Raw genomic sequence first — 58,825 nt, 5'->3', positions numbered from 1 at the left:
ACTGCAGAGTAAACGCCATATGCATACATACTCAGCTGTGGGGCTTACAATACCCGAATTTCATATCATTTTTAAGGCATCAAAGTAGGAATAGAACAAATATCGGAATATAGCTTTAAATAAAATCAACGTAGGCCACAGCAGAACACAAATATGAGAATATATAGGCCTCCTGCCTATGTGATAATATGAATCACATTTTCAGATTACAAACTTTTTCTGCTCTTAGATTTAACTTCATTCAACTTTGTAGAGTTTTCCCTCTTAGTTAACACTGTCAACGTTTCCCTTTACTGTGGAAATTGTGACAGAAGCAACGCAATATTAGCCACATTCAATGAAACATACTGAAACAAAACGTACTATGCAAGAGATTTTGTTGTAGGCCTATATGCACATAGACTATTGCCATATATGGATCGGTGCCATTTACTTGGAACTGGACTGTGTTTACAGCTGTGGTCGAGTAGATGCGCCTGTTGTGAGGTCAAATCAAGAGCTGCAATGTAGCCATCAATCAATCAATGTTTTTTTTATTTATAAAGCCATTTTTACATCACCTAATGTCACAATTTGCTGCACAGAAACAGAGCCTAAAACCCCAAACAGCAAGCAATGCAGGTGTAGAAGCACAGTGGCTAGGAAAAGCTCCATAGAAAGGCCGGATCCTAGGAAGAAACCTAGAGAGGAACCAGGCTATGAGGGGTGGCCAGTCCTCTTCTGTCTGTGCCGGGTGGAGATTATAACAGAACATGGCCTTGATGTTATATGTTCATAGATGACCAGCAGGGTCAAATAATAAGTGGTTGTAGAGGGTGCAACAAGTCAGCACCTCAGGAGTAAATGTCAGTCTACTCCTGATGTCTCTAGAGAGTTGAAAGTAGCAGGTCTGGGACAAGGTATCACGTGAACAGGTCAGGGTTCCATAGCCGCAGGCAGAACAGTTGAAACTGGAGCAGCAGCTCGACCAGGTGGACTGTTGGCAGCATGGAGGCATCAGGTCAGGTAGTCCTGAGGCATAGTCCTAGGGCTCAGGTCCTCCGAGAGAAAGAGAGTGAGAGTGAGAGATAGATAGAAAGAAAAAGAGAGAGAATTAGAGCAGGCATACTTAAATTCACACAGGACACTGGATTTGGTGTTGGAGGGCCAGTAGCAGGCACTCTTTCCTCTGGTCTAAAATAAAATTCCAATGCCCCATGGCAGTGATTGGGGACACTGCCCTGTGTAGGGTGCCGTCTTTCGGAAGGGACGTTAAACGGGTGTCCTGACTCTCTGAGGTCATTAAAGATCCCATGCCACTTATCGTAAGAGTAGGGGTGTTAACCCCGGTGTCCTGGCTAAATTCCCAATCTGGCCCTCAAAACATCATGGTCACCTAATAATCACCAGGGTGAGGCGTAAAGCTAACAGACTGACCCTAGCCCCCCGACACATAAACTATTGCAGCATAAATACTGAAGGCTGAGACAGGAGGGGTTGGGAGACACTGTGGCCCCATCCAACGATACCCCCGGACAGGGCCAAACTGGCAGGGTATAACTCCACCCACTTTGCCAAAGCACAGCCCCTACACCACTAGAGGGATATCTTCAACCACCAACTTACTATCCTGAGACAAGGCCGAGTATAGCCCACAAAGATCTCCCCCATGGCACGAACCCAGGAGGGGCACCAACCCAGACAGGAAAATCACATCAGTGACTCAACCCACTCAAGTGATGTACCCCACCTAGGGACGATATGGAAGAGCACCAGTGACTCAGCCTCTGTAATAGGTTTTGAGGCAGAGAATCCCAGTGGAGAGAGGAGAATTGTCAACTTCACATGTGTGTATATATTTGTGTTGAATAATTATTTGTATAGATTAAGAAAATACATTTATATGAATTTCATGATTTATTTCAATTATGTTTCTTTCAATTATGTAGTGATGTGCTCTTGTGTTCTGATTATAACATGGAATGGGACCAAATGGAATACACCATTGGTGTGTTTTGATTCTTCCACTAGATGGCATTAGCATGTTGGGGAGCAACTTGGTCCACTGCATTTATTCAAGGAAAGGGGCTTATAAAGTACAGTATGCCGGGTGATCAATCAGTATGACACATTATTCTTGGATTTTCAGCAAGGAAGATTTTTTGTTATTTTTTATATATATATATATTTTAAATTCACAATTTTAATGCAGAATAGAGAGAGAACACAATCTCAACTGGTGGAAAGGAACTCTGGGCTGCCCGGAGTAACAAGGTGGGTTATTAACCCTAGACAAATTGTATGGACAAATTATAGGCACCCTGGAGCTATTATAGTGCATTCATAAAGTATTCAGATCCCTTGACTTTTTCCACATTTTGTTACGTTACAGCTTTATTCTAAAATGGATTCAATTGTTTTTCCCCCTCAACAATCTACACACCACATAATGAAGAGCAAAACACGTTTTTATAGAAATGTTTGGTAATTTATTTAAAAAAATAGTTTTAAATGAAATATAATTTATAATGAAATAACATATACATAAGTATTCAGACCCTTTACTCAGTACTTTGTTGAAGAACCTTTGGCAGCAATTACAGCCTCAAGTCTTTTTTGGTATGACGCTACAAACCTAGCACACCTGTATTTGGGGAGTTTTCAGGTTTCAAGACTAGTCATTCAACTGAGACTGCTCTCCTCTGTATCACGGAGGCGCTCCACACTGCTAAAGCTAACTCTCTCTCCTCTGCTCTCATCCTTCTAGATCTATCGGCTGCCTTCGATACTGTGAACCATCAGATCCTCCTCTCCACCCTCTCCGAGTTGGGCATCTCCGGCGCGGCCCACGCTTGGATTGCGTCCTACCTGACAGGTCGCTCCTACCAGGTGGCGTGGCGAGAATCTGTCTCCTCACCACGCGCTCTCACCACTGGTGTCCCCCAGGGCTCTGTTCTAGGCCCTCTCCTATTCTCGCTATACACCAAGTCACTTGGCTCTGCCAAAACCTCACATGGTCTCTCCTATCATTGCTATGCAGACGACACACAATTAATCTTCTCCTTTCCCCCTTCTGATGACCAGGTGGCGAATCGCATCTCTGCATGTCTGGCAGACATATCAGTGTGGATGACGGATCACCACCTCAAGCTGAACCTCGGCAAGACGGAGCTGGTCTTCCTCCCGGGGAAGGACTGCCCGTTCCATGATCTCGCCATCACGGTTGACAACTCCATTGTGTCCTCCTCCCAGAGCGCTAAGAACCTTGGCGTGATCCTGGACAACACCCTGTCGTTCTCAACTAACATCAAGGCGGTGGCCCGTTCCTGTAGGTTCATGCTCTACAACATCCGCAGAGTACGACCCTGCCTCACACAGGAAGCGGCGCAGGTCCTAATCCAGGCACTTGTCATCTCCCGTCTGGATTACTGCAACTCGCTGTTGGCTGGGCTCCCTGCCTGTGCCATTAAACCCCTACAACTCATCCAGAACGCCGCAGCCCGTCTGGTGTTCAACCTTCCCAAGTTCTCTCACGTCACCCCGCTCCTCCGCTCTCTCCACTGGCTTCCAGTTGAAGCTCGCATCCGCTACAAGACCATGGTGCTTGCCTACGGAGCTGTGAGGGGAACGGCACCTCAGTACCTCCAGGCTCTGATCAGGCCCTACACCCAAACAAGGGCACTGCGTTCATCCACCTCTGGCCTGCTCGCCTCCCTACCACTGAGGAAGTACAGCTCCCACTCAGCCCAGTCAAAACTGTTCGCTGCTCTGGCCCCCCAATGGTGGAACAAACTCCCTCACGACGCCAGGACAGCGGAGTCAATCACCACCTTCCGGAGACACCTGAAACCCCACCTCTTTAAGGAATACCTAGGATAGGATAAGTAATCCCTCTCACCCCCCCCCTTTAAGATTTAGATGCACTATTGTAAAGTGACTGTTCCACTGGATGTCTTAAGGTGAATGCACCAATTTGTAAGTCGCTCTGGATAAGAGCGTCTGCTAAATGACTTAAATGTAAATGCAAATGAGTTTCTCCCTTCCTTTCTCCATTCTTCTCTGCAGATCCTCCCAAGCTCTATCAGATTGAATGGGGAGCGTCACTGCACAGCTATTTTCAGGTCTCTCCAGAGATGTATGATCACGTTGAAGTCCGGGCTCTGGCTGGGCCGCTCCGGCTTTGTCTTGGCTGTGTGCTTAGGGTCGTTGTCCTGTTGGAAGGTGAACCTTCACCCTGGTCAGAGGTCCTGAGCGCTCTGGAGGAGATTTCATCAAGGATCTCTCTATACTTTGCTCCGTTCATCTTTCCCTCTATCCTGACTAGTCTCCCAGTCCCTGCCGCTGAAAAACATCCCCACTGATGATGCTGCCACCACCATGCTTCACCGTCGTGATGGTGCCAGAAATCCTTCAGATGTGACGCTTAGCATTCAGGCCAAAAAGTTCAATCTTGGTTTCATCAGAACAGAGAATCTTGTTTCTCATTGCAAGATAGTCTTTAGGTGCCTCTTGGCAAACTCCAAGCGGGCTGTCATGTGCCTTTTACAGAGGAGTGGCATTAGTCTGGAGTGCTGCAGGGATGGTTGTCCTTCTGGAAGTTTCTCCGATCTCCACAGAGGAACTCTGGAGCTCTGTCAGAGTGACAATCCGGTTCTTGGTCACCTCCCTGACCAAGGCCATCCTCCCCCGATTGCACAGGTTTGCCGGGCAGCCAGCTCTAGGAAGAGCCTTGGTGGACCTTCAATGCTGTAGACATTTTTTGGTACCCTTCCCCAGATCTGTGCCTCGACACAATCCTGTCTCGGAGCTCTACAGACAATTTCTTTGACCTTATGGCTTGGTTTTTGCTGACATGCACCGTCAACTGTGGGACCTTATATAGGCAGGTGTGTGTGCCTTTCCAAATCATGTCCATTCAATTGAATTTACCACAGGTGGACTCCAATCAAGTTGTAGAAACATCTCAAGGGTGATTAACAGAAACAGGATGCACCTGAAATCAATTTAGAGTCTCATACAAAAGGGTCTGAATACTTATGTAAATAAGGTATTTATGTTTTTTTAATTGTAATACATTTGCAAAAAAAATTGCTTTGTCTTTATGGGGTATTGTGTGTTCAGTGATGAGGACCTTTTTTTATTTAATCAATTTTAGAAGAAGGCTGTAACAAAACAAAATGTGGAAAAAGGGAAGGGGTCTGAACTTTCAGAATGTACTGTACATATCCCAACCAGAAGCCATGGATTATTGGCAACATCTGCACTGAGTAAAATGTTAGAAAAAGAAAACCCAATTAGCAATGGCAAAATGTATAGAATTGCAGGAAATTAGCTTTAAAACTGCAATATTTCCCCGCAACTCCATGGACACATTTGCATATTGCAGGAAATTGGCTTATAATGTATCTACACTGCCAAGATGGGGGTCTCTAAAATGTTCTCTAAAATTCAGCTGCTGGTCGACCACGCCCACCGCTTAAACCAGTTTTTAATCCAGAAAAACCCCCTGATGACCGACAGGGTTCAAATTACTGTCTTCTGCACATAAGAAGAGCACATTAGCCTGCTAAACCAAAGCCTATAGACAATGCAACTCTTCAGGTATCAGGCAAGGTTACTCATCATGCAAACAATTAACCAGGGAGAATTGGTTCGGTGACCATGCACATGTGATGAGTAACTTTGCCTTGTGTTGACTAACTTTGCCTGAGACCAGAAAAATTGCTTTTGCTTACCAGGCTAATATGTTCTTCCATTTTAGATTTTCATTTTAACATTGCAATATCATTGTGCCAGGAATCGTGCGCCCTGATATGAAAATATACAGTACCAGTAAAAAGTTGACACACCTGCTCATGGTTTTTCTTTATTTTTACTATTTTCTACATTGTAGAATAATAGTGAAGACATCAACACTATGAAATAACACATGGAATCATGTAGTAACCAAAAGTGTTAAATAAATCAAAATATATTTTATATTTGAGATTCTTCAAAGTATCTAACATCTGGGATAGAAAAAGGAGGGAAACACTTTTTAAATAAGTTTTATTTTGACAAACAAAGACAGACTACAATGCTTCTATCTACAATAGAGAGAGGGGTAGTTTTCACATTAAATATGCTTGGTTTGTAACAGAAAAATAACAGTTGTTACATAAAATAAGAGCTCTTAAACCAGACAGCAAAATGGTTACTAATATATAGAATAATTCCACACATTGGATGTGTCCATAATGGTACCATATTCCCTACATAGTGCACTACTTTTGACCAAGGCACAAAGGGGGAATAGGGTGCCATTTGGGGGACACCCCATAATCATCAGTAGTTATACAGTATACATGCAGGGTGTAATGATAATTTAACGCAATACCCCCTTTAAAATGATACCATCAAGGCCAAAGACTGAAAACGTCTAATCTTGGGAGGTGAGACAACTGTAAGCCACTTTCATATTTATGCTTAGAAGGCAGGTTAGATTCATACATATTTCTATTATTAATTGTATTTATACTGTACATCCGACAGCCACCACGTGCAGCATTATAACAGCATGTTGTATTTTTCAGTATAACCATTTATCTACTGGTTAATAACTGACAGAGGTAAGCTAGGTATAAAAAGGACATTACGTTTCTGTACAATATTACATTTAGTAATAAACAAAAAAAAATCATAACTCATAATTCTACGAATTTGAACTATGGATTTTTATCTCCATCTTATGTCAGAGAAAAACAAGTAGATTAAATCGGAGACATCTTAATGTTATCAAACAACTAAATGCCTCTGTGTGTAAGGTGCACTGCAAACACAGGAATGCGACCTACTGTATGGACCCTAACTACGGAGGTATCCTGGTTAACTAGGCTACGGATCTGTGTGCTGAAAACTCCAAGTGTGTCTGAGTGACAACAGAGCTGCACTGCTTTTATATTGATTGTTTCTCACTTGGGCGAACTAGAAAACAGGCACCGCCCTTTTTAAAAAGGTGCAATATACAGTGGGGCAAAAAAAGTATTTAGTCAGCCACCAATTGTGCAAGTTCTCCCACTTAAAAAGAGTAGAGTGGCCTGTAATTTTCATCATAGGTACACTTCAACTATGACAGACAAAATGAAAAAAAATCCAGAAAATCACATTGTAGGATTTTTAATGAATTTATTTGCAAATTATGGTGGAAAATAAGTATTTGGTCACCTACAAACAAGCAAGATTTCTGGTTCTCACAGACCTGTAACTTCTTCTTTAAGAGGCTCCTCTGTCATCCACTCGTTACCTGTATTAATGGCACCTGTTTGAACTTGTTATCAGTATAAAAGACACCTGTCCACAACCTCAAACAGTCACACTCCAAACTCCACTATGGCCAAGACCAAAGAGCTGTCAAAGGACACCAGAAACAAAATTGTAGACCTGCACCAGGCTGGGAAGACTGAATATGCAATAGGTAAGCAGCTTGGTTTGAAGAAATCAACTGTGGGAGCAATTATTAGGAAATGGAAGACATACAAGACCACTGATAATCTCCCTCGATCTGGGGCTCCACGCAAGATCTCACCCCGTGGGGTCAAAATGATCACAAGAACATTGAGCAAAAATCCCAGAACCACACGAGGGGACCTAGTGAATGACCTGCAGAGAGCTGGGACCAAAGTAACAAAGCCTACCATCAGTAACACACTACGCCGCCAGGGACTCAAATCCTGCAGTGCCAGACGTGTCCCCCTGCTTAAGACAGTACATGTCCAGGCCCGTCTGAAGTTTGCTAGAGAGCATTTGGATGATCCAGAAGAAGATTGGGAGAATGTCATATGGTCAGATGAAACCAAAATATAACTTTTTGTTAAAAACTCAACTCGTCGTGTTTGGAGGACAAAGAATTCTGAGTTGCATCCAAAGAACACCATACCTACTGTGAAGCATGGGGGTGGAAACATCATGCTTGGGGCTGTTTTTCTGCAAAGGGGCCAGGATGACTGGTCCGTATAAAGGAAAGAATGAATGGGGCCATGTATCATGAGATTTTGAGTGAAAACCTCCTTCCATCAATAAGGGCATTGAAGATGAAACGTGACTGGGTCTTTCAGCATGAAAATGATCCCAAATACACCGCCCGGGCAACGAAGGCGTGGCTTCGTAAGAAGAATTTCAAGGTCCTGGAGTGGCCTAGCCAGTCTCCAGATCTCAACCCCATAGAAATTCTTTGGAGGGAGTTGAAAGTCCGTGTTGCCCAGCAACAGCCCCCAAACATCACTGCTCTAGAGGAGATCTGCATGGAGGAATGGGTCAAAATACCAGCAACAGTGTGTGAAAACCTTGTGAAGACTTACAGAAAACATTTGACCTCTGTCATTGCCAACAAAGGGTATATAACAAAGTATTGAGATAAACTTTTGTTATTGACCAAATACTTATTTTCCACCATAATTTGCAAATAAATTCATTAAAAATCCTACAATGTGAATTTTCTGGAGAAAGAATATCTAATATTGTCTGTCATAGTTGAAGTGTACCTATGATGAAAATTACAATTAATTCTCTCATCTTTTTAAGTGGGAGAACTTGCAAAATTGGTGGCTGACTAAATACGTTTTTGCCCCACTGTACATGTATTGGCCAAATTCCCAATTCTAGATACAGCTGGAGAAAAGTTGAGAGAGACAATAAATCGCACATAAAAAAAGTCTCAAATACAGTTATGCCTCAAGCAAGGAAGTAATGGTCGAACTGGGAATGTTCCTGCAAATGGAGTGCTTTTTTACCATGGGGTTTATCTAGTGTATATCAGGCACCAAACCACAATGAACCAACACATATCAGCATCAACGCTAGGAGGTGGCTATATACAGTGCATTCGGAAAGTATTCAGATCCCGTAGCTTTTTCCACATTGCTACGTTACAGCCTTACTCTCACATTGATTAAATACATTTTTCCCTTCATCAATCAACACACAATACCCCATAATGACAAAGCGAAAACAGCTTTTTTGATATTTATATATTTCTTAAACAGAAATACATTTACATAACTACTCAGACCCTTTGCTATGAGACTCGAAATTGAGCTCAGGTGCATCATGTTTCCATTGATCATCCTTGAGATGATTCTACAACTTGAATTTACCACAGGTCGACGCCAATCAATTGATTGGATATGATTTGGAAAGGCACACACCTGTCTATGTAAGATACCACAGTTGACAGTGCATGTCATAGCAAAAACCCAGCCATGAGGTCGAAGGAATTGTCCGTAGAGCTCAGAGACAGGATTGTGTCGAAGCACAGACCTGGGGAAGGGTACTAATCGGGAGAGAAGGGCTTTGGTCAGGGAGGTGACCAAGAACCCGATGGTCACTCTGACAGCGCTCCAGAGTACATGGGAGAACCTTCCAGAAGGATAACCATCTCTGCAGCACTCCTTCAATCAGGCCTTTATGGTAGAGTGGCCAGATGTGTCACATCCTGACCATAGAGAGTCCTTATTTTCTATGGTGGAGTAGGTCAGGGCGTGACTGGGGGGTTTCTAGTTTATATTTTCTATGTGGGGTTCTAGTTTTGTTTTCTAAGTTGGTTTTTGGTATGATTCCCAAGAGGCAGCTGGCTATCGTCGTCTCTAATTGGGGATCGTATTTAAGTAGCATTTCTCCACCTGTGTTTGGTGGGATAATGTTTATGTGTAGTTGCATGTTAGCACTCCATTGTCGTCACATTTGGATTATTCTTTATTGTTTTGTTGTGTGGTTCACTTACTTTAAAAACAAAGATGGTGGATCCGCGAGCTGAGCGGGTTCTTCGTCCCGCACCAGAGCTGCCCCCGATGCTGGCAGGATGAGCGGGTACTTCGCCCCGCACCAGAGCCGCCACTGACACTAGACACCCCCCTAACCCTCCCTTTTGGTTTCAGGTTTTGCGGAGTCCGCACCTTTGGGTGGGAGGGGGTACTGTCACGTCCTGACCATAGAGAGCCCTTATTTTCTATGGTAGAGTAGGTCAGGGCGTGACAGGAGGGGTTTCTAGTTGTTATTTTCTATGTGGGGTTCTAGTTTAGTTTTTCTATGTTGGTGTTTGGTATGATTCCCAATTAGAGGCTGCTGGCTATCGTTGTCTCTAATTGGGGATCATATTTAAGTAGCATTTTTTCCACCTTTGTTTTATGGGATATTGTTTTGAGTTAGTGTATGTTACACCTCTTAGTTACGGTTCGTTGTTTGTTTCGTTTTTTCTTTGTTTATTGTTTTTGTTAGTTTCTAATAAATAATATGTGGAAACCATATCACGCTGCAACTTGGTCCGATATTTATTCCAGCGAACGTGACAAGATGGAAGCCACTCCTCAGTAAAAGGCACATGACAGCCCACTTGGGACTTTCCAGAAAGCACCTAAAGGACTTTTAGACCATAAGAAAGCATCACGTCTGGAGGAAAGCAGGCACTGCTCATCACCTAGCCAATTCCATTCCTACGCTGAAGCATGGTGGTGGCAGCATCATGCTGTCAGGATCGAGGGAAAGATGAACGGAACAAAGTACAGAGATCCTTGATTAAAACCTGCTCCAGAGTGCTCAGGACCTCAGACTGGGGTGAAGGTTCACCTTACAACAGGACAACAACCCTAAGCACACAATCCAAGACAATGCAGGAGTGGGTTCAGGACAAGTTTCTGAATGTCCTTGAGTGGCCCAGCCAGAGCCCCAACTTGAACCTGATCAAACAGCTCTGGAGAGACCTGAAAATAGCTGTGCAGAGATGCTTCCCATCCAACTTGACAGAGCTTGAAGACTCGAGGCTGTAATCGCTGCCAAAAGTGCTTCAACAAAGTACTGAGTAAAGGGTCTGAATACTTGTGATATTTAAAAATAATAATAATAATTAATTTGCAAAGATAAAAACATGTTTTTGCTTTGTCATTATGAGGTATTGTGTGTAGATTGATGAGGAAATAAAACAATTTAACACATTTTAGAATAAGGCTGTAACGTAACAAAATTTGGAAAAAGTCCAGTGGTCGGAATACTTTCCGAATACACTGTACATTCGTAGACAGACTACTCACATACTATTCTCTCTCCCACTCCCAAGCCTTGACCTCAATAACTGATTAAAGGAAGTGACTTGTTGCCTTGCATTGTTGAAGGTTTTATCAGCTTACTGTGGGCAAAAAAGCAGAAATATACCGTAAAAAACAAGGTGGACATAGATTTTCTTCCACTTCCTTGGCCCTCGTTTCTATCCTCAAAAAGTATACTGCATTGCTGTTGTTCATGAAAATAACCATCACACACTGACTGAATGTCAAGACAGGGGAGTCACATGTGAAGAACTATTATGAGCCAGTTTTCCAGACACAGATTAGGCCTAGCACAGGACTAGGGCATAGGTTTAATCTGTGTCAGGGAAATCGGCCCCATAGAGATAAGAGACAGGAAGATGGTGTTGTCACCTGTAGACGATGGGGGTTGGGTTTCCATTCTTTGGTGGGCAGAGAGGTGGGCTTCTGACCCTCCAGGAAGTACTCCCATCTGGTCACGCATCTCTGTGTTCTTGAGAGGGGTGAAAAGTCACTCAAAGCGAGAGGGACCCCTATCCCTCAAAAACATGCACACGCACCACAACACAGATAGCTGTATGAGTACGGACCTCAGCTTCCAGAAAATCACCTTCTCCTCTGGATCCCTGATCACTTGATCTCTCTCCTGGATCACTGTCCGTGAGTTCTGCAGCTGTAACACTCACAAAACAGAATACTCGTACAGTGGCAACAAAATTATGTGAACCCTTTGGAGTTACCTGGATTTCTGCAAAAATGAGTCATCAAATTTGATCCGATCTAAGTCACAACAGACAAACATAGCGTGCTTAAATAAATAACACAGAAATTGTATTTCTTGTCTGTATTGAATACATCATTTAAACATTCACAGTGTAGGTATCATGACACTAGGTGAGACCCAAATGCAGACACAGGAGGCAGATGGTTGGAGTTTAAGATGTTTAATAAATCCAAAGGGAATAGGCAAGAGAATGATTGTGGACAGGCAAAAAGTTACAACCAAGGGGCCTCCCCCTGCACCTGGATATTCCAGTGCTACTGGCAAAAATATTCTGCGGTAGGATGAAACTACAGTTGAGTTGTATGGAAGAAACACAACACTATGTGTGGAGAGAAAATGGCACAGCACGCCAACATCAAAATCTCATCCCAACTGTCTGTAAAGTATGGTGGAGGGAGCATCATGGTTTGGGGCTGCTTTGCTGCCTCGGCCTGGACAGCTTGCTATCATCGCCAGAAAAATGAATTCCCAAGTTTATCAAGAAATTTTACAGGAGAATGTAAGGCTATCTGTCCGTCAATTGAGGCTCAACAGTTTTGCGTGGATTACAGTAACTCCCCTACCACCTTTACAAACCAAAGCAATTAGGAACCCTCTACTCCCTCCATCTCAATATCATTTTCCTATTGATGGCTGCAAAGCATGCAGGGTTTGTGTGTCTATTGTATAGTGCCTTCGGAAAGTATTCAGAGACCTTGACTTTTTCCACATTTTGTTACTGTTCTAAAATGGATTTTTATTTATCCTCTGCAATCTACACACAATACCCCATAACGACAAAGGGTAAAGTGTCTGAACAGTGATGTCATATTTCTGTTTTTTATTTTTAATAAAATTGCAAAGATTTCTTAACCTGTTTTTGCTTTGTCATTATGGGGTATTGTGAGTAGATTGTTGTGTTACTGCCTGAATTTAAAATGGATTAAATGTAGATGTATTTTTCACTGTCCTACATTTATTTTTTTAGATTTTTTTAAATTTCACCTTTATTTAACCAGGTAGGCAAGTTGAGAACAAGTTCTCATTTACAATTGCGACCTGGCCAAGATAAAGCAAAGCAGTTCCGACATGAACAACAACACAGAGTTACACATGGAGTAAAACAAACATACAGTCAATGAATGATACAGTAGAAAATGTGTCTATATACAATGTGAGCAAATGAGGTGAGATAAGGGAGGTAAAGGCAAAAAAAGGCCATGGTGGCGAAGTAAATACTATACTATAATAAATAATAAAACTTTTTTTTTAAATAAACACTGGAATGGTAGATTTGGAGTTTAAGATGTTTAATAAATCCATAGGGAATAGGCAAGAGAATGGTCATGGACAGGCAAAGTAGAGATAGAAATAATGGGGGTGCAAAGGAGCAAAATAAATACAGTAGGGAGAGGGGTAGTTGTTTGGGATAAATTATAGATGGGCTATGTACAGGTGCAGTAATCTGTGAGCTGCTCTGACAGCTGGTGCTTAAAGCTAGTGAGGGGGATAAGTGTTTCCAGTTTCAGAGATTTTTGCAGTTCGTTCCAGTCATTGGCAGCAGAGAATTGGAAGGCGAGGCAGCCAAAGTAAGAATTGGTTTTGGGGGTGACCAGAGAGATATACCTGCTGGAGCGCGTGCTACAGGTGGGTGCTGATATGGTTACCAGCGAGGTGAGATAAGGGGGGACTAGCAGGGTCTTGTAGATGACCTGGAGTCAGTGGGTTTTGCAACGAGTATGAAGCGAGGGCCAGCCAACGAGAGGGTACAGGTCGCAGTGGTGGGTAGTATATGGGGCTTTGGTGACAAAACAGATTGCACTGTGATAGACTGCATCCAATTTATTGAGGAGGGTATTGGAGGCTATTTTGTAAATGACATCGCCGAAGTCGAGGATCGGTAGGATGGTCAGGTTTACAAGGGTATGTTTGGCAGCATGAGTGAAGGAGGCTTTGTTGCGAAATAGGAAGCCAATTCTAGATTTAACTTTGGATTGGAGATGTTTGATGTGAGTCTGGAATGAGAGTTTACAGTCTAACCAGACACCTAGGTATTTGTAGTTGTCCACATATTCTAAGACAGAACCGTCCAGAGTAGTGATGTTGGACGGGCGGGCAGGTGCAGGCAGCGATCGGTTGAAGAGCATGCATTTAGTTTTACTTGTATTTAAGAGCAATTGGAGGCCACGGAAGGAGAGTTGTAATGGCATTGAAGCTCGTCTGGAGGGTTGTTAACACAGAGTCCAAAGAATGGCCAGAAGTACACCGAATGGTGTCGTCTGCGTAGAGGTGGATCAGAGTCTCACCAGTAGCAAGAGCGACATCATTGATGTATACAGAGAAGAGAGTCGGTCCAATAATTTAACCCCGTGGCACCCCCATAGAGACTGTCAGAGGCCCGGACAACAGGCCCTCCGATTTGACACACTGAACTCTATCAGAGAAATAGTTGGTGAACCAGGCGAGGCAACCATTTGAGAAACCAGGGCTATCGAGTCTGTCGATGAGGATGTGGTGATTGACAGAGTCGAAAGCCTTGGCCAGGTCAATGAATACGGCTGCACAGTATTGTTTATTATCGATTGCGGTTAAGATATCCTTTAGGACCTTGAGCGTGGCTGAGGTGCACCCATGACCAGCTCTGAAACCAGATTGCATAGCGGAGAAGGTATGTTGGGATTCAAAATGGTCGGTAATCTATTTGTTGACTTGGTCTTCGAAGATCTTAGAAAGGCTGGATAGGATAGATATAGGTCTGTAGCAGTTTGGGTCAAGAGTGCCCCCCCCCTTTGAAGAGGGGGATGACCGCAGCTGCTTTCCAATCTTTGGGAATCTCAGACGACACGAAAGAGAGGTTGAACAGGCTAGTAATAGGGGTTGCAACAATTTCGTTTTAGAAAGAAAGGGTCCAGATTGTCTAGCCCGGCTGATTTGTAGGGGTCCAGATTTTGCAGCTCTTTCAGGACATCAGCTGACTGGATTTGGGAGAAGGAGAAATGGGGAAGGCTTGGCGAGTTGCTGTGAGGGTGCAGTGCTGTTGACCGAGGTAGGGGTAGCCAGGTGGAAAGCATGGCCAGCCGTAGAAAAATGCTTATTGAAATTCTCAATTATAGTGGATTTATCGGTAGTGACAGTGTTTCCTATTCTCAGTGCAGTGGGCAGCTGGGAGGAGGTGTTCCTATTCTCCAAGGACTTTACAGAGTCCCAGAACTTTTTTGAGTTTGTGTTGCAGGAAGCAAATTTCTGCTTGAAAAAGCTAGCCTTGGCTTTTCTAACTGCCTGTGTGTATTGGTTTCTAGCTTCCCTGAAAAGTTGCATATCACGGGGGCTGTTTGATGCTATAATGCAGAATGCCATAGGATGTTTTTGTGTTGGTTAAGGGCAGTCAGGTCTGGAGAGAACCAGGGGCTATACCTGTTCCTGGTTCTAAATTTCTTGAATGTGGCATGCTTATTTAAGATGGTGAGGAAGGCATTTAAAAAAAATAACCATCCTCTACTGACGGGATGAGGTCAATGTCCTTCCAGGATACCCCGGCCAGGTCGATTAGAAAGGCCTGCTTGCTGAAGTGTTTCAGGGAGCGTTTGACAGTGATGAGTGGAGGTCATTTAACCGCTGACCCATTACGGATGCAGGCAATAAGGCAGCGATTGCTGAGATCTTGGTTGAAAACAGCAGAGGTGTATTTAGAGGGCAAGTTGGTTAGGATGATATCTATGAGGGTGCCCATGTTTACGGCTTTGGGGTGGTACCTGGTAGGTTCATTGATAATTTGTGTGAGATTGAGGGCATCAAGCTTAGATTGTAGGATGGCTGGGGTGTTAAGCATGTTCCAGTTTAGGTCGCCTAGCAGCACGAGCTCTGAAGATAGATGGGGTGGCAATCAGTTCACATATGGTGTCCAGAGCATAGCTGGGGGCAGAGGGTGGTCTATAGCATGTGGCAACGGTAAGAGACTTGTTTTTAGAGGTGGATTTTTAAAAGAAGAAGTTCAAATTGTTTGGGTAAAGACCTGGATAGTAGGACAGAACTCTGCAGCCTCTCTTTGCAGTAGATTGCAACACCGCCCCCTTTGGCCTTTCTATCTAGTCTGAAAATGCTGTAGTTCGGAATGGAGATTTCAGAATTTTTGGTGGTCTTCCTAAGACAGGATTCAGACACAGCTAGAACATCCGGGTTGGCAGAGTGTGCTAAAGCAGTGAATAAAACAAGCTTAGGGAGGAGGCTTCTAATGTTAACATGCATGAAACCAAGGCTATTACGGTTACAGAAGTCATCAAAAGAGAGCTCCTCGGGTATAGGAGTGGAGCCAGGCACTGCAGGGCCTGGATTCACCTCTATATCACCAGAGGAACAGAGTAGGATAAGGGTACGGCTAAAAGCTATGAGAATTGGTCGTTTAGAACGTCCGGAACAGAGAGTAAAAGCAGGTTTCTGGGGGCGATAAAATAGCTTCAAGGTATAATGTACAGACAAACGTATGGTAGGATGTGAATACAGTGGAGGTAAACCTAGGTATTGAGTGATGATTAGAGAGATATTGTCTCTAGAAACATTATTGAATCCTGGTGATGTCATAGCATGTGTGGGTGGTGGAACTGAAAGGTTGGATAAGGTATAATGAGCAGGGCTAGAGGCTCTACAGTGAAATAAGCCAATAAACACTAACCAGAACAGCAATGATTGATTGATGCAGGGGGATATGTAATCAATTTCACAATAAGGCTGTAACGTAACAAAATGTGGGAAAAATTAAAGGGTCTGAATAATTTCAGAACGCACTGTATGTGTGTGTGTATCTGCCGCATGTGTGTACGTGCATCCGAGTGTGTGTGTTGCTCACCTGTTGGATCATGTGGCAGACCTTCCTCTGCTGGCTCTTCAGCATGTCGTCCAGATGATGGATCTTCTCCTTCAGGACAGTCAGCTCCTTCTCTAGCTCCTCAGATCTCACACCACAACCCAGTGGTTACATAAACAGAATTACCATCATATCTACACTGTGTATGAACTTGCCATATTTATGGGTCCAAATTTTAAAAGGGAGTATACCGTATCCTTTTTAGTATCTTAAAAAATATGCTGTATACTCTTTTCAAACTTTGGATTTATAAGTATGGCAATTCATGAATGTTGTAGGCTTGAGTAGCAATGTTTCAATGTCTGTTGCTGAGGACTGTAATGTTGTATACTCATGTAGAGTTGTATATGAGATGCTATGTGCAGACAGTCTACGTTTCAGTTGTATGACTGATTTGTAGTCATTATGGCGACAGATCCTCCTCACCTCTGCTTTTTCTCCTGCCCCCCCTCCTTGGCTGCTCTCAGCTGCAGCAGTTCAGCCTCGCTGTCGGCCATTTTGTCCTTCAGGACAACACCCTCCAGCTCCATGCCCCCAGCAGCCGCTCAAAATCCTCTGGTGAACACTGACCTGCATTCAGTCATTTCCTCCTGGTGTCTCTTCTCAGACTCTTTCAGTTGAGCATTCAGGCGCTTGCTCACCTCCCATACTTAGCACAGCCCTCTGAATTCTCCCTGACATGTGCGAGAGAGAAAAAGCAAGCTCAATGAACCTGGACACAGAGTAAACAAACAGATAGAGTGCTAGGTGCTGACATACTATTTGCATACCATTTGCAAATAAGTGTTTCCGTAATTGCCTGGGGTAAAAGGTCACCTAAATAGGTTGGTGCGTCAGGTGAATGTCATGTGTCTGTCAGCTGAATACACACTGATTTTCCCGGTAGAAGATCATATATGTAACAATATATGTATTGTTTTCTTTAACATGACACCTTTTTAGAATGGAGGCCAGTGTAACAGGACTCTAGCACACACAGACAGGTCATAGACTTAAGTTACTGTCTGTGTAGATGTTTATTCCCTTAGAATGTATTGTTTTTCCCACTACCTAGGTAATGGATGTCTGGTGTCTTTTTACAGGACGTTATGATGTGCTGCACTAAGCCTGAGATAATGTGGTGGGAAATTGGATATGTTGTGCTAAGGTGTGTGTGTGTTGCGTGCGAGATCTCGCGATAAATTTGGTCTGTATCACTACAGTCTTTTCACAGAACAGAGTGATGTGGTGAGTGGACACATCAAATTGTCTCCACAGTAATTTAATACTTTCTTTATATAAAAAGCACTCATGTGAAACTGATGCAAAACAAAAACACAACATTTTAGATAACGAAAGTTAAAGGGTGTTGACATGCAAATATGGTATTACATTTGTGTATGACTCTGTCCCAACAATGTTATGATTGGTGACAATTGTTTGTTTGGTAGGCAGGGTGACTATGTAAACATTGGCTGGAAACTGAGGCAGAGTGAAGGAGTTAGCGGAGTAAAACAGAAACAAATACTGACAATGCTGGATTGTTTGCATTTGAGTATTAGAAAGAGCTTGAGATGAGCCTCTGAAGGCCTTTTCACACTGCATTGTTCTTAGCCCCAGGCTAGACTCGACCTGGGCTAGCTTAGCCTGTGTTCACACAAGCATTGTTAACCCTGGCTGGACTATGATTTAACCCTGGGCTAAGGATTCACACTTGTATTCCAAAGCCTTGGGCTAACAGACAAACAACATGCGAGCAACATTCTCTCTCTTACAAGTAATAAGACATTTATGAACATAGTATGTACTGTTTAAGATGTATTTTTATGTGTGACAATGATGTTTTGCTTGCTCAAAGTCACACTTGCAAGTTTAAATTGCACTCTTGACTGGCCTGTGCAGGGGACCCATCCTCTCCTCGCTGGACCACACTTCTTCTCTCTTAACTCAGTGTTTGCTCGCGCGTGCCATCTCACGCTTTGGAATTGGATTTGACACCATCGACTAGCAATTACAGAATCCCAAATCATTTATATTTGTCATTGGATGTTTTTCTTTTTTAATACAGTCAGTGATACAGGAGTCAAATCACATAGGGAATCTCATCAGATCAGATGACATCAGCAAGCCAGAGCCGTCTGTGGAAAGAGCACAGGTACAACCAAGATATAAGTGCAAACAGAATGAATGTATCCTTCAACATAAAATTCCAACTAAAACGATGACATGAGCTCTGTCACAATTGATCTCTGCTCAACTCCTCACTTCCTCTCCACTTGCATCCATCTCGAAACCCATCGGAGGAGGTCTAAGGTGAGGAACCTTGGGTCGTCTCCTCCAATGGTGTTTTAGGAGGCGTGATGATCGGTTCTTGCATCCATAGCTCTGTCTTTGAATTTGAGAGTGGTTACATTTCTCCAGCCCCATCCCTCAGTTTTTTATCAAACAGAGGCGGGAGTATACTTCTTATTGTTTCAACTGCTGAATGCCGCTTTAAAAAACAGATAAAATGAGCATACTAGTATGTTTAAGCATACATGACTGTTGGCAGTGCTGTGCCATACATTTAGCTCCCAGGTACAGCAGAGCTGACACATTAAAGATGAAGTTACGGCAGATGTCTTGACCACCCTCTCTGGCTGTTTTCTAGACAGAGGTAGTGCTGGAAGGTGTCCCATGCACTGTTTATGGCCACGTCACCTCCCTCAGAACCAGTGAAAATCTCCAGGTTCTTACAGTGGGGCGTTAGCATAATCTATAGAGAGGGCAGAACAATACAGGAGATGGAATTAGATTTAGTGTGGAGTTGGAAGTCCCGACATAAAATCCTTGTACAATCCATAGACATTGGTAAAATGGTCATCAAAAGCATGGCACTAGAGTTTGAGGAAGGTGGAACATTGGTGGCCCACTGGTCCAAACTTGAGGTCCTCCGCCTCATTGGTGTAGTGGCCAGGGAGATGAAGTAGAAGATCACACTGACCTGTCTCCTGTGAGAGAGTGAGAGTGAGAGTGAGAGAGAGAGAGAGTGATCACAATCAGATCAATTGGAGTTTAAATGTTTTAACATTTGAATGTTTCATTCAAGGCAACAGTCTATTTTAAGACTGCTCTGGCTGTATCAAAAGAGGCAACTATGGTTAATCATATAGCCAAATAGGTGATAACAAGATGTGGGACTGGACTGAGCTGAGCTATAGGGCAATTCCACTGTAACAGAGTGATGCTGATTTCAGATTATGTCAAAAAGAAACCAATGATTTCAGAGTGAAACAAACAATACAACTATGCACATGGACTACTTTTAACAATTTGCATCATCGGTTTGTCTGACATGCATTTTAAAGTGAAAAATCTTAGTCTCCGGCATCACTCCGTTACCATGGAATTACCCTGTACCTATCCATGCCACTTGTCAGTCAGCATGGCTCAGTACTGAACAGTATGCTGTCAGTTCATGCCCAGCCCAGCTCGTGGGGAACTATCCTCCTATAGGTTCACCTTACCTACACTACTCATATTGTTTAGCAATGACTATCACATACATTCAATACAGAAACAACTTTCTAACCGATAAACAGCAGCTTTGGTTAAACCACATGGCTAAACAATAGATCGCTATCTAACATTATCTAGTTAGCTTCCTAGCTACCTGACGTTCACCTAGCTTGACTCATCAATAGCCTGCTTTAATATCACCTCTTAAGGATCAGACCCTTTTTTTCTCTCCAATTTTCGCATACAATGACATAACCAAATCTAACTGCCTGTAGCTCAGGACCTGAAGCAAGGATATGCAAATTCTTGATACCATTTGAAAGGAAACACTTTAACGTTTGTGGAAATGGGAAAAGAATGTAGGAGAATATAACCTTTTAGATCTGGTAAAAGATAATACATAGAAAAAACAAAACAATTTTTTGTACCATCATCTTTGAAATACAAGCGAAAAGGTCATAATGTATTATTCCAGCCCAGGTGCAATTTACATTTTGGCCATTAGCTGACAGCAGTGTATTTGCAAAATTTTAGACTGATCCAATGAACCATTGCATTTCTGTAAAATAATTGTTGTATCAAGACTGCCCAAGTGTGCCTAATTTGTTTATTAATAACTTTTCAAGTTCATAATTTTGCACTCTCCTCAAACAATAGCATGGTATTATTTCACTGTAAAAGTTGCTGTAAATAGGACAGTGCAGTTAAATTAACAAGAATGTAAGCTTTCTGCCCATATCAGATATGTCAATATCCTGGGAATGTTTTTTGTTACTTACAACCTCATGCCTATCACATTATAACCCCCAACTTCAATTTCAAAATCATAATTGATTAGCTAGCTAGTTGGTTAACTAGTTTCGATAATGAAAAATGAGTCCAAATTTTTCCTCTCTCTACCCTACTAATGTTACATTTGCACACCCCTTGGTTAACATAGAGATTCTGGGAACATCAGAAGGTGGGGGGAAATTAACTATATTCTGGTAATCCGACCAATTGAACATATGCGGTGGTACTTAATGAATATGATGTCAGTCAATGACAAGATGACATCAACTCTACAGTGGAAAGTCTACACATCAGAGTTATCGGATTCACATGGAATTGTTGTTCAATTTCAATGTTTGAATATGAAATTATTTGTGATGGGATGAAATGTGATTTTGGCTTCTAAAATGTGAGATTTGGGTTTTCATAAGGTTAGGGCTCTGCTCAATCAGTGGCCCGCCCCTGTGAAGAGACAGGGGTTATAAAACTTTTCAGACACACCCTTCTCGCTCCACTATATAAAGCCTTGACGAAAATGTAACCTCCTGTTCCGAGGATGTGAGGATGACGGTCCGATGTCAGAATGGTTCAGATAATAACTACAGAACAAAGCCAACATCAGCGTGAGCTTTGGTTGCGAATGGTATGAACTTTGAACTCTTATTCACTACAGAAGTGTACCTCCTAGCCGTTGAGTTAGCAACAGCAGCTGCAAACGAGGGTTAGGAAGTAACAGACAGAGTATCCCGTCTATCACACAACAACGTTACTACATAGTTTTCCAATTTTACAACCAGAGACATTCTTCAAAGGACTCGGTTTGGCAACACGGCCTTCCATCTACCAGCAACCTACTGAAGCGCAGCTCAGAGTAAATATTTATTGCATTTTCTTTTTCCAAATGGGCGGTAATTCAGAATGCATAAGATACTGTATTTACGACAGCACAGCTTCTTCCTTTGTTACTCAGTCTTCCCGCTCTTTCACTCAACCCCAGCCCCTTTTCTTTTGTGTAACAAGCTGTCATATCTGCTCCGCCCGCTAGGGACGTTTTCCTTTATGACGTAATTTGTAATCAAGTTATGATTAATTCTGTGTGTGTGTAATTCTGTGTGATTAGTTAGGTATTTAGTAAATAAATAATTAAACCCAATTTTGTATTGCTGATTCAACTTGTTAGCCAGGGTTCGTGAAGATAACCAATAATTTACAACTTTCAGATGAGACTGAATTACGGTGATGATTAATATAGACTGCTATTGATGTAAAATATTATTAGGTCTTTAAGAGTTTATTCGGAAGAAAATAGCTCTATAAATATTATTTTGTGGTGCCCCGACTCTTGAGTTAATTACATTTACATGATTAGCTCAATCAGGTAATATTAATTACGGAGAAGTTATTTTATAGGATAACATGTCATATCACTTAATCCGGCATACCCAAAGACACGACACATGTTTCCCTCCACACATCTTTTCTGTCCTTCACACTGATCAGTTACATGTCCCATCCTTGGCATTTAAAACACTGCAGTGCATACAGCTACAACTCTTCACTGTTCGTAAGCCAACACAACAGGAGGCCTTTCTTTCTAACTAAATCGGCGGGCTAAGACAGTACCAAAGATTATAGATATACTGACAAGACACATGTTTCTCCGCCCTAACAATGGGAGTCATTGTCCACAAAGCGGCAAGGCGGGCTGTCTTGCTGCCACCTATCCTTTCTCTCAGCCACACACTATCTTGTGTTTCACTGTCCCCTTTCATCTCTATGGTCAAAAATCCAGTTAGAGCAGTCAAGCTGTGATTGGTCCAAATACCTGACCAATTGCGTTTTTCAGTAGACTGTTACAGGCTATGTTCATTGGCTAGAATTTCCGTTATAAAGTTATAGTAAGCAGTTGTGAGAGCAAAATGTATTTTGGAGAGCAAACTGAAAAATTGGCGTGACAGGGAGAAAAGACATCCATGATGGGACACAACATTTCTGTGAGTGCAGTAATTTCTGAGTCTTGACATGTAGTAAGTATTTCTTTAGGCAAACAAACATCTCTGCTTTCTAATTTACTGCGTGTGGAAATTCAGTTCTGCTAGCTCAAAGTCACACTCGCAAGCTCTTAAGTTTAATTTGTGCGCACCACGCTGGCCTGCACTTGTCCTCTGCTCGCTCGACCACAGTTGTTCTCTCTCCACTCAAGGAATAAATAGTATGAATTTACATGCAGAATGCATTACAGGCATCACAAGCATGTGTCAATTAAGTAAAAGTGTCACATTTGTGACTGGACAGTGAGCATTCTAGGAATGTGCAAGTGTGAACACTTCAGAATGTGCAAGTGTGAACACTCGCTTAGCTCCGCGCTAAAATCTCCCTTAGCACAGGGCTAAAGAGGCTCTTAGCCCTGGGCTAATTTGCAATGTGAACGCACCTTGAGTGGCTTAGCTACCTTATTGTTGTTATTATTTTGTCTGGCGACCATCTGTTTCCTCAAAGTCTTCATACAGTACCGAACCTAAAGAGAAAGACACCACACATATAAGAATTTACATCAAAAATACACACACACACTAGAAATACTTAGATTGGAATGGAACTGGAGGAAACGGCTGCCGATTTACGGGCTCCTTTTTTTGCATTGTTTGTAACTTATTTTGTTCATAATGTTGATGCTACCGCCTCTTATGACCTAAAATAACTTCTGGATATCAGAATAGTGAATACTCACCTCGAACTGGACAAATAATTTTTCTTTAATGAGTCTAAAGCGAGGAATATAATGCTGGTCCCAGACAAGGTCGAATTCCCTGTCATTCACATGAAGAAAATATGGAAATACAGGGGGCGGAAAATGTGAGAATGTGTCGGCAAGTAGGTAACCCGCCTCAACCATTCATTATTTTGGCCAATGTGCAATCACTGGAGAATAAACTAGATGAGCTCCATTCAAGACTGTCCTACCAACGGGACATTAAAACTGTAATATCTTGTGTTTCACGGCAGAACAACGACACGGATAATATACAGTTGGCTGGGTTTTCCGTCCATCTGCAGGACAAAACAGGTTCGTCCGGTAAGTCGAGGGGTCGGGGTGAGCGATGTCTAATATTAAGGTAGTCTTGAGATATTACTTGCCTGAGCTAGAGTATCTCATGATAAGCTGTAGACCACACTATCTACCAAGAGCATTTTCATCTATATTTTTTGTAGCCGTCAATTTACCATCACAAACCGATGCTGGCACAAAAAAACTGGAGGAGATTTTCAATGTACCAATTCCATGGCACATGGTTTATGAACTGGTACAAACAACCACACTTGACGACACTTTTTATCAATTAAAATGATTATATAAAATTATTGCCATCAACAGAATGCTATATGTATGGGGCATACAAAAATCTCAACTCTGTAGATTTGGTTGTGAAGAGACTGAATCAGTAGATTACTTATTCTGGTATTGCCCCTATGTAGCTTGTTTCTGGTCACAGGTTCAGGAATGGTTAAAGAAATCACAACATGCACTTAAAATTAACCTTACAAATAGCAGTGTTGGGCAATCTGGAAAGCCATAGCCAGTTAATAAATAATATAACATTGTGAAAGAAGTTAAAATGCATTATATACACACCAAAATATGTTACAGATACTATAAACATTTCCCATCACTCAGACAGTTAGTGAATACACAGCATCCAGCACATCAAATATATAGGCAAAAGCCCTTTTTACATCAAAATAATAACCACAGTGGTTATAGAGGGTGCAACAGTTCAACAGCTCATGAGCAAATGTCAGTTGGCTTTTCATAGCTGAGCAATAATAGGTTGAAAGAGAGAGTCGAAACAGCAGAACCAGGACAAGGAAGCACATCCATTGAAACTGGTAAAAAAAGTATTTGGAAAAACAATTCCACTCCAATTCCCTTTATGGATGGGTGTATCTTTGAATTCGCTGTTGAATGGCCTGCTCATTCTCCATTTTCGGAACACCATCCCGCTCCCCCAGAGTGATCGATAGTATATTTTAGCTCGCACTGTGATGAGTGTGTTTCTGAGCTCTCAGGTTGATGTAGCGAGTTATGGTCTTCACTGATCTCACTCTCCGTCAGCTCCATCTGTGGCGACTAGGGGCAGGACTCGATTGTATACTGATGGTCGTGAGCGCAATCTAGCTGGGCCCTGAGCTCTTTTAGTAATGGTCCCGGTGGATCTCTTCTCCACCACAGCACAGGAACACTCTGGCACCCAGGGGTCAGTTTGGCATGCTGTACTAACCGTTCTTTCCTTTTGGTAGAAAACAATTAAGGAATCTATTTGGCTATAGTTATATTCAAGAATCACTGCATATACTTGACATAAACAATAGCCTTAGAAATAACATGGATTTGCATGTACCACCTGCCTCCTGCACAGTCTCCTCCTCCAAGATGAAAACATTTTCAGGGAAGAAGATGTCATTCTGAAAACAAGCAAACGTTTTGTTAAGACAACTGAACCCACATATATCAGTTGGCATTAACAATCTACCTATTGTATGCTTTATCAACACACACACACACACACACACACACACACACACACACACACACACACACACACACACACACACACACACACACACACACACACACACACACACACACACACACACACACACACACACACACACACACACACACAGAAATGTATTTATCAGCAAATATTAGCTATGTCAACTTCAGTCTAGCTAAATGAGGTGGAGCTAACAAAACATTACAAAAACAAATCTGTTAACAAAATGTATTACAGTACTTGTCTGAAGTGGGAGCTAACTACAGTAACTAACGATACCTAATAACAGGGGTACACGGATAAACTGTGTTGCAATTTTAGTTGCAGTTGAGTTGCTTGCTAACCTTATTTGCTGGGGGGGGTGTTACACAAAACACTTCAGATGCAATTAGCTAGTTACCTTCGACTGGAGTTGCAACAAAGTTGTCCAGTGTCTAACGCTAGCCTAATCAACCACAGTTATGACCGGTTAACGTTACCTCTGGGGCTCCATTGCATTGTGACTCGCGTGGCCTCCTTCGTTCAGTCGCTTTTGATGATGATCGGTCGGTAACCCCTACACCAATAACCCTCGAAATGTCCTTCATCGCGAAGTCTGCCTCTGCGAAATGCTGTCTGCAGATCTGCAACCTACTTCTCTATCTATAAACCGATACTATGAGATATCCCGTGTTTACTATTATATTATACAAAATGTCCAGGGTACGCTGAAAGGCTACATGTTAATATCCATACAATTACAGCGCTATAATACATTTTATATCACCACGCTGTAGGTTATTACTGTGGCCAGGAAAAGCAGAGTATAAGTAAAACTGCTGCCAACGTACCACAAAGCCACAGGTAGCATATCCCAAAAAAACGCTGGCTCAGCGAAATGCAGAAGCTATTTAATACGATTCAACAATTCCCTTTGGCAATCATTTACTGACACCGACCAACGGCAAGAACAAATAGACAGTAGCATAAGCAAATAATAATTCGGATAGTGCGCCAGTATCCGTGCGTTAGAGATGTCGACGATGAGTATAACGTGTATCGTCGACATCTCTAGCGCACAGATACTGGGGCAAATAAGTAGCTGGTAACGACATATACAGGCGCGTTAATGGCCTACTGTAGTCTACCTGCTATAAAAGAGGAAGTTCCAGGCGAGATATCAGAAGTGCCGTATCAAGTCTCCTTTGATTTTCGAGGGGTGTGTTTGCTCTCGCAGTGTAGTAGCCTAGAATAAAAACACTGATGGAGAAGACAGGCTATGTGCACACTTCCCACAAAATGAGGTGGAAACTGGGCTGCACTTCCTAACCTCCAGCCTCAATGTTTAACTATATTAGAGAGACATTTCCCTCAGATTACACAGATCCACAAAGCATTCGAAAACAACCCCGATTAAGATAACCTCCCATATCTACTGGGTGAAAAACCACAGCGTGTCATCACCGCAGCAAGATTTGTGACCTGTTGCCACAAGAAAAGGTCAACCAGTGAAGAACAAACACCATTGTAAATACAATACATATTTATGCTTATTTATTTTATCTTTTGTACATGAACCATTTGTACATCGTTACAACACTGTATATATAAATATGACATTTGTAATGTCTTTATTCTTTTGAAACTTCTAAATGTTTACTGTTAATATACCAAAGTGAAATAAACAAAACAAATTATCTACCTCACTTGCTTTGGCAATGTTAACATATGTTTCCCATGCCAATAAAGCCCCTTGAATTGAATTGTTTCACATTATACTGTAGACAAACAAATTCCCACTACTGCTACAAGAGCAACCTGTTGACAGCGGGTACGTCAGATAACTATCGTCCCGCCCTCGAAACAAGCTAATTGGCGCAGGATACCGGGGAAGGCGGCACCTATTGAAAGCACGGTCTTTTCGATATTGGCGGGACATTGCTGCCAATCAATGGTCTAGCGATTACGATTATTTGCGCTTCATAGCTGTTTGCTATAGGCTACCTGAGTACATTAACCCAGTTTCTTTTCAATAGAATGTAGGGCTATTCTCAAAATAATAAAATAATAGTCGAGATAAATTATCATGGATTGATCACCAATGATCATGGATTGATCACAATGAATATCGTAATTAAATATCACAGTTGACTACCACAAGAGAAATCTGGCAGCCTAACATATACGTTTAGACTACACAATTATATAAGGTTGCAGTTCCACTGTATGACTATATAAGATTGATCATGTTGTTTGATGACTAGTTTGAGGTGATTTGTGAATTAATGCAACCAAGGATCCATTTGGTTTTTGTCATGAATGGTAATACAGTGGTTGGAGTGCAGTTTCTCCTGGCCCATAGAAAGACTACTTGCATCAAGCCATGGTAATAACTCATTTTCTTTAACAAGATACATTTTCTTCATAGCTCACTGCTCATCTATGACCAAAAACAAGTTATGTTGGATTGTTACAGTGTATCAGTGGAAGTCTTGATGAGGACCCCAACAGTACATTTCTACAGAGCAGAACAAAATTCTGTTTCTCAGACATCAACAATGCATTTAGATGGATTATAATCCCCATGACAGACACTGAAAGATGGAATTGGCATAATGGTTATCAATGCTCATGTCAGTACCATTCGGGATTTGGGTCAAAATCATTTCAATTCACTCAAACCAGTCTCGGAAATCCCAAACAAGCAACAGCGCTATACAGTGTACAAAACATTAAGAATACCTTTCTAATATTGAGTTGCACCCCACCCTCCCCCTTGTGCCCTCAGAACAACCTGAATTTGTAAGGGCACGGACTCTACAAGGTGTCAAAAGCATTCCACATGGATGCCGGGCCATGTTGACTCCATTGCTTCCCACAGTTGTGTCAAGTTCGCTGGATGTCCTTAAGGTGGTGGACCATTCTTGATACACACAAGAAACTGTGTGAAAAACGCAGCAGTGTTGCAGTTCTTGACACAAACCGAAGCAACTGGCACCTACTACCATACCCCGTTTAAAGGCACTTTAATATTGTCTTGCCCATTTGCCCTCTGAATGGTACACATATCCAATCAATCTCTCAATTGTCTCAAGGCTGAAAAATCCTTTTAACCGGTCTCATCCCCTTCATCTAAACTGATTGAAATGGATTTAATAAGTGACATCAATAAGGGATCATTGCTTTCACTTGGCCAGTCTATGTCATGGAAAAAAGCAGGTGTTCATAATGTTTTGTACACTCAGTGTATGTCAGAATGTTAATGTGGGATGCAACCTGCCTGCATAGTGCAGGGTTCCCCAACTGGCGGCACATGGCACGAATTTGGCCCATGGGGGATATTATTTGGCCACCCAAGTTCTCTGATCAAAATACCTTTTAGTTGATGGACATAAGACTGTTAAAACACCAGTAAATCAGCTCCAAATACATTTCCAAAGTATTCCCACATGGAGATATGTGATTGTATACAACTGTAAGCAAGGTTTGAAATGGTTGTGTTTTAGTAAAATATATCCGTTTCGGCTTCTTGCGGTCAATTTGCAGTCTACAAATTATTTGTAATTATGTTCCAGGGCCCTGGTTGAATGAAGTTGATGACCCCTGGCCTAGGGAGACTACTCAATTCAGGAAATAGACAAATTCCCAGTGGTGGAAAAAGAAACCAATTGTCATACTCGAGCAAAAGTAAAAATACCTTAATAGAAAATTACTCAAGTAAAAGTTAGTCACCCAGTAAAATCATACTTGAGTAAAAGCAAAAGAGGCACTGAGTTTGAAGGTAGGCCTTGAAATACATCCACAGGTACACCTCCAATTGACTCAAATGTCAATTTGCCTATCAGAAACTTCTTAAAGCCATGACATCATTTTCTGGAATTTTCCAAGCTTTTTAAAGGCACAGTCAACTTAGTATATGTAAACCTCTGACCCACTGGAGTTGTGATACAGTGAATTATAAGTGAAATAATCTGTCTGTAAACAATTGCTGCTAGAGTTACTTGTGTCATACATAAATTAGGTGTCCTAACCGACTTTCCAAAACTAGTTTGTTAACAAGAAATTTGTGGAGTGGTTGAAAAATTAGTTTTAATGACTCCAACCTAAGTGTATGTAAACTTCCGACTTCAACTGTAGGTATTCCTCTTCTCCAGGGCAGTGTGCAGTGCTTACATCAGCCACAGAGAAGGAGAGACCACAGTCCTTGATCGTGGGCTGCGTTGGTGGCACTGTATTATCCTCAAAGCGGGCAGAGGTGTTTCGATTCTCTGGAAGCAAGACTCCTGTGTCTGTGATGTGGCTGGTTTTTTTTTTGTAGTCCGTGATGGTCTGTAGACCCTGCCACATGCGCCTCGTGTCTGAGCCGTTGAATTGCGGCTCCACCGTCTCTATACTGACATTTTGCTTGTTTGATTGCCTTGCAGAGGGAATAACCACATTGTTTGTATTAGGCAATATTCAAAGTCACCTCTCCATGGTTAAATGCGGGGTTTGCGCTTTCAGTTGAGTGAATGCCGCCATCTCTCCACGGTTTCTGGTTAGGGTAGGTTAATAGTCACAGTAGGTACATCTATACACTTCCTTATAAACTCACTCACCGAATCAGCGTAGACGTGTATATTATTCTGAAGCTACCCGGAACATGTCCCAGTCCTCATGATAAAAACTATCTTGAAGCATGGATTCCGATTGGACAGACCAGCGTTGAATAGTCCTTGTCACGGGTACATCTTGTTTGAGTTTCTGCCTTTAGGAAGGGAGCAGCAAAATGGAGTTGTCAGATTTGACGAAAGGAGGTCAAGGGGAGGGCCTTGTATGCATCGCGGAATTTAGAGTAGCGGTGATCCAGTGTTTTTCCAGAGCAAGTGGTACAGTCATTATGCTGATAAAAATGACGTAGCCCTGTTCTCAAATTTGCTTTGTTAATATCCCCAGCTACAATAAATGCAGCCTCCAGATATACGGTTTCCAGTTTGCATAAAGTTCATTGAGGGCCGTCGTGGTATCGGCTTGAAGGGGGATATACACGGCTGTGAAAATAACCGAGAAGTCCTTTGGGAGATTATAAGGTCAGCATTTGATTGTGAGGAACTCTAGATCAGGTGAACAAAAGGACTCAAGTTCCTGTATGTCGTTACAATTACACTATGCGTCATTAATCATAAAACATACCCCCACGCCCTTTTTCTTCCCGGAGAGATGTTTATACCTGTCGTCGCAACGCACAAAGAATCCAGGTGGCTGTACCGACTCTGACAGCATATCCTGAGAGAGCCATGTTTCCATGAAACAGAGTTTGTTACAATCCCTGATGTCTCTGGAAAGCAACCACTGCCCTAATTTTGTCTACCTTGTTATCTAGAGACTGGACATTAGCAAGTAAAATACTAGGAAATGATGGGTGGTGTGCGCTCCTCTGAAGTCTGACTAGAAGGCCGCTCTGTCTTCCTCTTTCCGGTGGCAGGTAGCCTAGTGGTTAGAGCATTGGGCCAGTAACCGAAGGGTTGCTAGATCGAATCCCCAAGCTGACAAGATAAAAATCTGCCGTTTTACCACTGAACAAGGCAGTTAACCCACTGTTTCTAGGCCATCATTGTAAATAATAATTTGTTCTTAACAGACTTGCCTCGTTAAATAAAAGGTTAAATAGATTTGTTTAAATTAACACATTTGGGTCAGCCTCTGGAATCCGTTCAAATACCCTGGGTGTTTCGGACAAAGGACCTGCTTCGGGAAAGTCATAGTGCTGGTAAGTTGACGTCACTCTGATATTCAATAGTTCTTCCTGGCTGTATGTAATAATGCTTAAGATTTTCTGGGCTAACAATGTAAGAAACAACTCTGCTCCGGTCATTAGACAATTTGAACAAACTGGACTAGGATAGCACCATATCTGTTTTTAGTGGGTTTAGCATACCCCCATGTTTAATTCCAAAAAAGCCACAAATATTTTTATTTTTTTGAAGAGGACGAGTACAAAAACAATTAAATTTACTACTTCAGAGTTTAGTGCCTTCCCCCACTCTGTGTGGGCTGCTGGTCAGTCCCCCAGGTTCCAGCCAGAGGGAGCCAGCATAGAGCACATTATTACAGAGCACATATCAGTGCAAAGGGAACAGTTGAGAAAAAGGCAAATTGAACAGATTTTTTATTTTTAAGAAAAATTAGAAACACCTGCCATGACAGTAATATGAAAACTGATATTTTTTGCGCCGTTATTTGGTCTACTTTGAGGCCTCTAGCAGAGACCAAATTACAAATAAAAACAGATCGGACGAAGTTACTGCATTGGTTCACATGCAACCCCAAAGACTAGTACACACATCGGATATGACCATGTCGTCACTACTTGTAGCTATGCCAACACCATCCAAACAGCACTGATATCACAACTTCCATGTCCAGTGAAAAAAAAATATCTTTAAAAAAAATGGTTGATTCAATGTATAAAAACAAAAAGTCCATTGACAGAACCTAGACATATAGTTTTTTTCGTTCATTGGTTGATTCTCCTGCATTCCAAGATCGACAGACGCGTGTTTTGGGCAAATGTTCAGGCTGTATATCTACACTTTTCTGTGGCGCCATTCATTTGCTCTCTGGAGGTGTCGGAGGGAGGACAGTCAAGTACATTGAGGGGCGGTTTGGATCACCTTTGGATTCATCTGCTCTGGGTCAGAACCAGGGGTATGTGTGGTGACCACGCTCTCACCAGGGGTCAGTCAGTCAGTGTGTCAGTGCGAGGGGCCTTTGCCGGTCAGTCACAAAGTATGAGGTAGTGTGTTGGTGTCAGTGCTTTGCTGGTCGGCAGGCCGGATGTCTGGGGGGGTTCATGTGGAGTGGACATTTGTCATGTAGGGGGAAATCAGTTTTTCAGTCCAAAAGAGTCACTAAAAGTGCTTCATGTAAGTGTGTGTTTATGTATTTAATAAAGAGATGTAATTAGGCATTGTAAAAAGCTTGTCAGATAAGGTTGGGTGAGTAGCTGGTGGGTAGACAAGGGCTGGGTTTCCCAAAAGCATTTGGGTTTCCCACTTACATCATATTTTGTCCATTGAGTTTCAATAGAATTAAGATGATCTTAGCGCTACGATTCTTTTGGGAAACCCAGCCCAAAGCCATTCCGAGAGAGATCAGAGCAGTCAATGCCTCTTCCCCTGCACCCCTTCCTCCCTCCCAGTCTATTCTCCTCCGCCTTCCATTCCTCAGCCCTCGTTTGCAGCCACCAGCTGGCCCAAGCCCTGGCGGACATACACTGCTTGGATCTCCTTGGTCTTGAGGCAGAAGTCGCAGGCCCAGACAGCAGAGCTCTCTCGGGTCAGCAGACCGTAGGCTGGCTCCGTCAGGCCCGTGCAGTCACGGTGGAACCAGCGCTGGCACGACGCCTCACACAAGATGGCATCCTGGTCGTCGTGCACCTCTGACAGGCAGAAGCCGCAAGGGAACACCATGCCCGGGCCGCCCAGCTTCCCTGGACCGGAGCCTGGGCCGGTGGAGGGGTTAGCGGGGCCGGGGGGGCAGCGGAGACTGAGTGTTGGGGGTAGAGTTGGAAGGGGGGTTGGGGTTGCTGCCAGGGGTGTTACCCCCACTGCTGTTGTTGGTCATGTTGTTCTGGGCAGAGTTGGGGGTAGCGTTTGGCATGGAGCCTCCACCAGGGGTGTTGTTCTGCTGGTTGTAAAGGGTGGGTCCAAGGGAAGAATTCGGCGGAGTTGACTGCTGTTGGGATGGGTTATTGGAGGAGGGGGCGTTAGCAGAGTTGGGCCCCTGCAGCTGATTGGGTGGCGGCTGCAGGGGCTGGGAGCCGTTGAGTGGGCCGGTGGGGGAGGAGTTGGGGTTAGACTGGGGCGGAGCTGAGGGGGGGCTGGCCGGGCGTGTTGGGCTGCTGGTCAGGGAAGCCTCCTCCAGGCTGGGAAGGGCCAGAGTTGGGGGGTCCGGGGGGAGTGTTGTTGGGACCCGGTGGACCAGATGTGTTTAAGTTAGGCTGCTGCTGCGGAGGCCCAGTCTGGGGCCCACCTCCGCCAAAGTTCTTCCCCTCATCGTTCCCTGGGCCCGGGGGGCTGAGTCCTGGGTATGGGCCATCCTGTGAGGGAGGGAACTGTCCTTGAGGGGGTAAACCTGGAATCCCTCCCATGTTTCCTCCTGGGCCAACGCCCATGCCCCCCATCATGTTCATCCCACCAGGCATGCCCCCCATGGGGTTCATGGGGCCATGGGGGGGTCCTCTAGGTCCTCCGCCACCGGGCAAAGGGGGGCTGTTGAAGGGGTGCCCACCCTGTCCGTGCTGTTGCTGCGGGGGCATCCCAAACCGAGGGTGCGGTGGCCCTCCTCCAGGACCCCCCATACCACCAGGGGACAGCATAGGGTTGAACCCCGGTCCCGGGTGCATCGGCGGACTGAAATTGGGGGGCATGTTAAATTGCGAAGGACCCCCGGGTCCTGGGAAACCTCCTCCGCCACCTCCACCCCCAAAGCCAGGCATCCCCCCAAAGCCGAGCTGGTGGTGCGGTCCTGCATTGGGTGGTACTGGGCCAAAGGGCGGTCTCCGTCCTGGTCCTCCAGGGCCTCCCCCAGGGCCCCCCATGAAGCCCATGCCCCCGGGGCCTATCCTGCCTCCATAAGGCCCCCCTCCTCCACCTGCCCCGGGGCTCGGGAGGAATGGACCCCCTCCTGGAACTCCAGCCCCACCAGGTCGGGACGGCAGCGATGGGGGGCCAAAGTCATCATCAAAAGGGTTTGAGGCAACCAGGTGGTCCACCATGGGGGTAGGAGGGGGCGCAAACTCAGAGAGGTGGGAGAACGCGGCACCGGCCCCCTGAAACACACGATCAGGAGAGAGAGGAGATAATGGATTTTTGAGATTGAACAACATGAGTTTGATAAGAGCAGAGAAGCTACAGGTAGTATAGAATGATTGAATAGTCAACTAGTGAAACCACTGATGGATGTAACAAGTCGTCAACTATGTTACAACGTAAAATGTTAACTTGAGGTGTTTAGACCATCCAATGGGCAACCATCATAACAAGACCAGTAAAAGGAGAAGTAAAACCTTCTCGCAGAAGAGGCCACCAGTCAAACACGTCGAAAATGTTTACATTATGGAGCAATGTGTTAAAGGCAGTAGTTACCTGAGCGTTGGATTTTCTCTTCCTCTTTTCTGGACTCTTCATCTGTCCACCTAAAGAGGGGAAGAGGGAGAGGAGCAGGGACATGAGACATTCTAGCCTTATCTTTCCAGTTTACAGATGAACATGCATGATCTATTTTTATACCAACACCTGTAACTTATACCAACACCTGTAACCCACATAGCTCATGCTAATACTTCTATTGTACATTACATTTTAGTTACTGTTTATACACGCCAAATATTTAGAGTGCATTCAAAGTATTCAGACCCCTTCACCGTTTCCACATTGTTTCAGCCATATCCTAAAATGAAAAATTATAATAATTCAAATCATTCTACACACAATCCCCCAATAGGACAAAGCAAAAATAGTTTTTTAAAAATGTTTGCACATTTATTAAAAATAAACTGAAATATCACTTAAGTATTCAGACCCTTTACTCAGTACTTTGTTGAAGCACCTTTGGCAGCGATTACAGCCTCGAGTCTTCTTGGGTATGATGCTACAAGCTTGGCACACCTGTATTTGGGGAGTTTCTCCCATTCTTCTCTGCAGATCCTATCAGGTTGGATGGGGAGCGTTGCTGCACAGCTATTTTCAGGTTTCTCCAGAGATGTTCGATCGGGTTCAAGTCCGGGCTCTAGCTGGGCCACTCAAGGACCTTCTGAGACTTGTCCCAAAGCCACTCCTGCGTTGTCTTGTTTGCTTAGGGTCATTGTCCTGTTGGAAGGGGAACCTATACCCCAGTTTGAGATCCTGCGCACTCTGGAGCAGGTTTTCATCAAGGATCTCTGTACTTTGCTCCGTTCATCTTTCCCTCGATCCGGACTAGTCCCCCAGTCCCTGCTGCTGAAAAATATCCCCACAGCAAGACGCTGCTGCCACCATAATTCACTGTAGGGGTGGTGCCAGGTGTCCTCCAAATGTGATGCTTGGTATTCAGGCCAAATCGTTCAATATTGGTTTCATCAGACCAGATAATCTTGTTTCTCATGGTCTGAGTACTTTAGGTGCCTTTTGACAAACTCCAAGTGGGTTGTTGAAGCCTCTCAGTAAAAGGCACCATCTACCATAAAATGCCTGTTTGGTGGAGTGCTGCAGAGATGGTTGTCCTTCTGGAAGGTTCTTCCATCTCCACAGCTGTGTCAGAGTGACCATAGGGTTCTTGGTCACCTCCCTGCAAAGGCCCTTCTCCCCCGATTGCTCAGTTTGGCCAGGCAGCCAGCCAGCTCTAGGAAGAGTCTTGGTGGTTCTAAACTTCTGGAGGCCACGGTGTTCTTGGGGACCTTCAATGCTGCAGACATTTGTTGGTATCCTTCCCCAGATCTGTGCCTCGACACAATGCTGTCTCTGAGCTCTACGGACAATTCCTTCGACCTCATGGCTTGGATTTTGCTCTGACATTTACTGTCAACGGTGGGACCTTACATAGACAGGTGTGTACCTTTCCAAATTATTGAATTTACCACAGGTCGACTCCAATCATGTTGTAGAAACATCTCAAGGATGATCAATGGAACCAGGATGCACCGGAGCTCAATTTCGAGTCTCATAGCAAAAGGTATGAATACTATATTTATTTTATTATACATTTGCAAACATGTCTAAACCTGTATTCACTTTGTCATTATAGGGTATTGTGTGTAGATTGATGATTTTTTATTTATCCTGTTTAGATTAAGGCTATAACGTAATAAAAAGGGGTCTGAATACTTTCTTAATGTACTGTATATATGCTGGATTCTTGACATAGCCAACTCTAATATTAAAGTGCCTTCAGAAAGTATTCACACCCCTTGACTTTTTCCACTGTTGTTGGAAAAGACTCAATTTAAAATGGATTAAATTGAGATTTTGTCACTGGTTTACACACAATATCCAATATTGGTCAACGTGGAACTAATAAAAAATGTAAAGCTGAAATGTCTTTCGTGAATAAGTATTCCTCCCCTTTGTTATGGCAAGCCTAAAATAATTACAGGAGTAAAAATGTGCTTAACAAGTCACATGGCCTAATAGTGTTTAACATGATTTTTGAATGACTACACGATCTCTGTACCACACACATATACAGAATTTTAAAGGTCCCCCAGTCCAACAGTGAATTTTAAACACAGATTCAACCACAAAGACCAGAGAGGTTTTCCAATGCCTCGCAAAGGGCACCTATTGGTAGATGGTAAAAAATAACATAAAAGCAGACATTGAATATTCCTTTGAGCATGGTCAAGTAATTAATTCAACTTTGGATGATGTATCAATATACCCAGTCACTACAATGAGACAGGCGTCCTTCCTAAGGAAGTTTAATGGCTGTGACGGGAGAAAACTGAGGATGGATCAACACTGTAGTTACTCCACAATACTAATCTGACAGAGTGAAAAGGAAGCCTGTACATAATATAAATATTCCAAAACATACATCCTGTTCGCAACACAGCACTAAAGTAATACTGCAAAGCAATTAACTTTTTTCCTGAATACATCGTGTTATGTTGTTTGGTGCAAATCCAATATAACACATTACTGAGTACCAATCTGCATATTCTGAAGCATAGTGGTGGCTGCATCATGTTATGGGTATGCTTGTAAATCGATTAAGGACAGAAGTTTTTCAGGATGAAAAAAATAAAAATGGAGCTATGCACAGGCAAAATCCTTGAGGAAAACATGGTTCTGTCTTCTTTCCACCAGACACTGGGAGATGCATTTACTATTCAGCAGGACAATAACCTCAAAACCAAATCTATACTGGAGTTGCTTACCAAGAAGACAGTATTCCGGAGTGGCAGAGTTACAGTTTGGATTTAAATCTACTTGAAAATATAACAATTTGACGGAGCTTGAATCATTTTAAAGAATTTGGGGCAAATGTTGCACAACCCAGGTGTGGAATACTCCTAGAGCCCTCAAACTCAACTCTGGACCTCAAAGCCAGATCCACTGTATTTGTTCATTGTTCCCCTCTAATCAGGGATTTAGGCCTGGGACACCAAGTGTGTGCAATTAATTATCAGGTAGAACAGAAAACCAGCAGGCTCCGAGTACCCCTGTCTAAATACTTACCCAGAAAGACTTAAAGCTGTAATTGCTGCCAAAGGTGCTTCTACAAAGTATTCATTCAGGATTGTGAATACTTATGTAAATTATATATTTCAGCATTTCATTTTCAAATCAGGCTGTGGACTAAGTCAAAGGGTATGAATACTTTCTGAAGGCACTATCTACTGCTGTACATACCATACTTTTTATCTCATAAATTTATATATATTTGTGTACATACATAAAGATTGCATTTGGATTACTGTTATAGTGCTATTTGGGTTAGATTGGTTACAACATTTTATTTAACTTGTATTCATGATTGATATTTTACTGCATTGTTAAGAGCTAATAACATAAGCATTTTGCTGCACCCGCTACACCCATTCATAGATGCTAACTACTTTAGTATCATCTCAATGGGGAGTTTTGAGAGCCTCGACGCTTGCTCTAAAAATTATCTATATGGCGCCTCACCTTGAGCCCAGATAAAACACTGCAGGTTTCTACTAGTGCTTCCCTCCCATTTTCTTTATCAGTTTGTTTCGTGCATTACTACACACACCCGGTTAAAACTTTTGGAATACGAATTGCTGGGTACTCTCCATCCACCCGACCTCTCCAAATTCCCTGAAAACGGAAGAACAATGGATTCCTACTCGGCGAGGCACTGAGCTGCTTGGGAGTCCTACCGATGAGCAGGAAGCGAAGACGCTGACGGGGAGGCAGACGTGGCAGGGTTTTAGTGAGATTAAGATGCCAGGCAATCCGTCCTCCATTATCAAGCATGCTACTCACCAATGTTCAATCACTAATGAACAAACTTGAGCGAGGATCTCCTTCCAGAAGGGACATCAGATCTTGCAACATACTGTTTTTCTGAAACTTTTCTCCAACATCCAAATGGATATACATCCAACCAGTGGGTTTTACAGTTTAAGTGAGATGAGTTGGGATCTCTGACAAGAGGAAGGGTGGTGGGCTCTGCTTTATGACCAACATATGGTGCGACAGGGGAAACGTACAGGAACTTGCAAGCTTCTGCTCCCCCGATTTGGAATACTTGGTAATCAAATGTCACACTTTTTACCTTCCAAGAGAGAGTTCTCAGGGATTATCGTCATGGCTGTGTACATCCTGCCCCAAGCAGACACCAAAAGGGCTATCAAAGATCTCATTGGACACTGAAGAAACTGGAGACCGCATTCCCAGAAGCAGCATTCATTGTTGTGGGGTACTTTCACAAAAGTAATTTGAGAAGCATACGACCAGGTTATTACCAACACATTGACTGTCTACCTCAAGTAAATTCTACTTAACCACTGCCTACTTGCCTTTTCCACATGGATATGGCCCTCTCCACTCTCCTTTCGCCTACAAACAAAGACGCAAGAGAGAAGTTCCAGAGGTCAAATCCAATCAGAATCAGAATTCACACTCCACTGTTTTGATCAATTGGACTGTAATAAGTTCTGGGTCACCTCTGGATATAACGTTAACGAAAACGCTGTCTTAGTAACCAGATTTATTTAAAAACTGCATAGGTGACGTAATATAGTAGCTTTCAAAACTTACCCGAATCAAAAACCGTGGATGGATAGCAGCTTTGTAGGCTGCTTATAAACAGGGCAAGGTGACCGGAGACAATGGTTTAGTTAAAAAATAACAAATATGATTGATCAGATTGATCAAGATGTCGAAACAAGTATAGGGACAAAGTGGAGGGATAAATCAGTGGGTCGGACACAAGTTGTATCTGGCAGGGGTTCGAAACGATCACAGATTACAAAAAGCCAGCCTCAGTCACCAAGCCACTCTACTGGATGAGCTCAACACATTTTTCTCAAGGATTCGAATGAACTTGAGCTGTCTTTGAGAGACCCCAATGACAAAGAGGGCTACACAGTCAGTCTCCGGCACCGACAGAGATGGCCGCCTCGCTTCGCGTTCCTAGGAAACTATGCAGTTTTTTTTTTACGTGTTATTTCTTACATGACCCCAGGTCATCTTAGGTTTCATTACATACAGTCGAGAAGAACTACTGAATATAAGATCAGCGTCAACTCACCATCAGTACGACCAAGAATAGGATTTTCGCGACGCGGATCCTGTGTTCTGCCTTTCAACCAGGACAACGGAATGGATCCCATGCGGCGACCCGAAAAAAACGACTCCGTAAAAGAGGGAAACGAGGCGGTCTTCTGGTCAGACTCCGGAGACGGGCACATTGTGCACCACTCCCTAGCATTCTTCTCGCCAATGTCCAGTCTCTTGACAACAAGGTTGATGAAATCCGAGCAAGGGTAGCATTCCAGAGGGACATCAGAGACTAACGTTCTTTGCTTCACGGAAACATGGCTCACTGGAGAGACGCTATCGGAGACGGTGCAGCCAGGGGGTTTCTCTACGCATCGCGCCGACAGAAACAAACATCTTTCTGGTAAGAAGAGGGGCGGGGGCGTATGCCTTATGGCTAACGAGACATGGTGTGATCAAAGAAACATACAGGAACTCAAATCCTTCTGTTCACCTGACTTAGAATTACTCACAATCAAATGTCGACCGCATTATCTACCAAGAGAATTCTCTTCGATTATAATCACAGCCGTATATATTCCCCCCCAAGCAGACACATCGATGGCTCTGAACAAACTTTATTTGACTCTTTGCAAACTGGAATCCATTGATCCGGAGGCTGCATTCATTGAAGCTGGGGATTTTAACAAGGCTAATCTGAAAACAAGACTCCCTAAATTTTATCAGCATATCGATTGCGCAACCAGGGGTGGAAAAACCTTGGATCATTGTTACTCTAACTTCCGCGACGCATATAAGGCCCTGCCCCGCCCTCCTTTCGGAAAAGCTGACCACGACTCCATTTTGTTGATCCCTGCCTACAGACAGAAATTAAAACAAGAAGCTCCCACGCTGAGGTCTGTCCAACGCTGGTCCGACCAAGCTGATTCCACACTCCAAGACTGCTTCCATCACGTGGACTGGGATATGTTTCGTATTGCGTCAGATAACAACATTGACGAATATGCTGATTCGGTGTGCGAGTTCATTAGAACGTGTGTTGAAGATGTCATTCCCATAGCAACGATTAAAACATTCCCAAACCAGAAACCGTGGATTGATGGCAGCATTCGCGTGAAACTGAAAGCGCGAACCGAACCACTGCTTTTAATCAGGGCAAGGTGACTGGTAACATGACCGAATACAAACAGTGCAGCTATTCCCTCCGCAAGGCTATCAAACAAGCTAAGCGTCAGTATAGAGACAAAGTAGAATCTCAATTCAACGGCTCAGACACAAGAGGTATGTGGCAGGGTCTACAGTCAATCACGGACTACAAGAAGAAAACCAGACCAGTCACGGACCAGGATGTCTTGCTCGCAGGCAGACTAAATAACTTTTTTGCCCGCTTTGAGGACAATACAGTGTCACTGACACGGCCCGCAACTAAAACATGCGGACTCTCCTTCACTGCAGCAGAGGTGAGTAAGACATTTAAACGTGTTAACCCTCGCAAGGCTGCAGGCCCAGTCAGCATCCCCAGCCGCGCCCTCAGAGCATGCGCAGACCAGCTGGCCGGTGTGTTTACGGACATATTCAGTCAATCCCTATACCAGTCTGCTGTTCCCACATGCTTCAAGAGGGCCACCATTGTTCCTGTTCCCAAGAAAGCTAAGGTAACTGAGCTAAACGACTACCGCCCCGTAGCACTCACTTCCGTCATCATGAAGTGCTTTGAGAGACTAGTCAAGGACCATATCACCTTCACCCTACCTGACACCCTAGACCCACTCCAATTTGCTTACTGCCCAAATAGGTCCACAGACGATGCAATCTCAACCACACTGCACACTGCCCTAACCCATCTGGACAAGAGGAATACCTATGTGAGAATGCTGTTCATCGACTACAGCTCGGCATTCAACACCATAGTACCCTCCAAGCTCGTCATCAAGCTCGAGACCCTGGGTCTCGACCCCGCCCTGTGCAACTGGGTACTGAACTTCCTGACGGGCACCCCCAGGTGGTGAGGGTAGGCAACAACATCTCCACCCCGCTGATCCTCAACACTGGGGCCCCACAAGGGTGCGTTCTGAGCCCTCTCCTGTACTCCCTGTTCACCCACGACTGCGTGGCCACGCACGCCTCCAACTCAATCATCAAGTTTGCAGACGACACAACAGTGGTAGGCTTGATTACCAACAACGACGAGACGGCCTACAGGGAGGTGGTGAGGGCCCTCGGAGTGTGGTGTCAGGAAAATAACCTCACACTCAACGTCAACAAAACTAAGGAGATGATTGTGGACTTCAGGAAACAGCAGAGGGAACACCCCCTATACACATCGATGGAACAGTAGTGGAGAGGGTAGTAGGTTTTAAATTCCTCGGCATATACAGCACAGACAAACTGAATTGGTCCACTCACACAGACGGCATTGTGAAGGCGGCGCAGCAGCGCCTCTTCAACCTCAGGAGGCTGAAGAAATTTGGTTTGTCACTCACAAACTTCTACAGATGCACAATCGAGAGCATCCTGGCGGGCTGTATCACCGCCTGGTACGGCAACTGCTCCGCCCACAACCGTAAGGCTCTCCAGAGGGTAGTGAGGTCTGCACAACGCATCACCGGGGGCAAACTACCTGCCCTCCAGGACACCTACACCACCCGATGTCACAGGAAGGCCATAAAGATCATCAAGGACAACAACCACCCGAGCCACTGCCTGTTCACCCCGCTATCATCCAGAAGGCGAGGTCAGTACAGGTGCATCAAAGCTGGGACCGAGAGACTGAAAAACAGCTTCTATCTCAAGGCCATCAGACTGTTAAACAGCCACCACTAACATTGAGTGGCTGCTGCCAACACACTGACTCAACTCCAGCCACTTTAATAATGGGAATTGATGGGAAATGTAAAATATATCACTAGCCACTTTAAACAATGCTACCTAATATAATGTTACATACCCTACATTATTCATCCCATATGCATAAGTATATACAGTACTCTATATCATCTACTGCATCCTTATGTAATACATGTATCACTAGCCACTTTAACTATGCCACTTTGTTTACATACGTATATACTGTACTCGATAGCATCTACTGTATCTTGCCTAATGCTGCTCTGTACCATCACTCATTCATATATCTTTATGTACATATTCTTTATCCCCTTACACTGTGTACAAGACAGTAGTTTTGGAATTGTTAGTTAGATTACTTGCTGGTTATTACTGCATTGTCAGAACTAGAAGCACAAGCATTTCCCTACACTCGCATTAACATCTGCTAACCATGTGTATGTGACAAATAAAATTTGATTTGATTTTATAGACACTACATGACCAAATGTACGTCGGCACCTGCTCAATGAACATCTTTTTCCAAAATCATGGGCCTTTAATATGGAGTTGGTCCACCCTTTGCTGCTATTACAGCCTCCATTCTTCTGGGAAGGCTTTCCACTAGATATTGGAACATTTCTGCAGGGACTTGCTTCCATTCAGCCACAAGAGCATTAGTGAGGTCGGGCACTGATTTTGGGCAATTAGGCATGGCTTACAGTCGGCATTCCAATTCATCCCAAAGGCGTTTGATGGGGTTGAGATCAGTGCAGGCCAGTCAAGTTCTTCCACACCGATCTTGACAAACCATTTGTGTATGGACCTCGTTTTGTGCATGGCGGAATTATCATGCTGAAACAGGAAAGGGCCTTCCCCAAACTGTTGCCACAAAGTTGTAAGCACAGAATCATCTAGAATGTCATTGTATGGTGTAGCGTTAACATTTCCCTTTACTGGAACTTAGAGGCCAAGCATCAGTGCCACTATAGCCACCTGCTTCAAGATGTCTACTATCATCCCCGTGCCCAAGAAAGGGAAAGTTACTGAACTGAATGACTACCAACCAGTAGGACTCATTTCCGTCATCATAAAGTGCTTCGGGAGGCTCGTCAAAGACCATATCACCTCCTCCCTCACAACCTTGACCCTCCCCACAACCTTGACCCTCTCCAATTTGCCTACCGCCCTAACAGATCCACGGACCACGTATTTGCCATTGCACTGCCCTTACCCACCTGGATAAAAGGAATGCATGTGAGGATGCTGTTCATTGCCTACAGCTCGGCCTTCAACATCATAGTACCCAATAAGCACATGACAAAGCTCACAGCTCTGAACTCCTCCCTATGCAACTGGGTCCTGGAGTTCCTGACAGTCCACCCCCAGATGGTGAATGTAGGAAACATTACCTACTCGACACAAATTCTCAACATGGGGTGCCTGCCCTGCCCCCCCCCCCCCAAGCGTCCATTGCTATGCTGGTTCTATTTTACCGCGTAGCAGTCACGAAGGAAGGATGCAGGCAGTTGTAGTTCTATTTCACTGCATAAGCGTTCGCTCTGTCCACGCAAAATTATTAGCTCAGAATTGCTTTCCAAGGATGGTGTTGATGGTGACAACCTGCTGCTTCAGAGGACTGAAAAGACTGGAAAGAACACTTTCTTTACCATACATTTGTCTTTGTACGTACATTTTGTTAAATCGGAAGAAATAATTAAAGAGTTTTTAGATTGACGTTGCTAGCTAATGTACATATTTACCTCAGCCTGCCTAGCCAGCTACAGTATCTTGCTGGCTAGCCAGCCAGCCAGTTTTACTTAGCAAACGTTAGCTAGCTATCAAGCAAGCTACTGTAACTTTTGTAGCTTTCTGTTTGTATGTTGCTGGCACTTCAATGGCATCCCTCCAGGCGAAGTACTACGAAGGCACCATTGATCTTGACAAGAGGCGCAACATTCAGAGAATTTCACAATTCAGGGTAACGTTAAGCACTTAACTTCTATTAGATAACTGGACGGATTGAGCTATGTACAACCATTTTTTCAACAACTGTTTTCCATCTAGCTAGTTGGTCATCTATATGTTGCTAGCTTTACATATAGTTCAGTGGAGGCTGCTGAGGGGAGGACGGCACATAATACTGTCTGGAATGGAGTAAATTTAATGGTATCAAACGTGGTGTGGTTTCTATTCAATTGACTCCATTCCAGCCATTATCATGAGCCGTACTCCCCTCAGCAGCCTCCACTGAATGTATAACTATGTCTATCATATTGAGGTATCTAGTGTCGTGTCTTTACTATCATTAAACTGAAGACTTATAGTTTCTATCAAAGATTCTCTGTAATTAATATTACGCGATCAAACTGAATAATCATGTAACCATAATTAACTAGGAAGTCAGGGCACCAAGGAAAATATTCAGATTAAAGTTATAATTTCCCAATATAACCCTTCAGATATTTTCATATCTGATCAGTCTTCTGATTAATGAATTATTCATTTTACCTCACGTTAGTCTCATTCCAAACGTTGTCAATTGTACGAACCCAGTCTTCACTATGAGTCATCCATACATCAACTGTCTTAAATCATTTATTTATTACAAACTAAGTAATTCACAGAAATGCATAAACAAAACAACAAAGTAAATATGGTTACAAGAAATGATAGAATGTGCCCTAGTGGGCTAAATCGGCATGGCAGCCTGTTCGACAAACGGGAAGTGGGGGTCGACTACAGAGTTAATAATGATAACAATTCAAATGCTAATCCTTTAAACATGAACGCTCACTCATTAGGGAACAATTGCAATCTATCTATCTCTATATCTCTATATCTATATCTATATCTATATATATGCTCAGTGTGTCATCTTGATCTTTGTTGAAAAGTTTGTTTCTGTTGGAGAGTTTGTCCTCTCTGTCGTGGTTAGAGTGGATTGTTCAGAGAAACATTCATTCATGTTGTCGAATGGATGTTTCAGTGGTTGTTGTTCTTCGCGTTCAATGATACCGAATTCCTAGCTGCAGACTAGTAATTAATTTCAAAGACTTGTTCTTATTCTGTCGGTATCGATAGAGTTTAGCCACATTAAAAGATTAAGGTTAAAAGATTCAACAATGGTCTGCAACCTTTGTCCTCCAGTGATTGAGAGAAACATGGTCTACTGAGAATCTCAAAGTTGGGTTTATTCGGAATTGCAGAAAAGGGGCTTTCCCAGGATGCCTGACCCTAACTGGGCTCATGGGCGGTCCTCTGATTTAGTTCAACTCAAAAGGGAATTAGAGTTTCCTTCATTAAAAAGTCCAAAATCACATTACACAATTTTACAAACAGTATCATCCTCACTCATTCATCTTATACAACAATTAGATGTAAACCTCATATCTGAAGCTATTATATAAACAGCGTTATGGTAATGTGTCCGCACCGTCTCCCATGAGCTTCCCCAAGTTGTAACAAACGGACCAGTTCGTAGCTGGATTCTTCACCGATCTTTTATACCTTCTCCGGAGCGTAAACGTTGTTCGGACCATAAGTTCTGTGAGGTGGAAGAAATTCCTTTGTTCTCTCTGAAACTTCACTCTCTCTCTATACTGTGTTGCCATGAGGCAGGGTCTTCCCTATGAATTTACGACCTCACTGACCACAGCAGTCTGGTTGTAGAAACAGAGTGGGAGATGGTGCTCACTGTACCCAAAGAGGGCAACGTCATGACACTAGCTATAAATGAAACCTGATCAATCAACTGGATAGGTGTAAGCAATTATGGTAATTCCAAATGCCCTTAACTAGGTGTCTTTGATAGACAGAGTGAAAAAGGATGTGAGAAAAAAGGATGAATATGAGAGGGAGAGAGGTGGGAAGAGAGTGGAAGACTGACCGAGAGATTGAGAGAGAGAGAAGCCAGAGAAGTGCAAATGCTACCCCTTCCCTGGTCAACTGCCCGGCACCCTCCTCAGCAACCCGAATACGTGGACTACCTCAAATACCTAGGTGTCTGGTTAGACTGTAAACTCTCCCTTCCAGAATCACATTAACCTCTTGTGATGAGGGGGCAGGACTTTCATTTTTGGAAAACGTTTCCATAGTAAACGGGATATTTTGTCAGGACAAGATGCTACAATATGCATATAATTGACAGCTTAGAATAGAAAACACTAAAGTTTCCGAAACTGTAAAAATATTGTCTGTGAGTATAACAGAACTGATATTGCAGGCGAAAGCCTGAGAAAAACATTTGCGCAACATTTTTAACATTCTGTTAAAAATCGCGCAAAACATTTCAGCGTCCTGCTACTCATGCCAGGAATATAGTATATGCATATGATTAATATGTGTGGATAGAAAACACTGACGTTTCTAAAACTGGTTAAATCACGGCTGTGACTATAACAGCGTGTTTCATCGAAAAGCGCAAGAAAACTGATCACCGAAAACTGGGAAAAATATCCATGCTCCACTTGCATGTATTGTCTATGGGAAACCAAATTACATGGGGCTGAGATTGCAAGTCCTACAGCTTCCACACGATGTCGCCAGTCTTGTCAATTGCCTGGGCTTTGTTTCTTGGTCAAACGAGTAAGAGAGAGCCCATTCCTTCCGGTCTCCGACAGGATGTTTTGGAGGAGAAATTTCAGAACATGATTTGAAGACGTGGAGCTATTCAATACACATCGCCCCGTGATCAATTTGATAGATTATTAACGTTTACTAATACCTAAACTTGGATTACAAAAGTATTCATAGATCGATATTTAGGATATATATGGACCGATTTAATCGAAAAAAGACCCAGTAGTGATGTTTATGGGACATTTTGGAGTGCCAACAAAGAAGCTCGTCGAAGGTAATGAATGCTTTACATTTTATTTCTGCGTTTTGTGTAGCGCCGACTATGCTAATTATTTTGTTTACGTCCCCTTCAGGTATTTCGGGGTGTTACATGCTATCAGATAATAGCTTCTCATGCTTTCGCCGAAAAGCATTTTAAAAATCTGACTTGTTGGCTGGATTCACAACGAGTGTGGCTTTAATTCATTACCCTGCATGTGTGTTTTAATGAACATTTGAGTTTTAACGAGTGCTATTAGCATTTAGCGTAGTGCATTTGCATTTCCAGATGGCTAGATGGGACGCCTGCGTGTCGGGTGCGCTCAAGAGGTTAAAGCAATGAAATGACGTCATGATTTGTATATAAACTGTTGCTCGTGGTGAAGTGGGAGCGCGCTCCGAGAATAAATTCTGTTACCTATTATTGAAGACTGGTCTCAGTCTATTTTATGCAAACAAGAATCTTACAAATTCTCAAAATAGATTAAGGGTTTTCAATTAATGAAAGCACATTGGCATAATTAAATTACAGTAACAACTGCCCTACCCACTTCACTGTTGCTCCAAAACAGAGGAAACTGCAGTTCTGAAATACATCAAAGCCTGACGACTTCAGCCTGAAGGCCATACACGCCACAGCGTACATGTTGGACCCCAAGAATCCTGGAAAGAGAATCCTGTCTGTTGCAGAGATCAATAAGGCCTATGGTGTCATCACTATTGTGTCTCGCCACCTTGGCCTGGGTGAGGGCAAGGTTCTTGGCAGTCTAGCGAAGTACACTTCCAAGTAAGGGCTTTGGGATGGAGATGCAATATGGCAGTCGTGCCAACATCTCATCAGCCACCTGGTGGAAGGGACTTTGTGGATCTGAGGCTCCATCATCCTCCAAATCCCACCAACACCAGCCGCCTCAGAGCGCAACTTGTCCTTGTTTGGGAACACACACACCAAAGCATACAACAGGCTGACCAATACAAGGGTTGAAAAATTGGTGGCCATCCGGGCAAATTTGGCACTTTTTGAGTCTGACAATGAGCCATCCTCAACACGGTTGGAAAGTGACAGTGAAGATGAGGACTAAGTCTGATGTTCAAGTGGTGGACATTGATGAGGTCCAGGGAGAAGACATGGAAGCCTGAGAGGAAGACAACTAAAGCTTTAGGTTTCTAGACTATCATTTTAGAGATGCGATGGATCATTGGGGATCATTCAATATTCCCTTTGTTGTTGTTCAGTAAAATCATCCCACGTGAAGATTCAACTCATTTTATTAGAGTTCAATTCGCAACTAAAGTTTTTTTTTCTATTGGAAGGATTTAATAACATTGCAATTATGTCTCCATATGATAAATATATCCAATGCAAAAAAATATTTACATTTAAATGGTATTAATATTAATTTGCATACATTTCCATTAATTCCCATATATTACCGATAATTCCCCTATATTCCCCAAAATGTGCAACACTACTCAACAGCCCTTTATCTACACCCATTCAGCATCGTTCACACCATCTAAAGCCTTAGCCCCACCCATCTCTTTAAGGATTCACATGTGAGGCCTTGTACTAAACAACCAAAGATTTCAAGACTAAAGGCTGATTTATACTATGGGTGTGTTTGTAAATTTAATCTGGAGTGTCAGAGTGTGCTCAGAGTGCGCTCTGGGCGTTCATAAACTCAGAGCGTTGTCAGATTGTCCGTTCGTAAACTCAGTGGTTTGCTCTATGAGTGTTGAGTGCACACTGGACGCTCTGGCCGGGGAGTAGGGTTGATCCGAGCGTCCCAACCTAACAGCAGCAGTCAAGCACCCAAGCTAACTGGCTAACGTTGGCTAGCTACTTCGACACAAATGAGAGAACAGCTCACTGACCATTTTACTCACCCTAGCAGAGCTGGTTAGACTGTTTTTATGTTATTCAGGGCATTTGTGACTGCAACTGTGCTGCTGGCAACAATTTAGTTACGTTTTTTTGCCAACTTTAACTGACACCGGCCATATTCAACTGGTGTTGAGCAGACCGTATTTGCCAGCTACGTCTATCGACAGTTGTCGCAGTGACATCATCCCAACGGATAACGTTACGCAAATGGCTCTGAGATACAAATAACTACACAGATCATACACTAGCTAGCTAACAGTACACCAACTTCAAATGAAAACGACTGACAAAATGTGAAACGTGTAATATCTGAAAATGTAGCTAGCTAGACTACCTGTATACATGGATGGACGCTTCACCCTCTGTCATGGATACCATGGTTTCCCTTAGTTTGAAGATGTTATCTGGAGACAGGTGTTTTATACAACAGCCTTCTGTTGTATAAATGTTCTCTTTTCGACTCGGTCTGCATATTTGCAATCAAACGCCTGAATTCTCTCCATCTCCTTAGCTATCCTACACTAATTCCACTGATTTAAAAACTCGGTCCTCCAGAAACTGGAGAGCAACACAGTTCTAATACGTGATATATTTCAAAAAAGCCGCGTTAGTAAGGATTACCTACACATACTGACCAGCTCACGTTATAGACAGAAGCGTGCTACATGGCAGGCAAATACAAACTCAGCTCTCCGCATGTCCAACCCACTGACTATCTCAGCCAATCATGGCTAGCAGGAAGGTTGCTAGCTTTTTCTGTGGCTAAACCAACTAGGCTCGTCATTTAACAATTTGATTCATATTTACAGATGGCATACAAGTGTTAATTAAGGCACATTAAATTTCCAAGAAGGCATTTCTGCCCAAAAAAAACATTTAGATTTAAAAAATGTACGTTCAAATGGCTCTTCTGTGAAGTAATGACATAAATCTAGTTTCCTGAAACGAGTCACATATCTCCATGTTACAGCGCTTGTTTATGGAAGACATAGGCCGTCACTTGTGCTAATTAGCCATCTAGCATACTCTAAACACCTGTGTGTAAGCTAATTGGGGAGGAAGTGCAGATTTGTGCAAAACTGCTACATTAAGTGTCTTATTATTTCTCGGTGACATGAAAGATAAATATGTTTAGAAAACAATGACTGACATCTCTAAAGGTCATGAACAGTCAAAATTATGTTTCTCATTAAATGTGATGATATTCGGATGAAACCAGATCAAAGTATATGACCAAAGTCTGAAACATGACTTTTGCATCTACATTGATAAAGTTTGATCATAAATTGTTGGTCCCCTCCCACATGGATTCACAGGGCGGGATTATTGAGGGGATAGAGGGATGTCACCCTAACTCATTTTAATACACCAATGGTAACATATTCTCTTACCCAATTGAAATAAGTACCACCTTATAACCAACATCGGGGAGAAGGCGTGTTTGCGGAGGGGCGTGATTTATATAGCTAGATGGCTACTCTACTAGAGCCCAAATTGGGACTGTAGGCTGTCAGCAAATACAATTAAAAGTTTACACTTCATCTATGGCAAAGATACTTACATGTATTCCCTTTCATCTGCGTCTGGTGTTAGCTAGTTATTGGCTAGTTAGTTCTTGAGCCAGCATGGAACAAGAAGATGTGGGGGGGGGTCAAAAATCTGACAGTTGTCATGTCAACACATCCATCAGTGCTGCTGTGAACTGCATCACAAGAGACATGCCAATCGGGAGATGAATAAATAAATAAAAATTACACCATTGATGGAACTTCAATATTGTTTGAGTAGCTTTGTGTATCACCAAATTTGCTTGAGATGATTTTACTGCAACACTGCATCCAAGTTTATTGACATATGCATTTCAAAGACATGTCAGTAAAGGTGACCTCATGAATATAAGCTCCCTGCCTACTCAGCCTGTATTTTCAAACTTCCTGCTAGTAAGCCATGAGAGAAAGTCATTTTTAAAATGTTGATAATTTCTACCCCTCAAAAATATTATTGGTGACATTTCAGTCACTCAAAAGGCTATTATACATGGGAATCTGAATGACTGTTTGGGACCTTTAAAAAACACAGCATCACAATTGGTCCCATGTGGCTCAGTTGGTAGAGCATGGCACATGCAATGCCAGGGTTGTGGCTTTGATTCCCACAGGGAACCAGTACAAAGGAATATGTATGCACTCACAACTCTAAGTGTCTCTGGATAAGAGCTTCTGCTAAATTACTAAATCGTAGTTTACATGGAGGCAAATTTGATGGTTGAAAACACTACATATATGGATTTTCAAGAGCTACACCCGCTATAATATCTGAACTGTGTATGTACCGATAAACTTAGATTTAGCTCTGGATAAGAGCGTCTGCTAAATGACTTAAATGTAAATGTAAATGTAACTTGAGTGTTGAACAGCCACAACAAATCACCAAGCAGGGGGACAGGTTTGGTTGATTATGAGACACAGAGGGACATAATGGACAAATCATGAGAAGGTAGAAATGAAATTAATACAAGGCAGGCTAATACCAACATGAATAGCAGGTCAGACAAACTACATGACAGAACAACTGTTTACAGTCCTGTAGACACGTGGATTTGCAGCAGTGGTAACTAATGGTTAGTTCTGATCTGAGACAGACGGGGGTGGATGAATGAATTATCATATACCTACCTTTGCCTCGCTTTCCTTGGCCTTGTCCCGCCAGTAGTCTCCCCGATTCGGCAGCCATTAATATGACTGTCGGTGCGGTGACATTTCACCGTTCATATCATGTAAGAATTTTTTTAAATGACTAAAACGCTTGATAATTTGTACCTGAGCAATACTCGCAAGTAGAGTCATACACGGTCTTTGGATATGAGGACGGTTTCTATAGATAGATAGGTAGTGTGTATCCCCTAGAAATTCCCAACTCGTTTTCCAGCTAGATATCTTGCGCACAACGCTTTGACTGTCACGGAGTTCGGTGGCCAACAACTGTGGCTAGCCAGGGTTAGTTTCAGCAGCCACCTTGCAAAAGATGAAGAGCCGGGCTGAATGAAACTGTGGATAATGTTTGCCAGAATGCAAGTTGCATAACGCTAACTTCCTCGCTCTAAAAATAATACAACTTAGTTACAGATGAGTAAAGTTAGCAATTAAGATAGTTGGCTAGCTAGCCGGATAGCAAAGTTAGCTATCACATTTGGGTAACGTTAGTCGCTAGCTAGTTACTATGAGATAGATAACATGTAGATTATGATTTATAATAATTCATCATCTACATTCAATTTGGTTAATTGACCAGTTTCGCCTTCATAGCAAGCGGTACAAAATAACCGGTCTCTAGTAAAATGTTAGCTACTTGAGTTAGTTAGCTACGAAAAGCCAGCTAGCTTGCTAGCATTATTGGGAAGCAAACTATACCCTTTCTCCGGCGTTGCTTGCTCTGCAGTCCGTTAATATGAACATCTCCGGTGTGTCATTGCCGATATACCAGTCCTCACATGGTATATGCTTTATGTTGTGATACAGCTTAAAATAATAATTCATACAAAAACGCAAATTTTGCCATATTAATCACGGCCTCTACTGTCGCCGCCGGACAAAGAGGGCCAGGCAGGAGACGCGCACCCGGGAACATTACAACTCAGAGGGAAAGTAGGGGTGTCCTAAAACGAGATTTCTAAATCAGGCACTCTCTGCATCTAGGTTGATAATAAACGTTATTACACTTCATAATACTTCTAGCTGTAGTTTTACCGATTCATTTTGTGCAAGAAATGGCACACATTGTTTACTTAATTTGCGAATTAGCTCACCTTTAACAGCAGGTTATGGAGCAGTCTAGAACGGACCACTTTCAACGCTGAAGTAGGGATGGACACAAAATGAATCACATCCCATTACCTTTTCCTAATTTTGTATTACAGTTTGTATTTCAAATGGATTAAATTGAAATTGTGTCACTGGCCTACACACAATACCCCATAATGTCAAAGTAAAATTAGGTTTTTAGACATTTTTACAAATCAATAAAAAATGTAAAGCTTAAATGTCTTTCTTGAGTCAAGTATTCAACCCCTTTGTTATAGCAAACCTAAATAAATTCAGGAGTAAAACTGTGCTTATCAAGTGACATAATTAGTTGCATGGACTCCCTCTGTGTGTAATAATAGTGTTTGAAAAGATAAACAACATGCTCGACTCCACTTTATATAAACTTAAATCGGGTGCTGTATCCTCATATAAAATCCAAAGAACAGAAATAGGACAGCACTCCGGTAAATACATCCGCATGAACGTTTTGGGTATTAGCCCTTTTTAAGCGTTTAGGGGCAATGTCAATCAATGTCACAACAACAATACCTCTTGGGCGTAGTTAATTATACATTCACAGTCAGTATTGGCTCAATCAAGAGATCCCAGCAGAGGGAGCTGTGGGGGAAACATGAAAATCCAATAAAGATAAACACAAGCATTACAAATACATTATGATGTCATTACCTAAATGCCATGGGATCGCCCAATTATGCAAATATATTTATAGAGACTTTTGAGTTGGACATCGTGTATGATAATAATCCCTATTCTAAGTTTATTAAATTGTTTATGAGATATATTGATTACATTTTTTTCATTTGGTCAGGTGATGATCTTAAATCGCAGTAATTATTTACATAGGCTACATGAATTCCAGGATGCCGTCCATTAAATGTATGTTAGTAGGCTGTCCTATAAAGGACATGTTTCCTTTTTGGAAAATTGGCAATGGCTTGCACATTGTGTATAGAAAAGAAACTGAGGGAAATGCCTTTCTTCATTTCAACAGCTATCATACATCTTCATTAAAAAATAGTTTACCATATAGCCAACTCCTTCGCATAAGGCGCATTTGTGACACTGATTTATCATTTGATGTACACTACCAGTGTAACAGTTATTCCTTTTGGGTGAAGAGAACTCTTTGGAGTGGGAAAACTTGAAAGAATCAAAAGTTTTTCTTAGTTCTTATTCGTGATCCCATTCCCAGACTGTCCAATATTCTTGGCTGTCTATTCTTGTGATGTGGCTTGATGATCTTTATGGCCTCCTGTGAGGTGCGGTAGGTACCCTGGAGGGCAGGTAGTCTGCTCCCTGTGATGCGTTGTGCAGACCGTACCACCCTCTGGGAGCCCTGCGGTTGTGGGCGGTGCAGTTTCTGTACCAGGCGGTGGCACAGCCCAACAGGATGCTCTCAATTGGGAATCTGTAAAGGTTTGTGAGGGTTTTAGGTGACAAGCCAAATTTATTCAGACTCCTGAGGTTGAAGAAGGCGAAGGGTGCCTAATCAACCTCAGGAGTCTGAAGAGATTTGTACCATTTCAGTTTGTCCATGATGTGTACGCAGAGGAAATGAAAGCTTTCCACATTCTCCACTGCTGGCCCGTTGATGTGGATAGGGGGGTGCTCCCTCTGCTGTTTTCTGAAGTCCACGATCATCTCCTTTGCTTTGTTGACGTTGAATGAGAGGTTATTTTCCTGACACCACACTCAGAGTGCCATCACCTCCTCCCTATAGGCTGTGTCATCGTTGTTTGTGATCCAGCCTACTACTGTCGTGTCATCTGCAAACTTGATGATTGAGTTGGAGGCGTGCATGGCCACGTAGTCATGGGTGAACAGGGAGTACGGGAGGGGGGGGCAGTGTTGAGGATCAAGTGGAAATGTTTCCTACCTTCACCACCTGGGGGAGGCCCATCAGGAAGTCCAGAACCCAATTTCACAGGGTGGGGTCGAGACCCAGGGCCTCAAGCTTAATGATGAGCTTGGAGGGTACTATGGTGTTGAATGCTGACCTGTAGTCAATGAACAGCATTCTTACATAGGTATTCCTCTTGTCCAGATGGGATAGGGCAGTGTGCAGTGCGATGGCATCGTCTGTGGACCTATTGGGGTAGTGTGCAAATTAAAGTGGGTCTAGGGTGTCAGGTAAGGTGGAAGTGATATGATCCTTGACTAGTCTCTCAAAGCACTTAATGATGACAGAAGTGAGTGCTACGGGGCAATAGTCATTTAGTTCAGTTACCTTTGCCTTCTTGGGTACAGGAACAATGGTGGCCATCTTGAAGCATGTGGGGACAGCAGACTGGGATAGGGAGAGATTGGATACTGTATGTCCAATAACACACCAGCCAGCTGGTCTGCCATGCTCTGAGGATGTGGCTAGGGATGCCGTCTGGGCCAGCAGCCTTGTGAAGGTTAACACGGTTAAATGTCTTTGTGATTGCACTTTAAATTTTCTGGATTGACTGACCTTCATGTCTTAAAGCCATGATGGACTGTCATTTCTCTTTGCTTATTTGAGCTGTTCTTGCCATAATATGGACTTGGTGTTTTACCAAATAGGGCTGTCTTCTGTATACCACCCCTACCTTGTCAAAACACAACTGATTGGCTCAAACGCATTAAGATGGAAAGATATTCCACAAATGAACTTTTAACAAGGCACACCTGTTAATTTAAATGCATTCTAGGTGACTACCTCATGAAGCTGGTTGAGAGAATGCCAAGAGTGTGCAAAGCTGTCGTCAAGTCAGAGAGTGGCTACTTTGAAGAATCTCAAATATAAAATCTATTTTGATAAGTTTAACACTTTTTTGCTTACTACATGATTCCATATGTGTTATTTTATAGTTTTGTTGTCTTCACTATTATTCTACCATGTAGAAAATAGTAAAAATAAAGAAAAACCCTTGGATGAGTAGGTGTGTCCACACTTTTATAAAATATATATATGCCATTTAGCAGACGCTTTTATCCAAAGCAACTTAAAGTCAAGTGTGCATACATTCTACGTATGGGTGGTCCCGGGGATCGAACCCACTACCCTGGCGTTACAAGCACCATGCTCTACCAACTGAGCTACAGAATATGTATAACATGTTACACATTTGCAATACGTGGACATGTCACAGATTCCAATTTGTTGTGGCTAACATTAGCTAGGTGGCTAGGGGTTGGTTTAGGGATTAAGTTTAGGGTTAGGAGTTAGGTTAAGGTCAGGGGAAGGGTTAGCTAACATGCCAAGTAGTTGCAAATTAGCGAAAAAATAGTAAGTAGTTGTAAAGTTAGCTAAAATTATAAAGTTGTCCGTAATGAGATTCGAACACGCAACCTTAGGGTTGCAAGACATATGCGTTATATGCTCTTCCATCAAATAAAATTGTATTGGTCGCGTACACATATTTTGCAGATGTTATCGCGGGTGGAGTGAAATGCTTATGTTCCTTGCTCTAACAGTGCAGTAATGCCTAACAATACAAAACAATACACGCAGATCCAACAAATAAAAATAAAGGAATTAAGAAATGTCTAAATAATACTATGTCAGAGGCAGGAATAGAAATATATATGCACATAATGATGTTTATAGACATTATGGACCATATATGTGTATACAGCAGTAGTTATATAGGATGAGCCTTGACTAGAATACAGTATATACATATGAAATGGGTAAAACAGTTGTGCACTGCTAAAGCTAACTCTCTCTCCTCTGCTCTCATCCTTCTAGACCTATCGGCTGCCTTCGATACTGTGAACCATCAGATCCTCCTCTCCACCCTCTCCGAGTTGGGCATCTCCGGCGCGGCCCACGCTTGGATTGCGTCCTACCTGACAGGTCGCTCCTACCAGGTGGCGTGGCAAGAATCTGTCTCCTCACCACGCGCTCTCACCACTGGTGTCCCCCAGGGCTCTGTTCTAGGCCCTCTCCTATTCTCGCTATACACCAAGTCACTTGGCTCTGTCATAACCTCACATGGTCTCTCCTATCATTGCTATGCAGATGACACACAATTAATCTTCTCCTTTCCCCCTTCTGATGACCAGGTGGCGAATCGCATCTCTGCATGTCTGGCAGACATATCAGTGTGGATGACGGATCACCACCTCAAGCTGAACCTCGGCAAGACGGAGCTGCTCTTCCTCCCGGGGAAGGACTGCCCGTTCCATGATCTCGCCATCACGGTTGACAACTCCATTGTGTCCTCCTCCCAGAGCGCTAAGAACCTTGGCGTGATCCTGGACAACACCCTGTTGTTCTCAACTAACATCAAGGCGGTGGCCCGTTCCTGTAGGTTCATGCTCTACAACATCCGCAGAGTACGACCCTGCCTCACACAGGAAGCGGCGCAGGTCCTAATCCAGGCACTTGTCATCTCCCGTCTGGATTACTGCAACTCGCTGTTGGCTGGGCTCCCTGCCTGTGCCATTAAACCCCTTCAACCCATTAAACCCCTTCAACTGGAAGCCAGTGTTCAACCTTCCCAAGTTCTCTCACGTCACCCCGCTCCTCCGTTCTCTCCACTGGCTTCCAGTTGAAGCTCGCATCTGCTACAAGACCATGGTGCTTGCCTACGGAGCTGTGAGGGGAACGGCACCTCAGTACCTCCAGGCTCTGATCAGGCCCTACACCCAAACAAGGGCACTGCGTTCATCCACCTCTGGCCTGCTCGCCTCCCTACCACTGAGGATGTACAGCTCCCGCTCAGCCCAGTCAAAACTGTTCGCTGCTCTGGCCCCCCAATGGTGGAACAAACTTCCTCACGACGCCAGGACAGCGGAGTCAATCACCACCTTCCGGAGACACCTGAAACCCCACCTCTTTAAGGAATACCTAGGATAGGATAAAGTAATCCTTCTCACCCCCCCCTTAAAAGATTTAGATGCACTATTGTAAAGTGGCTGTTCCACTGGATGTCATAAGGTGAATGCACCAATTTGTAAGTCGCTCTGGATAAGAGCGTCTGCTAAATGACTTAAATGTAAATGTAAAATGTAAATTCAAGAACCCAGTATTCAATGGCTATGTACATAGTGCAGCAGTCTCTAAGGTGCAGGGTTGAGTAAAGACTAGTAACAGTGACTAAAGTTCAGAGCAGGGTATCGGGCGCATGCCGGCTAGTAGTGACTATTTAACAGCCTGATGGCCTGGAGATAGAAGCTGTTTTTCAGTCTCACGGTCCCAGCTTTGATGCACCTGTACTGTCTCCGCCTTCGAGATGGTAGCGGGGTGAACAGGCCGTGGCTCAGATGGATGAGGGCGTTGATGATCTTCTTGGCCTTCTTGTGACACCGGGTGCTGTAGATGTGCTGGAGGGCAGGCAGTGTGCCCCCGGTGATGCGTTGGGCTGAACGCACCACCTTCTGGAGAGCCCTGTGGTTGCGGACGGTGCAGTTGTCATCCCAAGCGGTCATACAGCTCTACAGAATGCTCTCAATGGTGCATATGTAGCAGTTTGTGAGGGTCTTAGGGGCCAAGTCAAATTTCTTCAGCCTCCTGAGGTTTAAGAGGCGCTTTTGTGCCTTCTTCACCACACTGTCTGTGTGGATGGACCATTTCAGGTTGTCATTGATGTGCATGAAGCTTTTCACCCTCTCCACTGCAGCCCCATTTATATGGATGGGGGCATGCTCCATCTACTGTCTCCTGAAGTTCACGATCAGCTCTTTCGCTTTGTTGACGTTGAGGAAGAGTTTATTTTCCTGGCAACACTCTACAGGACCCTCTCGTCATTGTTGGTCAGGTCTACGACTGTTGTGTTGTCTGCAACTTGGCTACGTAGTCATGGGTGGACAGGGAGTGTTGTTGCCTACTT

General features: G+C 43.3%; 2 protein-coding genes across 19 annotated transcripts; both read right to left on the bottom strand.

Annotated features, from left to right (window-relative positions):
- Positions 1-10,893: 10,893 nt before the first annotated feature.
- LOC124043691 (tuftelin-like) lies at positions 10,894-26,874 on the bottom strand. 18 transcript variants are annotated; one of them, XM_046362547.1, is made up of 9 exons: positions 25,941-26,582; positions 25,306-25,369; positions 23,340-23,423; positions 19,620-19,626; positions 17,084-19,391; positions 16,640-16,745; positions 11,624-11,706; positions 11,427-11,526; positions 10,894-11,134 (listed from the first exon to the last, which is right to left on the bottom strand). In XM_046362547.1, exons 5-9 carry the CDS (start codon positions 17,185-17,187, stop codon positions 11,132-11,134), a joined length of 396 nt encoding a protein of 131 aa, XP_046218503.1. In that variant the 5' UTR covers positions 17,188-19,391; positions 19,620-19,626; positions 23,340-23,423; positions 25,306-25,369; positions 25,941-26,582; the 3' UTR covers positions 10,894-11,131. The 18 variants fall into 18 exon arrangements, with proteins under 18 accessions (XP_046218503.1, XP_046218504.1, XP_046218499.1 ...); XM_046362548.1 differs by having other exon boundaries at positions 23,358-23,423; XM_046362543.1 differs by having other exon boundaries at positions 25,309-25,369.
- Positions 26,875-31,332: 4,458 nt separating this feature from the next.
- Positions 31,333-52,846, bottom strand: LOC124043687 (pygopus homolog 2-like). Its single transcript, XM_046362527.1, is given in 5 exon segments — positions 31,333-32,957; positions 32,959-33,300; positions 33,302-34,252; positions 34,569-34,618; positions 51,876-52,846. Coding segments are annotated over 5 exon segments (1,713 nt in total). The 5' UTR covers positions 51,934-52,846; the 3' UTR covers positions 31,333-32,645.
- Positions 52,847-58,825: the final 5,979 nt, after the last annotated feature.

This window comes from Oncorhynchus gorbuscha, linkage group LG09 (genome assembly GCF_021184085.1).
Source record: "Oncorhynchus gorbuscha isolate QuinsamMale2020 ecotype Even-year linkage group LG09, OgorEven_v1.0, whole genome shotgun sequence".
Taxonomy (NCBI): Eukaryota; Metazoa; Chordata; class Actinopteri; order Salmoniformes; family Salmonidae; genus Oncorhynchus; species Oncorhynchus gorbuscha.
Note: the sequence above shows the minus strand (reverse complement) of the source record. Positions and strands in the feature narration are given on the sequence as shown.

Excerpts from the sequence above, each read along its gene's own strand:
- LOC124043691 (XM_046362536.1), bottom strand. The coding sequence starts at position 17,187 with ATGGAGCTGGAGGGTGTTGTCCTGAAGGACAAAATGGCCGACAGCGAG. Across the intron at positions 16,746-17,083 it reads GGGCAGGAGAAAAAGCAGAG|ATCTGAGGAGCTAGAGAAGG; the intron begins GTGAGGAGGATC and ends TTGTGGTGTGAG. Across the intron at positions 11,527-11,623 it reads GTGATTTTCTGGAAGCTGAG|AACACAGAGATGCGTGACCA; the intron begins GTCCGTACTCAT and ends ACCCCTCTCAAG.